This window comes from Kogia breviceps, chromosome X (assembly GCF_026419965.1).
Source record: "Kogia breviceps isolate mKogBre1 chromosome X, mKogBre1 haplotype 1, whole genome shotgun sequence".
NCBI classification, from domain to species: domain Eukaryota; kingdom Metazoa; phylum Chordata; class Mammalia; order Artiodactyla; family Physeteridae; genus Kogia; species Kogia breviceps.
Window position 1 is genome coordinate 69862852 of NC_081330.1, and position 72089 is coordinate 69934940.

A 72089-nucleotide genomic window follows, 5' to 3' on the forward strand; every position below is an offset into this window, starting at 1 on the left:
AATCATCTTTCTCCCACTGCAGACAGTCCTTATGAGCTGTAAAGAGCCCTTCCCCAAGTATTCCCTTCTCCATAATAAGTCCTGGTTCCTTTAACTGCTTTTCACTGCACCTACCAGCCTGCTTATTCGACTCGGAATGCTGTATCAAAGTCTTCTTTAAATGGCACTGTGTCGAAGCCAAGGACAAACTCCCACTAAGGAGGGCTGTTCAAATTAGAGGGAGTTGAGTAATTTTCTTTCACTCTTTCCTCTGATGCTGGACGTCTGTAAGACGTTTGCCCCTTTGACTCAGACCCTAGTCGAGCTTGGTATAAGACGTTGACTCTTTTCCCGCAGGCGACTCAGTGTTTCTTTGATTATTCTATGCTGCCATCTGGTGGCTATATCAGGTAGTTCATGCCTTTTTTTTGAACTATTGGAGCAAGGGAGAGGAACTATAGGTTAAGAAGTAAAATAAGTGGAGTCTTTTAAGAAAAGGATTTGATTCCTTCCCCTCATATAATTCCTGCTGTATGTCATGCATTCATACGTTGGGAGCCCAAAGTAGAGGGCGTGGACACAGCTAGGTTATGGCCACAGAAAGTATGTAGGGAACATGCTATTTTGGTCCAAATCTGACTAATTAATTTTGAGCAAGTCACTTTTCCTTCTAGTGTCTCAGTTTCCACACCTTGATCCCAACATATTTATAAAATGAAGCCAAGCAGAAGTGAAAGCAAAGCCAGGTTGTGAAAGGAGGAATGTGAAGTGGAGGACTGAGGGCTTAAGGTGGGGGAAGGGGCAGCAGGAAAGGGTAAGTAAAGCCTGAACATGATAAACAGCAGGAGAATGCAGGGCTGCTGCAGGACATGCTGGGTCCTAGGCTCATATTTCAGGGGCGTGCCTTTCTATATAAGTAGTCCCTTTCTATAAATGTCATGGACCCATGAGAGGTGTAGTGATTTAGCAATGAAGATTTAGAATGATGCGTAGAGAAGAGGTACTTATACACTTGTTTATTTAACAGTTCATGTGGAAATTCTCCATAATGTCTGAGTACTATCTCTTCATTTTTAGGTCTAGAAACCATTTCTTCATGTTCTTTATTGTCAAATGCACCATACCTGGCTAATTTCATGTCTTCCATTACTAGAAAAAGGTAGCAATGCTGTTACCATTTCCAATGCAATGGCTCTTTGGAATCTGTTTGTATTCTCTGCAGTTCTTTTAGCCCAAGTCTTGGCAGTGGACCTTGGTAGCCTAGAGCCTTAAAATGTCCTGTGTCTGATGTGAGTGAGAGTCACCCCAAATCAACATGTCAACACCATTTTGGCGGCCTAATCTCACCCGATCACATGAAAGATTACTATGACAGCCAATGGGAGTAATCTGCTAGTCTGGCCACCCTCCCAGCACCAGGGATTGGCTGCAGAACCCCGGGTCCACCAGTTTATAACTTGTCTTTTCACTTTTTAAGGTGTTTTTGTGAAACAAAAGGTTTTGATTTCAAAAATTCAAATTTATCAATTTTTTTAGTAGTGGATGCACTTTGAGTCTTGTTTTAGAAAATTTTCCCTAACCCAAGGTCTAAAAAGTATAGAACATTTCCACGACTGTAGAAAATTCTATTGGACAGGCCTAGTTACCCTAATAATTGGTACCCTGTGCTAAAGACAAAAAAAGCTGAAACAGGTTAAAATCTATAGTGGGATCAGATTCCTGGTGATACTATTAGTTTGTGGCCTATAGAGAAGGAGCTTAGAACCTGATAGTGTTGCTGCTGGTGATAGTTGACTTGCTTTTTAGGTCTTGCTGGTTAGTCTAGGCTGAGATCACAGTAGTTGTTACATAACAACCATTTATATAATCATTTTTTTTCTGCTGACTGAAATGATATCAAAATGTTTGCCACTATTTACTGCCTTTTACAGGTATGGCTATTTTTCAAATATACCGTGATCACTACAGTAATTTTAAACTCCATTTAAATTCCACAATTCTCACTAGAGAGATTTGACATGCAAGGCAGTCTTGTCAACAGAGATATTTCACTAAAGTGCAACCAAAATTATCTGAGTCCAAGGACCTCTACTGTGGGATCCTCTTGCTGCCACTAGTTTTTAAACCAAAAGCAAAGAAAACAACATCCCTCAATCTCAATTTACCACTCTATGCAACGAAAGACTCCTTTTCCTCTATTTGTCTCATTAGAAACTTGTGAAAGACTAAATTAGGGTGAAATTTTAAAGACTTTCAGAAATATATATATATATTATATATATATTTTATATATATAATATATATATATGAATCCCATTTCCTTCTCCAAATCTGGAAAGCATAACAAATTTGTTTGTAGGCGTTTGCTTCATAGTTTAATTTTTGAGTGTTGAGGAAAGGTCCTGTGGAAAATTACACTACTTTTACAATGCAATATCCTTCATTTGGAATAAATCAGATTACCTTTTTGTGTGAACCAAGAGCACTTAGAAGATGGAGTGTGTCCTTTAAGGAAGAAAATTTTGCACTTTATTACTTATTTGGAGAATGGAGGGCATCCTTACCTGATACTATTTCGGTTAATAGTTACACTTTCCAGTTCAGCCACTGGGAGGGCAATGTATCCTTCGATTTTCTAGGAGTTGTGTGTAATACTTAGTTTCCATCGTCTCCCTCAGTTTCTCTATTGTTTCTCTGATAAACCGGATAGGATGGTTTAGGAGATTAATTGCTTCTCACCTAAATAGCCAGCTTTCTGGGAGAAGCTTTGGCTTTTATATGAACATTTTCCTACCAGTTATTGGCAGCGAGTGAACTTCGCTACTCTACTCTTATGACTGCTTCATTGTTGGGGTCATCAGATTCACGGAGGAAGTAGAAAAATACTAAAGATTAAGGTTTCACAGTTTAAAAATTACAAATAATATAGATTATTTAGGGGCTAAATCGGCATTCTGTGAAATGTCTTTTCCTTCTTCTCTCTTGTTCACTTAGAAGCACTTCCAGTCTTCTATTATCAGGGGCCACACAGGCAGAGTGCTGGAGTAGAAAATACACTGACTCAGAATCACGGTGTGTGACTTTGAGCACATCGTGTAACCTTTACGGGTCTCTTTTTCGAGTAAACCTTCACTATCACATTAGATAACGGAAGGGAAAGTCCCTTGAAGAGGGTTCTAACCTTAATGTATTGCCCCTTCCTAGCTTCTTTGGTTCAAACGTTTGGTGGGGCAGTTATACATTCTGTCTAAATGAGGTATTTGGATACTTTATTAACATATCAAAGCTCTACTTCCCCTTTCCTCCTATTTCAAAACCAAATTAAACTAAAACCTTTTCATTTGCTATACTGTTTGTGGAGAATTTTAACATCAGTTATCTAATTTGATTTACTCAACGTCCCTATTTTACAGATGCGAACCCATTGAAAACCCTTTGAACTTGTGGCTCCTAGACTAGAAATGAAGTCTACCTCCAGTCTAATGTTCTTTTTAGTATGTTGCTGGTTTTTTTTAAATCTCTCTTTTTCTTGTTACTGGGTAAATTTTTGAGCTGGCTAAACTACAAATATGTCTGGCTTTCAATCTTCTAGGCCACTCCTCTTCTACTCCCTCCGCCCTCAGTCCCCTCCCTCTCACTTCTTAAAGCTCTGCACTTTGCTGCGACCGCCATATTTCTTCTTTTCCCGGAGTAGAAGCTTGCTCATATTGGATCTCTTTGCCCGTGTGGTTCTTTCTGGAACATTTTCCAGCCCCCAACCATGCCTTATGGCGTATTTCTTTTAAAAAATTCACCAAAAATTCATAAAATATTTTAAAAAATCTGAAATTTCTCCTAGTATTTTCTTGACACCTCGCTATTTTACAGATATTTGGGGTATTTTTAGGCAGTTTTCCATTTTAAAGGAATTTTTCTTTGGAATGATTTTTGGTTGACTCCTCTGGTTTTTTGTGGTTTAGTTTTCTTTTTCTCCCCCTTTTCTATATTTTGCCCATCGGGGCTGTGGATACCTGGTTTTAATATTGTTATTTTTTTGCCCATCGGGGCCGCGGATACCTGCTTTTAATTTTTTTTTCCCTTAGCCCATCGGGGCCTCGGATACCTGCTGTGTACCCCCTCTCTCCCCAACCCTCTAGCCCAACGGGGCAATGGATACCTGCCTTTTTTTTTTTTTAATTTATTTTTTGGCCCATCGGGGCCTTGGATACCTGCTTTAATTTTTTTTCCCCTTGCCCATCGGGGCCTCGGATACCTGCTTTAATATATTTTTTTTCCTTGCCCATCGGGGCCGTGGATACCTGCTTAGATTTTTTTTTTCATCGCCCATCGGGGCTTTTTATGGATGGAAAAGTGTTGGGTTTTGTGGTTCGTTGTGCTATCTGGAATGTCTACAAAATGTTGCTGCTAATCGTTTGGTGTTGTGTGAGTGGACCTACGGCTTTGGCTGGGAGATGACTTTGCAGTTAGGCTAGGGGGTTGGTTAGGCTGGGGAGGAAAGATGGCGGCCACTTTAGAATTGCCGCCCAGCTTGGCTGAGGGCTAGTTGTTTGTGCTAAGTATAAACTAGGAAGGTAAAATGAATAGTGGGACAGGCAAAGGAAATGATATGCATTGCATGAGTTAAGTGTTTTGAATGAGCTGATTTGGGTCATCTTAGGAGTTTTGCATGAATTGTGGTATCATGAGGTGGAAAAACAGGATCATCCTGTGTCACATTACAAAAGGCTAATCGAAAATGAGAGGGAGAGGACCTAGGCGCAGGGTTCAAAATGGCGATTTTGACTAAGCAGCATTGCTTAGCATGGCTCTCTGCTTTGTTAGAGTGTTCAAAATGGCGGATCCACTTTGCCGCAGTGTTCCAGTGGCGGGAAGCCACATCATGGGTGTCTTTGTTCTAGTGTGCAGCATGGCGGTGGAAATATTCTGTTGCATAGTAAAAGATGGCGGTTTAAGTACTTGCCGCAGTCTAAAACATGGCGGGCCTTTGTCTTTGCCGTGTGCATTTCCTGACAGGTTTTGCCGCAGGGACAATATGGCTGACCTTGTCATGTGGATATCATGGCAGTTTGTCACGTGGGTGTCATGGCAGGGGTGAGCGACCGTTACATTCTTGGCGGGCTTTGCACCAGGAGGGCCTGCCGCATTGTTAAAGATGGCGGGCTTTGCCGCGAAAAAGGGAAAGGAGGGATTGGTGTTGGATTGCCGCATGACCCACCCAATCAGAAAGGATGGTGGAATTGGTCGCAGCCAGTTAGTGGAGGATGGAATTAGACCGAGTTAGCATAGCACCTCGCTACCGTCTCTATTCAGCCAGTCAGGACCGGCCACGTTTGTACTACTCCCAGTGGGTGGTACCAAGGTCTTTCCAAGGACATTTGTCCTTTCCACCTCCCTCCCCTTTCACTTGCTCCCTCCCCTCCAGCATTGCCACTTGCAGTGCAGGATATTAGGTTGTGCGGGCTGAACTTCATGCCATTCCTCTGCATTGGTGCCGTGGCCTAAGGCTAGTGTACTACCCGCCCCCGCCAACCCCGCCTCTGCTCTTCTGTACTTTGGCCAGGGGCAGTGCTCCATGCCTGCCAAGTGTGAAAATGGCGGTGAGTCGTGGCAAGGACCAGAATGGATCGCAGATGATCGTTGGCCAACAGGTGGCAGAAGAGGAATCCCTGCCTTCCTCAAGAGGAACACCTACCCCGTGGCTAATGCTGGGGTCGGATTTTGATTTCTATTTGTTTCTTGGATGTCAGTCATACATAGTTTGATTATGTGGTTTGCTAGTGTTCAATTTAAGCCTTAAGGGACTACTATGGAAATGTATTTAGGGGCTTTATTTGTAGACTTCAGTTACATTTAATTGTTTTTCATGTTTGAGTTCCTTTAAAATTCCTTAAAGTTTTCCGTTTTTTTTTCTACAAATTGCTTAGACTTTTTGTGTCTTTAGATATTAAAAGTAAAATAATAAGACATTTAAATTTTTTTACTGTTTTTTACTTGGGGGCTGACTTAATAAACTACTTCCCTTTGGATTTTTGAAGAGTCTTATAGCACAGAAGTAGTTAATTAAAAATTTAACGTTATAACTGAATGTAAAAAGGAATATTTGAAGGTCCACTCCGGTCCAGGCCTTGCTTTGGTCCCACCCTTAATGCTGCACTAATTGACTAATGACCACCCTATCTGCAGGAAACTTGAATTGCTGTGGCCTTGCTTCTTCTATTCGAACTTATTGTATTGGAGTATTATTGCTCATAATTTCAATTTTCTGTGGTTCCTTGCCTCCACAGCCTCTAGTTCCACCCCAGCCCTGTTCCCAGCAACCCCCTTTCTGGCCCCAGCCCTGGCCCTAGCCCCAGCCCCGGCCCCAGTCCCGGCCCCAGCCCCGGCCCCAGCCCCAGCCCCGGCCCCAGCCCCGGCCCCTGGCCCTGCCCCAGCCCCAGCCCCTGGCCCGGCCCCAGCCCCTGCCCGTGCCCCAACCCCAGCCCCAGCCCAGCCTCAGTCCTGTTTCTCCCTAAAGACCGTGAAATTTGCATTGATACAGTGCTAAAAATAAGTTGTCCGTTGCTCACCCAGTAGACTGGGATACCCTGTCTGCCTCTAGCATTGCAGATCTTGAATGCTGACTACCCGAGTCACCATTTTCAATTAATGTGCAGAATCCCTTTTGTCCATTGTCCCATGTTAGAACAAAGAATCCACACACCCTTTGCATTAATGTTAGGAAATGTTAATTAATTGAGAGCTTTCATAAGTCTAGTTACTCATAATCTTCTCAATCCCCTGTCCTTAAGGAAGGAGAAACCATTCCTCTGTCATTGCTGCAGTAGTCACAATCCCAGTTTTCTGGACAGTGCATATATACTGTGCTGACCACCTAAACTCTTTGCACTGAGTGAAATTCTAATTGTTCATAATCCTGCCCATTGGATTAGATCCCAGTCAAAAACCCTTTTGCATTCAGCAGGGGGCACAGAAAACCCAGATTTTTTTGTTCCACAGTTAATGTGCTCAGTCCCAATTGTCATAGCCTTGTCCATTAAACAAAGGCATCCTACCAATTTTGCCCTGCTTTTCGGGAGTCCTGCTGTTCTTGGACAATTAAAGTACCGAACTGTACATCGTCTTCCCCATTAATCAATGACCCTCCATCCCATTCGCATTGCTATTAGACAGTGCTGACTACCTGAGATCATCTTCCTTGAATTATTAATAAGAAGAATCCCAATTGTTCATTACACAAGTCCTTTGCAACTTTTTTGCACTATAGCAGAAGTGCTCATCCTCAAAGTCCTTTACTTTGGAATATTAATGGATACAATCAGTTAGTCATGGTCCTGCCTAACAGGTAAGACCCACCCATGCTCTTCATTGCTCCTAGGCAGTTCGGACTACTTATCACTTTGCATTAATATGTAAAATCCTCATTTCCCATGATCCCACCCATTAGTCCAGGATATCCCTTACCTCTGTGCCATTTCTTTTGAGGAGTTGTGATTACCCAAAGTCCCTTCTCTTATTAGACAATTGGTGTTCATAATTGCATATATCTATGGTCCCATGCAATAAAAAATGAAATCCCACACTCAGTGGAATACTGCTAGGTCGTGCAGATTGATTATTCAAGAACTCAGCTTTTGGACAGTTAATTTGCACAGTTGCAGTTGTCCAGAGTCCTGTCCATTTTAATGGGCCACTGTATCCCATTTGCATGCTATATGGGTCAAACTCTCAAGGAACCTTCTCTTGAATTGATAATGTTCATAGTTGCATTTGTAAATGTCCTGTGAATTAGTCACACCCACCCGCTTTGTATTCCAGCAGAGGACCCTTACTACTTAAGAACTCTGCACTAGGACATTTTATGTGCACAAACCTAATTATTACACCTGAGCCTTTTGTATCAGGAGCGCTGCACCATCTTTACTTCTGAAAGGTGCTAATTATCTAAGGCCATTTCCTGACACTGTTCATGTGCAAAATTGCAGTCCCAATGACTCCTTTCTTTAAACTAGAATCCCATCCCCAACTAACTGCCTTTGCATTACAGCAGAGGATACTTCAGGGAGTTAATGGGCTTGATTGCAGCTACAGACCCCTCTGTTAGTCTAGCACCCATTCCCCTCCTAGATGATTTGCATTACTACAGGCAGTACAAAGGACTGATAATGGACTTACACAGCTACAGTCCCTTATGTTAACCTAGGAACTCATCCCCACCTAAATCCCTTTGAGTGAGGAGGGTACTTCGAGGGTACTTGGAACTGTTAATGAGCTTTATTGCAGCTACAGTTCCTTTTGTCACTCTAGAATCCATTCCCTTCCTACTCGATTTGCATTATCACAAAGGGCACAAGGGACTGTTAATGTGCTTAAGTGGAGCTACAGTCCCTTATGTTAACCTAGGAACCCAACTCCTTTTGCATTAATGCAGAGCCTACATGGACTTGTTAACGGGCTTAATTGTACTGCTGTCCCTTCTGTTAGTCTAGAATCCCATCCCTCCTACTCAATTTACGTTACCCCAGAATGTATGAGAGACTGTTACTGTGCTTGAATGCATCTGTAGTCTCTTATGTTTACCTATGATCCCATTCCTATCTAAATCCCTTTGTATGACTGCAGAGGGTACTTGGGACTGTTAATAGGCTCAATTAGAGCTACAGTCCCTTCTGTTAGTAGAGTCCCATGTCCTCCTACTCTATTTGCATTACCAAAAGGGGGAAAATGGACTGTTAATGGGCTTTATTGCAGATAAGATCCCATCTGTTAATCTAGAATCAGTTTCCTTCTTATTGGATTTGCATTACCACAGAGGGTACAGGGACTGTTAATGTGCTTAAATGCAGCTGCAGTCCCTTATGTTAACCTAGGATCCCATCCCCAACTATCTCCCTTTTCATTACTGCAGAGCCTACATAGAACTTGCTAATGGGCTTAATAGTACTACTGTCCCTTAACTTAGCCTAGGATCCCATCCCCTCCTAATTCCCTTTAGATTACCAAAGAGGACACAAGGGGCTGTTAATGTGCTTTTAAATGCATGTACAATCCTCCCCCCCTTTCTTTAACCTAGGATTCCATTCCTACCTCACTCTCTTTTCATGACTGCAGAGGGTACTTCTGACTGTTAATGGGTTTTATTGCAGCTACAATCCCTTCTGTTAGTCTAGACTCCCATTCACTCCTACAGGATTTACATTTACACAGAAGGTACATACAAAGGACTGCTAATGTGCTTAAATAGAGCTACAGTCCCTTATGTTAACCTAGGATCCCATTGCCACCTAACTCCCTTTTCATGACTGCAGAGCCTACATGGACTTGTTAATGGGCTTAATGGCACTGCTGTCCCTTCTGTTAATCTAGGAGTCCATCCCACCTACTCAATTTGCATTATCCCAGAGTGAACAAGAGAGTGTTACTGTGTTTAAATGCATCTACAGTCTCATGTTTACCTATGATCCCATTCCCAACTAACTCCCTTGCACTACCACAGAGGGTACAAGGGACTGTTACTGTGCTTAAAAGCAGCTACAGTCCCTTATATTTATCTAGGACCCTATTCCCGCCTGACTCCCTTTTAATGACTGCAGAGGGTACCTGGGACTGTTAATGGGCTTTACTGCAGCTACAGTCCCTTCTGTTAATCTAGAATCAGTTTCCTTCGTACTGGATTTGCATTACCACATAGGGTAACGGGGGGGAGGAGGGACTGTTAATGTGCTTAAGTGGAGTTATAGTCCCTTATGTTAACCTAGGATCCCATTCCCACCTAACTCCCTTTTCATTAATGCAGAGCCTATATGGGACTTGTTAATGGGCTTAATTGCACTGCTGTCCCTCCTATTAGTCTAGGAGCCCATCCCTCTTACTTGATTTGCATTACCCCAGAGTGTAGAGACTGTTAACGTTCTTAAAGGCATCTACAGTCTCTCATGTTTACCTATGATCCCATTCCCATTTAAAGCTCTTTGAAGGACTGCAGAGGGTACTTGGGACTGTTAATGGGTTTTATTGCAGCTACAGTCCCTTCTGTTAGTCTAGACTTCCATTCACTCCTACAGGATTTACATTTACACAGAAGGTACATACAAAGGACTGCTAATGTGCTTAAATAGAGCTACAGTCCTTTATGTTAATCTAGGATCCCATTGCCACCTAACTCCCTTTTCATGACTGCAGAGCCTACATGGACTTGTTAATGGGCTTAATGGCACTGCTATCCCTTCTGTTAATCTAGGAGTCCATCCCACCTACTCAATTTGCATTATCCCAGAGTGTACAAGAGAGTGTTACTGTGCTTAAGTGCATCTACAGTCTCATGTTTACCTATGATCCCATTCCCACCTAACTCCCTTGCACTACCACAGAGGGTACAAGGGACTGTTACTGTGCTTAAAAGCAGCTACAGTCCCTTATGTTTATCTAGGACCCTATTCCCGCCTGACTCCCTTTTAATGACTGCAGCGGGTACCTGGAACTGTTAATGGGCTTTACTGCAGCTACAGTCCCTCTGTTAATCTAGAATCAGTTTCCTTCTTACTGGATTTGCATTATCACATAGGGTAATTGGGACTGTTAATGTGCTTAAATGGAGTTATAGTCCCTTATGTTAACCTAGGATCCCATTCCCACCTAACTCTTTTCATTAATGCAGATCCTATATGGGACTTGTCAATGGACTTAATTGCACTGCTGTCCCTCCTATTAGTCTAGGAGCCCATCCCTCTTACTTGATTTGCATTACCTCAGAGTGTAGAGACTGTTAACATCCTTAAATGCATCTACAGTCTCTCATGTTTACCTATGATCCCATTCCCATTTAAAGCTCTTTGAATGACTGCAGAGGATACTTGGGGGAGTTAATTGGCTCAATTAAAGCCAAAATCCCTTCTGTTATTCGAGATTTCCATGCCCTCCTACTCCATTTGCATTACCAAGGGGGATACAAGGAAATGTTAATGTGCTTAAATGCAATTACCTAGGATCCCATCCCCACCTAACTTCCTTTTCCTGATTGCAGAGAGTACTTGGGACTGTTAATGGGCTTAAATGGAGTTATAGTCCCTTATGTTAACCTAGGATCCCATTCCCACCTAACTCTTTTCATTAATGCAGATCCTATATGGGACTTGTCAATGGACTTAATTGCACTGCTGTCCCTCCTATTAGTCTAGGAGCCCATCCCTCTTACTTGATTTGCATTACCTCAGAGTGTAGAGACTGTTAACATCCTTAAATGCATCTACAGTCTCTCATGTTTACCTATGATCCCATTCCCATTTAAAGCTCTTTGAATGACTGCAGAGGATACTTGGGGGAGTTAATTGGCTCAATTAAAGCCAAAATCCCTTCTGTTATTCGAGATTTCCATGCCCTCCTACTCCATTTGCATTACCAAGGGGGACACAAGGAAATGTTAATGTGCTTAAATGCAATTACCTAGGATCCCATCCCCACCTAACTTCCTTTTCCTGATTGCAGAGAGTACTTGGGACTGTTAATGGGCTTAAATGGAGTTATAGTCCCTTATGTTAACCTAGGATCCCATTCCCACCTAACTCTTTTCATTAATGCAGATCCTATATGGGACTTGTCAATGGACTTAATTGCACTGCTGTCCCTCCTATTAGTCTAGGAGCCCATCCCTCTTACTTGATTTGCATTACCTCAGAGTGTAGAGACTGTTAACATCCTTAAATGCATCTACAGTCTCTCATGTTTACCTATGATCCCATTCCCATTTAAAGCTCTTTGAATGACTGCAGAGGATACTTGGGGGAGTTAATTGGCTCAATTAAAGCCAAAATCCCTTCTGTTATTCGAGATTTCCATGCCCTCCTACTCCATTTGCATTACCAAGGGGGATACAAGGAAATGTTAATGTGCTTAAATGCAATTACCTAGGATCCCATCCCCACCTAACTCCCTTTTCCTGATTGCAGAGAGTACTTGGGACTGTTAATGGGCTTTGTTGCAGGTACAGTCCCTTCTGTTAGTCTAGAAGCTGTTCCATCCTACTCCATTTGCATTAACACAAGAGAGTACAGGGACTGCTAATGTGCTTAAATAGAGCTACAGTCCTTTGTGTTACTCTAGGATCCCATTGCCACCTAACTCCCTTTTCATGACTGCAGAGCCTACATGGACTTGTTAATGGGCTTAATGGCACTGCTGTCCCTTCTGTTTTCTAGAATCCCATCCCTCCTACTCAGTTTGCATTACCCCAGAGTATAGGAAAGACTGTTACTGTACTTAAATGCATCTACAGTCTCTTATGTTTACCTATGATCCCATTCCCACCTAACTCCCTTGCACTACCACAAAGAGTACAAGGGACTGTTACTGTGCTTAAAAGTAGCTACAGTCCCTTATGTTTATCTAGGACCCTATTCCCACCTAACTCCCTTTTAATGACTGCAGAAGGTACTTGGGACTTTTAATGGGCTTAAATGCAGCTACAGTCCCCTGTCTTAACCTAGGATCCCATCCCTAATTATCTCCCTTCCATTACTGCAGAGCCTACATAGGACTTTTAAATGGCCTTAGTTGCACTACTGTCCCTTCCGTTAGTCTAGGATCCCATCACTACCTAATTCCTTTTAGGTTACCAAAGAGGATACAAGGGACTGTTAATATGCTTAAATGTAGAAACAGTCGCTTTTTTAAGGTAGGATCCTATTCTCACCTAACTCACTCTGCATTACCACAGAGAGTACAAGGGGCTGTTATTGTGCTTAAAAGTAGCTACAGTCACTTATATTAACCTCGGATCCCATCCCCAACTATCTCCTTCTTCATTACTGCAGAGCCTACATAGAACTTGCTAATGGGCTCAATTGTACTACTGTCCCTTATCTTAGCCTAGGATCCCATTAGAGCTAATTACCTCCTAATTCCCTTTAGATTACCAAAGAGGACCCAAGGGACTGTTAATGGCTTTTAAATGCAAGTACAACCCCCCCCCACCCTTTTAACCTAGGATTCCATTCCCACCTCACTCTTTTCATGACTGCAGAGGGTACTTGGGATTGTTAATGGGCTTTATTGCAGCTACAGTCCCTTCTGTTACCCTAGATTCCCATCCACTCCTACATGTTTGCGTTACCACAGGCCCTATAAGGGACTGTTAATGGGTTTAAAAACAGCTACAGCTCTTTATGTTAACCTAGGATCCCATCCCCACCTAACTCTTTTCACAACTGCAGAGGGTACTTGGGACTGTTAATGGGCTCAATTAGAGCTACAGCCCCTTCTGTTAGTCCAGATTCCCATGCCCTCCTACTTAATCTGCATTACCAAAGGGAGTAAATGGATTGTTTATGTGCTTAAATGGAGCTACAGTCCCTTATGTAACCTAAGATTCCATTTCCACCTAACTCCCTTTCCTGACTGCAGAGGGTACTAGGGACTGTTAATGAGCTTACTGCAGCTGCATTCCCTTCTGTTAGTGTAAATTCCCATCCTCTCTTACACGGTTTGCATTACCACAAACTGTATAACTATTAATGTGCTTAAATGCAACTACAGTCCCTTATGTTAACCTAGGATCCCATTCCCACCTAACTCCCTTTTCATTAATGCAGAGCCTACATGGGACTTGTTAATGGGCTAAATCACCGTTACAGTCCCTTCTCTTAGTCTAGATTCCCAACCCCTCCTACAGAATTTACATTACCACAGAGGATACAAGGGACTGTTAATACAAGGGACTGTTAATGTGCTTAAATGCAGGTATAGTCCCCTTTATTGTTTCACCTAGGATCCCATTCCCAACTAATCCCCTTTGCATTACCACAGACTGTACAAGGGACTGACTGTTAACATGCTTAAATGCAATTATAATCCCTTATGGTAATCTTGGATTCCACCCCCAACTAACTCCCTTTGTATGACTGCAGAGAATACTTGGGACTTTAAATGCGTTTGATTGCAGCTACAGTCCTTTCTGTTAGTCTAGGATCTGTTCCCTTCCTTCTTGATTTGCATTACCAGAGAGGGTAGAAGGGATGGTTAATGTACTTAAATGGGTCTACAGTCCCTTATGATAACCAGGATCCCATTTCCACCTAATTCCCTTTGCACTACCACAGAGGCTACACAGTACTGCTGAAGTACTTAAATGCAGCTACAGTCCCTTATGTTAACCTAGGATCTTGTTCCCACCTAACTCCCTTTGCATGACTGCAGAGGGTATTTGGGACTATTAATGGGCTTTACTGAAGCCACAGTTCCTTTCCCTAGTCTAGGATCCCATGCCCTCCTACAGGATTTACATTACCACGGAGGGTACAAGGGACTGTTACGGTGCTTAAATGCAGGTAGAGTTCAAGGATCCCATTTCCATCTGCCTCCATTTGCATTACCAAAGAGGCTACCAGGGACTGCTAATGTGTTTAAATGCAGGTACAGTGCCTTGAGTTAACCCCGAAATCCCACCTAACTCCCTTTTTATGACTGCAGATGGTAATTGGGACTGTTAAACTTTAATGCAGCTATGGTTTCTCAGTCTAGAATCCCATTCCCTCCTACTTGATTTATATTACCACAGAGTGTACAAGGGACTTTTAATGTGTTTAAATGGCACTACAGTCCCTTATGTTACCTATGATCCCATTCCCACGTAACCCTTTGCATGACTGCAGAGAGTACTTGGGACTGTTAATGCGTTTACCTGCCTATACAGTCTCATCCGTAGGTCTAGATTCCCATGCCCTCCTACTCAATTTGCATTATAAAAGAGTGTACAAAGGACTGCTAATGTGCTTAAATGCAGTTACAGTCCCTTTGTAAGGTGGGATCCCATTCCCACTAACTCCCTTTGCATCATCCCAGAGGCTACAAGGGACTTTCAATGTGCTTAAATGCAGGTACAGTCCCTTATGTTAACCTTGAAATACATTCCCACCTAACTCCCTTTTAATCACTGCAAAGGGTGCTTGGGACTGTTAATGGGCTTCATTGAAGCTGCTGTCCCTTCTGTTGTCTAGATTCCCTTTCCCTCCTTGATTTGCATTACCACAGTGTACAATGGACTGTTACTGTGCTTGAATGCAGGTACAGTCCTTTTTTTTAAACCTAGGATCCCATTCCCACCTAACTCCCTTTGCATTTCTGCAGAGGGCACTTAGGACTATTTTAATTGGACTCCTGTCCCTTCTGTTAGTCTGGGATCCCACCCCCTCCTACTTGATTTGCGTTTCCACAGAGGCTACAGGGGACTGTTAATGTGCTTATTAAATGCAGGTACAATCCCTTATGTTAACCTAGGATCCCATTCCCACCTATCTCCTTTTGCATGACTGCAGAGGTATTTGAGACCTTTAAAGTGGTTAATGGCAGCTGTAGTCCCATCTGTTAAATGTACTTTCTCAAGCACTCCAATTCCCTCACGTAACTTGGGAACATATTTGGGACTGTTAGTGTGCTCATTTTTAGCTGTGGTCCCTTCTGTAATTCTAGGATCTCATCCCTTTCTACTCATTTGTATTACTTGTTGGTATTGGGACTGAAAGGTGCTTAAATGCAGCTGTAATCCATTTTGTTAATCTAGGATTCCATGCCCTCTAACTCCCTTAACATTACCTAGGAGTGTATTTGGGACTGTTGAAGTGCTTAACTGCATCTGTGGTCCCTTCTGTTAGTCTCACTTCCCATGCCCTCTTACTCCCTTTGCATTACAGCAGAGGGCACTTGGGACTATTAAAGTGTTTAATTGCAGCTGTGGTCCCTTCTCTTAGTCTGGGGTCCATGCCCCCCAGCTTTGTTTGCATTACCACAGAAGGTACTTGGAACTGTGAATGTGTTTAAATGCAGATGTGGTCCCTTTTGTTAGTTTCAGATCCCATGACTCCCTTTACATTACCTGGGAGGGCATTTGGGACTGTCATGATGGTAATTGCACCTGTGTTCCTGTGTCTAGGATTCCATTACCTCCTTCTCCCTTTGCATTACATGGGAGTGTTTGGGGGACTCTTAAGATGCTTAACTGCAACTATGGTCCTTTCTGTTAGTCTAGTTTCCAGTCCCTTTCTACTCTCTTTGCGTTACCACAGAGGGTACTTGGGACTGTTGTGGTGCATCCCATCCTCTCACACCCTGTCAGCATTACAGCATAGGGTCGTGAACACCAAGGCCCCTTCTTTTCACTGTTAATGCACAATTGTATTTGTCCTTCTTCCCCTGCAGTATATAAAGACCTCACTAATTTCCCTTGTATTCAGTGGTGGATGCCCTATACTCAAGACCTTTGTACTAGAATAAAGTGAGCCATGATAATTGACCACACATATATCTTTCACTTAAGTCCCTTGTACTCTCTTTGTTTTATAAGAAGATGTATTAATTACCTCCATTACTTTTTCTGGGAGTATTTACATACAAAATTCCAATGTTCAAGGCCCTTCTCTTTAAACGAATATCCTTCCCTTTCTGTATTATATCAGGGGATGTTAGTGACTCAGAGTCCTTCTCTTGGGACTCATTGTGCATGTGCCCTCGTGACAAGCTAATATCTTGACTTCTTAGTATTATAGGAGGGACTACTGACTAGTTTCTCTTTTGGACAGTTAATGTGCAAAATTACACTAGGATCCCATCCCATTTCACCTCCTTTGCATCAGGGGTCCTGATCAACTGTGGCTGCTTTTCCTCTAGAGTTTAAATGTGCATAATTTCAGTAACCCATGCTCCCTTATGTTAGATTAGGATCCCATTTCCTTGCCCCATTTACATTACTGCAGGGGCTTCTGACTAGCCAAGATTCGTTTTCTTGGACTGTTAATTTGTATACTTACATTTGCTCCTGTACCTGTACACCAGGTAAGGACCGTCCCCATTCTATTTATATTCCAGCAGGAGGTGCCTACTACTCAAGATCTTACACACTACTGCAGTTAATGTGCACAATCTTAATTGTCTTGTACACATTCTCAGTTGTCCACAACTGTGCCTTTTAGATCAGGACTCCACTTATTGAAGCACAGGTTGCTTACTACCTTAAAGCCCTTGTTTTGGGACTGTGACTATGTGTAATTACAATTGTCCATGGTCCTTTGAGTTAACTTGTGTCCCTGACTCTTTTTACACTCTTTGCTTTACTGCATGGGGTACTGTCCACTTAAGGCCCCTTTCTCAAATACGTGTAATGACAATTACATTAGGATCCTTCCCCGTCAAACCCCTTTGAAGTACCACAAAGAATTTGACCCCTAAGGTCCCATTTCTTGTCCTGTTATTGTATTTGTCTGGGTTCCTGCGCACTAGACAAGGACACCTCTCCATTCCCTGTCCTTCCAGCAGGAAGTGCCCCCTCCACAAGACTTGTTAAATTTGGACTGTCAAGGTGCACAATTGTAACTGACCACAACCAGTCACCTTGGACATTAATGTGCATAACTGCACATGGCTCATCCCATATGGATAAGATCCTATCCTCTCAGACCTCTTTTGTAGTACAGCAGGGGTACTGATCACTAAGCCCTCTTTTATAGCTTGTTATTGTGCATAATTGCATTTGTGCATGTTCCTGTACAGTACATGGGGACACCTATCTCCCTACTCCCTTTGCCTTCTAGCAGGGAGTGCCCGCTACTTTAAGATCCTTATATTTGTACAAGGTATGCAATTTTAATTGACCACACCATGTCCCTTCGACATTAATGTACATAATTGCAACTTAGTTCATCTTATCCTGTTGCCCTCCATTTGCAGTATACCATGGTTGCTGACCCCTAAATCCCCATTCCTTGGCCTGTTAATGTGCATAATTGCATTTGGTTCTTGGGCAGTAGACAAGGATCCCCTCCTCCCCACCATTTCCTATGCCTTCAAGTAGGTTGTGCCCACCACCAAGACCTTTCTATTTGGACAGTTAATGTGCAGAATTGCAGTTTTCCACAATCCTGTTACTTCTAGGACTATTTTATCTCCTTTGTAATACTGCAGGGGATACTGTTTTCCCCCAAGGTCCCTTCTAGTGGACCGTTAATATACATAATTGAAATTGTTGTCTTTATCAGTAGACTGTCATATCTCCTCAGCTAACTATCATGACCTCAGCTCTTGGACAATTAACATGCACCAATAACATCAAAAGTATGATCATTAGATAGGACCCCTGTACCCTCACTGTATACATCAGGGGTACTGACTAAGGCCCCATTTTTGGACTGATAATGTGAATATTTGCAATTATCTATTCTCCCTTCTTATTAGAGTAGGATAGCATCCCCTTGCACCCCTTTTGCATTACAGCAGGGGCTGCTAATGACACAAAACTTCTACTGGGACTGCTGATGAGCACAATGGCAATTAGCAATGGGTTTTTCCTCCCTGGCTTTGTTAGGCAAGCATTCCTAGCTCCAGTTTCCCATGGCACAATAAAGTATAAACACTGCAGTATGCTGTGAACTTGTCCATCAAACAGCGACCCATACTCCCACTCCTTTTGCATTGGCTCCAGTGTATCAAATTCCAAGTAGTCATAGTCTTGCCATTATCTTCCCTCTCCAGATCCCTTGCCTGCCCTTGGACCCTTCTTATGGAATATTACTGCTCACAATTTCAGGTGTCCATGTATCCAGATAAGATTGTGCTCTCTTGCCCCTCCCGCTCCTGCCCTGCCCCTTTTGCATTGTTGCTGGGAAATGTTGACTGAGCAAAATGCTTTTCTCTTGGACTTAAAACGTTAACAATCTCAGATGTCATTGTTTTGCCCATTTTGAATTTCTGTAATACCTTGGTTGTACTTTCTTTGGTCCGGCCCATTAGAAACGGACCCTTCCACTTCCTTCTTTGCATTACTTCTGAGTAGTGCTGACCTCCCACAACCCCTTTGGTGTTTTAAACACAGTATTAATTGTCCCATGTTTTAGCCCATCAGCCCCAGATCTCCCTACCACTTTGATGTTGTGTTTGTGCAGTATTGACTAACAAAAGCAGGCCTGAACTAGGTGGCTGGGCCTTCACTCCTTTTCCTGCATTTGTTAATGATCCCAGTTCCACTTATCTTCACATTCTGGGGACAGGAACCATTCCTGCCCCCCTCTTACTGCTTTACTAGGCAAAATGCCCAAGGCAAGATAGACCCAAGGGAACTGGACTGCTACCCTTTATTCTGGGTTTTCATTATACATAAGTATCAATTGAAAATTGTCTCCCCAGGAAGGAAGTTTAGCACTATCTGTGCATTCTTCCTTTCAAAGCAGATTGCCTGGCTAAGAATCTCTCCTCTCCTCTTGTATATTGCCATTGTATAGTGTCAACTGCCAAGATACAACCAAAAAGTTGCTGTTAATTTTTTATGTTGTAAGGAAAATTGCAAGGTAGAATTGATAACCTGGTCATTGAAATTTTGAAGTCTAAAAACCTATTTATACCATGTACCTGATGACCAGTGTCTCTCATTTTACTAAGGGTGGTGGGTCTGTGGATAGACCACTGTGACTTTGATATTTTAGTATGATCAAAGGTGTTCTAGAGTGGAACTCTTAAGACCAGTATCTTTGGGCTCTTACCACCATTTTCAAACCATTCCTTGTGTGGGCTTCAACAATTTTCACTTTTAGAAATAAACTTCCTAATCCTTAAATTTTTTCATCTGGAGCTCCAACCAGCCCCTTCTTATTTCAAGAAGGTTGCTGTAAAAAGATAAAATGAGAGAACATATGCTGAGGTGCTTTTGAAAACCATAGATCAATTTATTTGATTAATCTATTACATAAAATGCCTCCTGTTTAATTCTGCTAATTTAAAGTAGCCTAAAGCACCACATTGAAGTGAGGACTTAGAAATGATGGAAGCAGTTTCCCCATTTTATATGAAAAGAAAAATAAGCCAAGATCTAATCATTCTTTCGGATATAAATTTCAACAGTGAGATAGTTGCCTCGTAAAAATGAATAATATTCCAGCTCTAGTGTACAGGGTGTTTGGCAGAGAAGTATTTAATATGGAACTGCTGGAGCAAATAACTAGTTATCACTCCAGCAGTTCTTTGTAATCACTGAGAAAGGATACTCTTCTCTGAGAAGGATGTCAAAAGATTCGCCCAGCTCAGGGTGCTGTTTGCACTACTAGCTCCTTGGACAGCTGTAAGAAGTCTGGCTCTTTAGAATACTGTAAGTACTACTTTGTAGTTATTAAGTAATCTTTTCCCTGTTCTGTTTTCTTTCTTTTAGATGCTATCCATAGAAAAGTCAGAGGGTCCTATAAGTCTCCTTCCATGTTTCTCCCTCATCTGCAATTTATATATCACCATATGAGTTAAACAAAATTACAGAGTTAGTATTGTGTATCTGGCCCTATGCTCGGTTACACTGAAGTGAGGGGTAGAAATGATATAGTCCTATATAATCTCATCCCCAAGATGGTTGTCTTGTTAAAGGAGCTAATATAAGCACACTTGAAATAACTCTAGGATATGATAATCAAGTGCTGTCTTGTGTGAATTATAAGTTATAGAGCTTTAAAAAGGGAGCACACTAGGGTTTGAAGTTAATAGGATAAACTTAAAGGAGCTGGGTTAACTTTTTGTCTTTGGTCCAGGACGTGATTAATAAATATTGCAGCCATCTGGGTAGTACAATTTGTTTATTTTAATGTTATTTGGTTTTTACCTCTTTTGGAGGCATGGAAAGTGATTAGAGATAAGGCCTAGCCCAGTGTGTTTGGCTATATGCCAAGGCTGACAAATTGTTGATTGTTAATTGTTTGAAGCTTATGGTTTTCAAGCTCTAGGGATTGGGGGTATAAATCTGATGTTAGATCTCTGCCCAAGAACAGATGAGAGTAGCAATGTCTTTTTAGTTTGAGATATTTGTGGAACCTGTTTGGCAAGAGGGCAATGAAGAAGTATGTTTTATAAGAAAACCATGACCTCGCCTACTTTATGATGAAGTTGATATAATGTTCTTCCCTCTCGCCTTTTTCAACAGATACTTTGCTAAGCGAAAAAGCTTAGCCTCTTTAATGTTAAACAAACACAAAGATCCAGCTGAAAAATATTAACATCAAATTTGAAGCATTTTTTTGTGCATATACATGTATCCCAGCAGGAGCAAGAAGAATCATATTAATGAGCTGGGCTTCTCTTACTGCCCATTTTAATTCATATCCATATTTCCTCACTTGTTTTCCCCCCCTGCCAATGCCTAAAGACATTATTTGTCTGACCGACTGGAGGTAATATACAGATGGTCCTGAGCCTTCTTGGAAACATGGTCTATGCCATTGTTTCTCAAACTGAAGTAACTTGTCAGGATTCAACACCTTTTAAATAAACAATTTTTTTTTGAGATCCTAAAGAGTATGTGTTTTGAGGAACACTGACTTAAAGTTATTTGCGATATAAACATGTTTTCCAATTTCAAGATATCTTTGTCAAAGATATATAATTTTTAAAATAATTTATGTAGAACTTGGGGATCCATGAGAATATATCCATAAACCCCCAGGGATCTTATCACCCCAATTTGAGAAACACTGGTCTATGCTTATGAAATCTGTTATTGCTGCTAATCAAATTATTGTTCAATATTAATATACAACTATATTTATTGGAATTTGTTTTAAAGGGATGATCTGAGCTGGTACCCCCACTCAAGAGGAAGGATGGATCGATTTTAGGTGGATTGAAGCCTGCCCTAGACAGCATCCAAAGGTTAATCTTGGAGTTGTATTTCAGTTCATTGCTTGAAATAAAATCTCTAGCAGTTGTAGAAAGGGATGCTCTGGGAATGTGGGCATTTTCAAACTTGAGATAATCCTTGTGCAACAAATATTTATTGGACCAGGCACTGGAATAAATAGTAAAACCGAACACATAGTTCCTGTTCAGGACTTTGCTATCTCATGGAGGATGCAGAAATGAACAAATCATTATGGTGTTGGGCAATTTGATGAGTACCTTAAAAAGTTTGGGAAATTCTGTGGGGCAAAGAGGAAGAAGAGTGGGGGGAAAACACTCTTACTAAGCAAAGTGATAGCAAGGGGAAAATGCAAGGTGTGCCTAGGGAGCACCTTGATCAGTTGGGTCAGGAGCTGTGTAAGCCGAGGGCTTACAGGCACTACTCCAGTATTCCTTGCTTTTTACAAATGCATTTTAATGAAGCACTCGTTTTTCTTGGATGGAATGAATCACTATTCTTTTTCATGGGTTTGGGGGCAGAAGGAGTGAGATGCTGGCAAAATTATGAAAAAAGTTCTGAACTGGGAATAAGAACACAGCTTTTGGTCCTGGCTCTGACATTGGATGAAATCACCATCTATCTCAACTTCAGTGTCAAGGACTGCTGATGAATTAAGACAGGGACTTGAATTAAATACCTCAACCCCTGAAAATTACATTTTATCATTTTCAAAGGATCAAGAAAGGAAGCACTTAAAATTTTTTGGCATTTCTCTAAATGATTATTGTGATTTCTGATTTTCCTCCTTATAAAACCTTAATATATAGGATTGGAGAGAGTTTTCTGACCCTGGTTTTGTGTGTCTTTTCCTATATCCCCCTTGAGCTTTTCTACTGTCTTTCTGTAGCTTATCTATACATTTCTCTAACCACCTCCCTAAATCATAGAAGATCTTAAGACCCAGGGCTGCTATGATATAATTTCTTTTCAGGGTAGCTGGGCCCTGATCATCAAATGTACACTTGGATGGGAGTTTGTGACTTGAAGTAAAGAATTAAAAGTTGATCTGTGGTGGCTGCTAAAATATTATATGTGAAAGCATCCTGGGAAAATTTTTTTACCAGCTTAAAGAGAAGGAAACTGATATCTGAACTTAACTAACTGTTCCCCCAAACCTTATAAGCTCTGATGCCAGAGTATAGTTGTGTATGGTTAAACAGAGTTAATGCCTTCCTCTGCCTCAAGTCTTAAGGACTCATTTGGAAGAAAACTATTTTCCCGCTACCATATTTTTGGCTACAGACAATTAGCACTTAACACTGGTGTCTTTCAAAATCCAACTCAAGTTAGATCTCAAGTATTTGTATGAAATTTAGCTGACATGCTAAATTTAACAAAACTAGAGGGCTTTGATGCTAAAGTAGCCATACTCAGTAAATATGCTTCAGAGTGGCTCAGAAGACCTGGAGAGACTGGAATAGTTGTTTCCTTTTAGGTACCTTAACTAAGCAGTGTATAAATGAATTTGAGCTTGGATTCATTAATTTTAAGATTCTCTGGGTAAATTTGATTGCATATGGATTGTCCACTTAACTATCATTAATGGAGTTTCAAGAAGGAGCCAGAGTAGATATGTATAAATATGTATGAACTACCATGTTTAACTAGAAGTCTTTAATTAGCAATGAAATATCTAAGGTTAAGTAAGGATGGGGAAGGATGTTACCAAAAGACTTTGAAGCTTGTTCTCATATTGGGAACATCATAGAATACCAGTTTGGCTTTATTGGACATCTTATCTAGAGAATAGAGTTGAATAAGTGATCTTTCACAGACTAGGATTTGTTTGATATTGACATAAAGGTCCTTATAATATGGTAATTCTTGATCAGGGATCTGGAAGCCATACCTTGTGCTTTCCACACCATACCATAACATAAAAAGTGCTTTCAAGATTGCAAACCTGACTTAGACCTGTTTCAGTGAGCTCCTATCCTATAGTAAGGGCAGGTAGCCAATTATTAAAAATGGTCAAGGCAATTGTACTTCCAGGCAGTAGTAGAAATTGCTCTGTTACCTTGTATCTTGAAGTATTTTCAGCATCTTTAGGCCACAAATTTAGTCAGCCCTTAAGGTAGCTATTGGTTTGACCCATAGGACCTTAAGGACCTTAAGGAGACAACAGGCTAGAGAGGAGAGACAGGAGACACCTATATCTAATGCTTCAGGTTACTGCTTCTTAATGGCTTTTTTTAGTTTTGTTTTGTATTTATTGATTGTTGTTGAGGTTTCCTCAGCAGTTTTGGTATCTTACTGAGCCCTGTCTTTCTTCTCAAGGACATTCTGAGCATGTGAGACCTGAGGAACTGCAAGCAGCTTTAAGAAGCTCTACATTCAACAGGTCTTTCCTTTTGAGAATCTGGATAAGCTCCAACCAACCTAAGAGGATGGCTTGCCGGCTCCTTGGAGAAAAAGGTAGTGTAAGGAGCTTATTACTGTGTGAATTCTGTCTTTGGGTTTAAGGGCTTTAACTTCCTGCACTTCTCCTTTTTAAAACAGAACATGGACCAATTTTCATCAATTTCTACACAGTTTTTTCTTTTTTGTCTTTTTGGGCATAAGGGTAGAATAACAGAGATCCAAGGGCCTGTGTAAGCTACTTATTGGACCCCTAGCCTTCTGTTCCTTGTTTTTCCTTTTGCATAGATTTGCTCAGTTGTAATAACTGGGGATTTATACACCTGTAGCCATTCTTGATTTTTCTGAATATCCTGGCACTTTGGTGGTGCCTCATTTATATAAGCTGTTCAAGAAATGTACCATGTAGACTGAGTAGAAAACAGTTCTGTTTACCTTGGCAATGCTCCAGCATCTTACTACTTAATACACGAATTAAAAGAGGGGAATGCTACAAAACTAGGTGAGAGAGGGGCACTTTGGTTGAGATAGATTGCTCAGTTCTTAAGATAGATAGTACTTTATAAAAGAAACCTGAGGCAATGTGAAGAAGAATTCTTACAGAACTCATGCAGTCAGACCACATTGGAGCTTTTCTAAAGTGTCTTGATGACTCTCTTGGTTGAGAAAGCTTTAGCTTCTCCTTTTATTATTTTCATCCCCTTAATTTCTTGACCTCCATTGTATTTTATGAGAATACCAGGACATTAAAAATCCACACTCTCTAGAGGACTGTTCATCAGTGGAGACTGGTGACTAAAACACAATATGGGAATTTTGGTAATTATTCAGCTCTAAATTGCTATTGGAGATGAGGGGAAGTACTAGGAATGGAGCTTGAATGAGTAGAAGAATTTGCATGTTGTTAGACTGGTAGCTAGAAAGTAAAGTTCTACATAGTTCTAAATCTCCAGTCCTCAATCCATCTGAAGAAAATGGTAGACATAGTTTAATTTAACCCCTAGTTACTCATTGGGACAGACTTTCGCAGTGTACTGCATTTAAGTAATTTATTTTTCTTTTATCTCTTCTCCAGATCTTCCTCAGAAGAATAGGCTTGTTGCTTTACAGTGTTAATGACCCATTCCCTTTGACGATCCCTAGGTGGAGATGGGGCATGAGGATCCTCCAAGGGAAAAGCTCACTATCACTGAGCAACAACCCTAGGCCAGGAGGTTCTACTAAGATTCTTTCCTGGGCCCAGTTAGGAGGATGAAATCTCAAGTCAACCACCACACATCCAGAGGTGGGTAAGCTGTCCCTAAAAGCATAATAAATAGTCTTTAATTTCTTGTTTTTCAGTATACATTGCACTTAGCTTTCCATTTAGATTATTTTCATCGTTGTCAACTATGTCTGCTTTGGTAAAAACTGCTTCCTAATTAACCTGGGAAGCAACTGGGTGTGACATGGGTGAAAATGATGATGTGAAGAGAATAGCGGGCTGTATGAGTTACGGTGTTTAGGGTGGGACTTGTAGTATGTGGTAGAGGCTTTCAGCTAAATTTTCTTTCTTTTAGGAGAACATGGACAACAACTGCCACATCTGTGACATTGATCATGGGCAGATCATCATTCTGGACCCTCTGGTCTCCAAAGTCTCCCTTGAAACCCTGTTGGAGAACTTTGCCAATCATTTACGTACTTCAAGATGCCTTGGGATAGCTGTTGGACAAAACAAAAAACAAGCTGTTTGAGAAGATAAAACAGAGTTGTGGCTTTTTATGCTGTGCCTGCTAATTGACAGAAGCTTCACAACTATGAGTGGGAATGTAACTAGAAGTGGCACAAAGTTATCTATCGTCAGCCTGGATCTAAAGAACTAGCACCCTGCGTATTCAAGGTCAGTGATGAGAAAGGGTGGTTAGGGGGATGTAGGTTGGGAGATAGAGGTAACTGTTCAGTGTAGTAAGTCCTGAATGTACAGGCTTTGTACAGATTACTATCCAACTAAAGGAATAAGGCTGTGATTGATGGTGTTGTTTCCAGTGGCTCACCAAGTGTTATTAGGCAAGACATTTTCCTATTTATGCCATAGTTTTCTATTCTGTTGAATGAGGCAGTTGTGTTAGTTTTATCTCTAAAGACAAAAGCTTCAACTTTATACTTTTCTAAGCTAAGCTCCGTAGAGAGTTTCTATAGCTCATTAATTTGAATCTTCCCGTAACTCTAGCACAGTACTCAGTTAATACTTCTTTATGGCATTTACATGGTTTCCTTCTTGTTTTTTGTAGCTCCTGATTGTTCCCTTCATATCTGTCCAATCATTATCTTTCCCAGAAGCAGTGCAAAGAGCAAGACATTTGAACACACCAAAGGAAGATCAACATGCCTGGCATTCTAGAATTTTAGAATAGCAGAATGAAGTAAGTTGTAGGTGGTGTAATCCTGTGAGGATCACTTTAGAGCTAATAGCTGTTTGTTGGAGGTTTGTGTGGGATGGGGTATGGTGATCTAATGTGCAAGGGGAGCTGAATGTGAGATGGGAGGATGACCAGTAATCTATTTATTAATTGGTTTCCCTGAAGCAACTGAAAGATGATATAGTCTGTCTACCAGTTGTGTCACAGGGTAATTTAGTTTTACCTTGTCTGTTCTTTATCTTCACTGCATAAATCTTTTGCCACCCTTAGAGGCGTAAACATATAGAAACTTAAACCAAAAAAGTTTTTGTTTTTTGCTAAAAGGGTGGGCCTTTCTCACCTCTTCTTGTGAGAGAATCTGCAGTTAAGGTTTAGTGTTAAAAGGAAAACCCAGTCCCTGAAGCTGCCATTATAATTGTGAAGGGTGTGAAAATCAAGTCAGCTTTATAAGGGATGGGGAAAGGTGAAGATATAAAATGAGAGGGTTAACTAGGTGCTCTCTGAGGGCCCTTTATTATAATATTCACTCATCTGTGGCAACTCGTTTGGCTCTCCTGGAAATCCTAGGAAACAGTTGTAACAGAATGTTAAGAGGCACATATTGTGTTTATATCCTCTGCCACTCATTAGGTGAATAGCCTTTGGCAATTTAGATTCTGATTAGACATGTCTGTTTGTGAAGGTTAAATGAAATCATGTATATAAAGAGCTTAGTACAGTGCCTAGCACATGGTAGGTTAAAGGTAACCTAAGAAGTTTCATAAGTTCATTTGACAAAATACAAGTGACCACTAATACCATCTAGTGGCAGAGTTGGTGTGGTTTGGTCCTATGTAAGAAATTCTAAGTTAAAAGTTTAAGTAGAAGAGTATCTGTGTTGGTGGTGATTGTTGTTATTATACTGTTGTTATAATTATTATTGTTAGTGGTAATATAAATAGTATTGGCACTAATAATAGATTATTGCAATTATTAATGCACTTTTTTGTTTTCTTTTGTTGTCTTCTCTTTGTGATGCTTCTTGTGCCTACCATGCTCCTCCCTGTATTTTGTCTCTTCTATTTCTTACCCTCTTCCACTGTCTGCCTTTGCTTATCTTTTAAACTCGTAAGTGTGTATTTGTTTGCTTATCTATTTCTTCCTTGAATGTCTTTGGTCTTTCTTCTCTAACTAAAGTGTGTCTTACCCATTTCCATGTTTCTCTTACTAGTTTCTTCTCTGTATATCTTTGTCTCATTTTCTTTTTTGTACCTAAGTGGTCTGTGTCTTGTCTTGGATGCCTCTCTAGTTTTTTTCATTTTGTTACTGATTCTCCTTGCTCTCCTAGATCTGGCTCTTCTTTCACTGCTCTTCTCTTTGTGTCTCTTGAGTCACATGCTGTGTGCCTTTTGCTCATTTCTTGCTATGCCTACCTCTCTTTTTCTCTTTGTGAACTGTTTGTCACCCCCTCCCCTTGTTGCTTTCACCTTTTCTGATACTGGCCACCCTTCTGCTGTTTCTACTCTTTATCTTGCATTGCTCTTTTCTACATATTCTTTCTGCCTCTCTTGGGCCATTTTCTCTTTTTTTCCTGCTTTGTGTGCCCCAGTGTCTCTTTGTTCTTTGTTATTTTCCATGTCTGCATTCATCTCTGTGTTCTCTTATTTCTTCTCTGCTTTTGCCTTTCTACTTACCTTTGAGTATTTCAGTCTCTTCTTGAGTCTATGTCTCCCCCACTTTGATTTCATGCAGTCCTCTCTCCTTGCATATTTTTTGTGCATGTGTGTGTGCATGCTTTTGTGTGTGTGTGTGTATGCTTTTGTGTGTGTGTTTGTGTGTTTGTAACAAAGGGGCCTCCTGACCCCTTCCTAATAGGTGCAGAGTGCCAGCTATCAAAATATAAGCATTGAAGAGCTGTTCCTTATGCCAGGCCTCCTGTGAGATGATCCAAGACCAATAAAAGGCCCAAGGGTCTAGAATGGACCCTTCCTTGGACAGAAGACTTAAGTCTCGGTGAGACAGAAGGCCAAAGACCCAGGATGGGATGAAAAGCCTTTGCTTGAAGACCTATGACCCAAAAATGGAAGGGCCCAAGCACACATAAAGACCCAGGACTCAAGCCTGTCTATACAGACAGAAGGCCCAAGAGAGACAGATATCTCCAGACTAAATTAGGCGGGAAGCTGGAGGCCCATGACCCAGAATCCAGGAAGGATAGAAGCCCCAAGACCAAAGGAAATTCCAAGATGAGAACCCTAAACCGCAGCTCTTTTCTACTGTTCTCCTCCCTACTCTTGGACATTTTCAGTTTTCCTTTTCCTGTTCTCATATCTCCGTTTAAACCCACTTCTTTTGAGATGTCCTTTTTGATGTTGCTACTACTTTAAAGAAACACACCTTTAGATCAGTAATATTATGCCCGGGCCAGTCTTAAGCCAGTTTTTATCACAGTTTTAAGCCATTTATTAAGTTTTTGGTGTTTTGCAAAGTTCCATTTCTCTTCACCTCCCCTCCACTTGAGAGGGACACCATAGGTGACATTATATTTCAGTCCCCTCTTTCCTCAGAAGTTCTAGACTGATGAGAGAAGGAAAGCATCAGGTTACTGAGTGGAAAAAAAGTGCCAGGCTATCTAGAGAAAATGTGAAGAGATGCTCCAGGCCAATGAGAAGAACTAGACAAGAAATACACAGATGTGCCAGCTTGCTGAGAAGCACCAGCCAGCAACATATTACTTCTTTGAGCTTGGGTGAGCAGGATTTCTGAGGTTTGGGGTTCCTACTGATCGTTATGAACAAGGAGGATTGGGCCTGGGAAAGAGTGAGGCCCCAAGGAGGCAGCCTGAACTCCCTGCTCATAGTAGTGGCCTAATAATGTGGTAAACTGTACCAATCCTGCCCCTGGGTTTAATACCTACCTCTAGGCATACAAGTGAGAGAAGTTGGGAATATTTAGGAGGTTTAATCCTTTCCTTGATTTTTTTCCTCTTACCATGTGGAAAGATAATTTTAATGATTGAGAATATATATGAAAGCACTGTAAAACACAGAAAAAAACAAGGCATTCTCATTAATAGTGTATTGGCATCCATGCACAGCTAACATTTGAAAATGTACTGTCAGTTGTGAAGCATTATGTAAATCGGGGTCCTCACACCCTTTCTGAAAGGGTCGGATCGTAAATATTGTAGGCTTTACAGGCCATTTGGTCTCTGTTGCTTTTTTTTAAAAAAGCAAGTGAATTTGGTCTGTGGGCCACAGTTTATCACCCCTGATGTAATGCCAGGGACTGTGTGCTGAACAATATTAATTTCCTTCTGTGTGCCTGTCCCTGTGTTAGGCACTAAAGATGCAATGATTATGATTATATCTAGGTGATCTGAAGAAAAATATGTGAATGTGAGTTGTAAACTATAAAGCACTTTAAAGACTTACAAGTTTCAGAGTTGATGAATGAACATTGATTACATAGTATATACATTCTAGGCACTGTAGATACAAGGAATAAAAGAAGCATGAATAAAGTGCTTTGTCAAAAGTATGTAATACTGTACAGATATTAGGAATTAAGTGTTTGATAAATGAATAATTCATGTATTTCTGGCCATTGTGTTTCTGTGGCTATGGTGATTTTGAGTAAAAATACAGTATTCCAAGTTGCAGAAGAGAAAACATAAAAACTGCTTTTAAACTATAAAATACACTGGAAATACAAGGGATTTAAGCTATTGTGATCACTTATAATGTGCCAGGTACCATGCTAGGCACTACAGATGTCAAAGGGAAAAAAATGTTCTCATTATAGAACAATTAAAAATTTTAGATAGGCAGTACATATTAAAGTGCTTTGTACTAAAGCACTGTATAAATACCAATGGGCTATATGTTTATGAATGAATGAATAAGTATTAAGTACCTTATATGTACCAGCTATTGTTTCAGGTACTATGAAATCCAAGATAATGCTCCCAAGTAATAAGAGGGAGGTTTATGTCCTATACTATTTAGATGTAAGAATTAGATCTTGCTTATTTTAATCAATAAAGACTTTACTGGTGATATCAAATTAAATTATTACCAGTATATTTTCCCTGGTAGCAGGAAAATGTAATGAATGAGATTGAGCTTTCTAACTATAAAGTGCTATATAAATATAAGACATTAGATGTTTTCTATGTGAACAAAACTTATGTGAGACAGGCATAGTCTACAAAATTCTCATGTGCTTGACCCATATGAGAAAGGTAGTATAAATAGTTATACAAACTGAGGGTTTAAATGCTTGTTAAATGGATGGATTATTAATATCAGTTGCCTACTATGTGAACTCACTGTTATAGGCATAAAGAGACATACAAATTTATCATTTTATTGTGCCTAAAGCTGAAAATAAGGCAATGTTAGCATTTTGTGGACTCTAAAGCACCATATAAATGTAACTTGATTTTTTCATTTGGTGTGCCTACTACTAGGTTTACAAAATTATATCACAGTTACTATACCATGAAAAAAAGTCAAAAAATTTGAGGAAGGATTGTTAACTATTGAACATTTTTATATGTAAAGGATTAGATGTCTGATGAATGCAAGACTGGATAATAATTATCTATTATGTGCCAGTCTCCTTGATAAGCATCAGGGATGTGAAGATAGTCCATCTTTATTGTGTTCTGGGCAGCAGAAGGTAATGTATAAAATCAATTTGTAAGTCTTAAACTGGCATATATAAATATATAAGCCATATCTGCTGAATGGACACTGATTACTTACTCTCTCTTATTCCCAGAGATAGCAACTGGGGATGCAAAGATTCATTGTCATTATTATCAAACCTGCAACAGAGATCTGTGTGTAAATTTTACAAAGCCTACTGTTCTATACAGATATAAGGAATTAACTGTTGGCTTAATGAATGATTACTGATTCCTTTCTATGAGGCTCAGAACTGCACATGCCCTAGGATATAAAAATGATTTTATCCTTATCAGATGGTCACAGGAGGAAATGAGGTAACAGGTGTGGGAATCCAGACTGAAAGGTACTTAACCACTGCCAAGCCTATTTGGTGAAATTTAAAAACATGGGCAAAATGGAATTGTGCAAGGCAGTATGCTGAATGCTGAGCTATGTGGAAAGATAAAATCTATACCAGAAGGCTACTTACTCCCTGGCCTGACCAAAAAAATGGGAATTTTTTTTTTTTTTTTAAGCAAGGTGTTATGGTTCTCCATTGGTCTTTTAAATGCTGAAGATGGAGGTGAATTAGATCCATCCTGGCCTGGCTTAGAGTCAGTAAAGGAGTAAAAAATGGCTCAGGTTGGCTTTTAGATTAATTTGATTAACAGAGCATCTTTTATGTGGAACACATCATTCTAGGTCCTGAACATAACAGAAGTGAAATGGGCCTAGTCTAAAGGGCATTAGATAGATCACAGATTATAGCTGAAGATCCAGAAACACCTTTGATTTTTGAGTAAATACTTGAGTTCCTGTTCTCTGGATGAATTAGTTGATTAAGTCTGGTCCAGAAAACCTATTGACTTGTCTTGGAGATTGAAAAAATAGGAAAAAAAAAAAAAGATATGGTTCTTTCAATATAAAATGAAGACATTTTTCCTGACTCTAGAAAGTCCCAATGTCACTTGCTCATTGACCTAGATTGAAGCCAGAAGACTGATAAAAAGCCTTAGGGTTTGTCCTTTAATTCTTGAACATTCTGCTTTTATTATAGTTAAATGGTTTAAGATGAGAATTAAGATGAAACAACTAGTTTTAAAAATATTTGCTCATTGGCCTGGCATAGAGTCAGGAAGCCACTTAACAAAGATTCTTCCTAAATTTGCCATATTTTGTAAATTATTCACTTGAATGAAATACTGTTCTGCTGAGGAGAATGAAGAAATTTAAAAGACCTAGACCAAAATATACTTTAATCTAAATAGCTTATGGAGGAAACACAAGAGCAAATTTAATAAGAGACTGCAGTTCTTTCATTAGTTGAAAAAACTTCATTGAGCAGCTGTGATATTAAGACACTGAGATGGAATGATTAATTAGATCACCTTCTCTTTGGCATGTTTTGTAAAGTAGGAATAAGAGAGCTTTTTAGTTATTCATTCATACAAACATTGAAGAAGGTGATGCTAAATGAAATTGATCTGGTACAAAAAGCACTTGGAGATGCAATTAAAAAAAACAAGAAATGGAGTGAAACTCTTCATTGAATAGAAGTGTCTATTCTATTTCAGATCTTGACTGAAAGACACTTGCTTGGCTTGGAAACTAGAATATAAGAGGAGAGGTTACTGTTCATTCATTTTTAAATTTATTCATTCACTCTACAAGTATGTTTGAGTGACTATTGTGTATAAGCTCCTTAGCTAGGTTCTCAGTTGGCCCCAGAGACATGAAAAAATGAATACCTTCCCAGAGAACTTTTAAAACTTGCCTTTTGGCCTGTTTTCTGGTTAGGGGTATGGCTTAGTTCCTCAATAATTATGTGTGGTTTAATTCCTACTCCATATTTCTTCTACCACTCTGGCCACTACAATAAGCAAGGGTTTCTACTGAGCTTGCTCCTTAAGTTGCAGGAACCTTCCTTATAATAAACACTTCAGTTTTCCTAACCCATCCCTCATGAAAAATGGCTGTGACTGTTGGTGGGCAGAAAGAGGGATGAGATACAACTGATTCCCAAACCTCAGTCTTATTGGTACAAACCTCAGTCTCATTGGTACCAGCCTTGGGGAACCACTCATACTTAAGCCACAATTGGTTTTGAAACACACAGGTTTTGTCTATTTTCAATTCTTTACCTTTTACATTCTAACAAATATACACTGCCTAAATAGACCTCCTTAAAAAACAATCCTCTGGTAGTACTTAGCAAGTTTGGAGATGGAGACATGATTTCTGTTTCGCAACAGCTTCTCAACTTACAACTTAGAAATCGTTTCCTTTTTACCAGCAAAACCTGTTTAAGAAAAGACTTATTATAATTAAATAATGCAGTGAATGAAAATAGCTTAACAATTTACCATGCTTAAATTTTAAGAATGATAAAAGTTGGAAGTAATTGGCAAAAATTGGAGGGAAAAAATACCAAAAAAAAAAAATCTTCTATATCTAGGCCCAAATGGGCTTTGGCCTTTTCTATTTTTTAAATCACTCACAGAGGGTGGGATAGGAGGAAGAGTGAAAGAAAAGGTCAAACCTGATTCTAAAAAGGGTTGGTCTTAAAAGCATTACTACCTCCAGATCTAACTTGAGGACTGCTGTTTTTAGTTTAATGCAATTCCAGTAACTGGTCACTGTTGAGATGAGGACAAAGTCCTTTGTCCCCACTCATTTCTGTAAGTTTTTGAGAAACAATTTTTTGTTTAATGGTTATTGATTAAGCCTTGGGTTAGATAATTATGGAATTTATTAATTAAATCTATGTTACCTCTCCATCATAAGGTAGTCTTAAAGCTAAAGTCAAAATTCACTGCAAAGGAACAGGACTTTATTGTTCACTATAATTCTTACATACTTTCAAACCATCTAAACTTTAGTTTACATGGCAAGCCAACAATAACATAAGTAAATGGAGAAGGAAATAGACGAATGGCAAAAGATAGTTGCTGGAGGGAGCAAATTTGAAGAGGATTTGAAGGTGATGTTTCTAGTTTTTGCTTTGTACATTTTAATTTAAGCATCAGTTATATCTGACATGTTAATAATGTTTGGTGTTTAATATGTGCTATTAGCTGGATTCATTCAGTAACTCCCCTTTCTTCAGATGGGGGTGGGGGGCATTATTGGAAAGTAGAAAGGAGAAAGTAACTAAGAGCCTTCCTTTCACAGTTTCTGGCATCCCAAGACTAACACTACTGCTAAACAAGAATAAGAGAACATGCTATCATCTGACTTTTGTGGCATAAATGAAGTTGTGAACAAATCTTTTTTAAAAAAGGAAATGGCTTCATCTTTATCCTTCTACCTCAAAGGGAATCTATGCCAAAATGCTCCAATGAATGGAAGACGTACTTGGACTTGTGAAATGATGTGAAACGCGGAATCTCTGAGCCATGGTTGTTTTGAAGATCGAAAAGTCTTGTTCAGCATGGGTGACCAGCAAAAAAACAATCTAGAGCTGTCTGTATGTCACAACTGAGACAAATTGGGGAGTTTGTTGTTTAATGTCAAATAAAAATGTACTGTTTTGAAAACTTTGTATTTCAATGTAACAAGTTCTACCTCACTGTCCCTTCCTAACCACACTAGTTACCTCAATTTTTTTAAAAAATTATCTTAATCACCCAGTTTGGCTAAGTATTTGAGGTCTCATTTTTTTTTCTAGCTTCATTTGCTTTGGTCAGGAATACTGAGAAGCACAAACCCAATTTTTAAAATGTGAGAAGCAAAAAATTATTGAAGAAGAGGGCTGGGATAGGAATAGTGCATAAAAATATTTTTAAGGCTGTGGGAAGTAGGATTGTATTCAGGAAGGTAATCACTAAGTAAAGAAGGTAACAGGTCCAATCCTTGAGTAGGTGAAGGGATCTTTGATGTTCCTATACTTAAATACCTGAATGTTAGATTGGTGACTTCATAGGCATATGACCCCAGTGTTTATAGGCAAGAGTTTCTACTCCTTTGTTGGCATCTTACACCATTTTTTTTTTTTTTCTACTATTTATTTATTTGGCTGTGCTGGGTGTTAGTTGCCGCGTGTGGGATCTTTAGTTACGGCATGCGGGATCTTTTAAGTGTGACTTGTGGGATCTAGTTCCCTGACCAGATATCGAACCTGGGCCCCCTGCATTGGGAGTGCGGACTCTTAACCCCTGGACCAGTGGACCAGCAGGGAAGTCCCTCTTAAATGACATTCTTTTTTTTTTTTTTTCTTGCGGTACGCAGGCCTCTCACTGTTGTGGCCTCCCATTGTGGAGCACAGGCTCCGGACGCGCGGGCCCAGCGGCCATGGCTCACGGGCCTAGCCGCTCCACGGCATGTGGGATCTTCCCGGACCGGGGCACGAATCCATGTCCCCTGCATGGGCAGGCGGACTCTCAACCACTGCGCCACCAGGGAAGCCCTTAAATGCCATTCTTAATTGAGCCAGAGACAGTGCTCAACTTCCTCTTTCCAATGCCAATCCCTACGCACTTTTTCCTCCAACAAAGTTTTGTTTTTGTTTTTGCCTGTCCATCTTTGGAATAAGACATGCTGGAGTAATGGCCAGTATTAGAGGAAATAAGCCTGTAAGGGAAGTCACAGAAGAGGCAGCAGGATTTAGGATAGCAAGGCACAGAAGGACCCATTATTAAGCAAGGGCTCTCATATCCTAGAGTACCAAGACATATGTTAATTTAGTGGGGAGGACAGTCTGCACATTTACTTGGTAGGCTGATTAACCAGGTACCAATGCCATTTAGTTGCTTCTATAACCGCTGCCTATATTCTGATCCTTTCTCACCTTAGTGTTTGCAGCTATTATCCTGCCAAGTGCTCTCTGCCCATTTCCTAATAATATCTCTGAAACCACATTCTCACTTTTATAAAGCTAGACTTCTATATAGGTAGAGCTGTATAGTGCCTGTGTGATGTGATTTCCAAGGTACAAGAAGGCCTTATTTCTCAAGCTTGTGTCTCCCCTTTGTAGCTGATATCTGATATTCCATTATCTGGAGTTGAGTCTCTGATTCTTCAATATGTGATAAAGCAGGACTGTTTATTTTTGTACCTGCACAGAAACTAACAACAGTGCCTTGCCCATAGGAGATGCTCAACAAATACCTGTTGAATTATACTTAAACTTCAGGACCCTCTAGGAGAGAAAACATGACATTCCACACATAAGGCAAGAACAGCGAATACATCACAGTTTCTTTCAATCCATGGCAGATGGTATTAAACAATCCTAACACTTATTCCCGCTAAGCCTAGTCCCTAGAGACTGCTAGTTGCCCACCAAAATATATTCTACCTTGTTTAACATGTGGCTGCCCAGCTAGACTACATTTCCCAGCTTCCTTTGCAGTTATGCATAGCTAGATGATTATAATCAACAAAATGTGAATGGAAGTGATGGGTGCCGCCGGCTTAGGGTATGATCACCTCTCCACTCTCTTATCCCTTCCCACCAGCTGCAACCTAGACAATAACTACCTACCTTCAACCTTACAGATGACAGATCCTTCGTTATGAGATGGAAGAATAGTGACTTGGAAAGAAACCAAGTCCCTGAACAACTCTAAGAGACAGAGATGTCCTTCTGCTCTGAACTTTTTACATTGAAACTGTCATGTAAGGAAGAAATAATATTTCTTTAAACCACTGAATTGTTGATTTTCATTCTTACAGTAGCCTATTCTTTTTCCCATGACTAAAAACAACTGGATGCTGCCCCACAATCCTTTATACAGCATTTCAGATAGCTACTACTAATCAATTAATGAAATTTCAGTTATGACCTCATAAAAGTCTTTCCTTTGCTCCTACCTTCTTTAAGATATGTAAGATTTTAGCTGTGCTGTTGAGGCCAACTACTAAGTTTTCTACTTTGTTTCCCAACAAAATCAGAGGAATTTTAGAACTCAGCTATGGTAACTTACAGGTTATAGATCTACCATCAAGTTGTCATCCATGATGTGTAAAGAGGAAGCAAATGAATCTAGGTTCATCAAGCCATAGACTTGGTACTGCTTGACATATTTAAGGCTTCCAAGTGTCTTCAGTAAATCCATAATTAAAGCAGTCAGATGGATCAACACCTTCAAATAAGCAATTAAAGCCAAAAGGGCAGAAGGAGATTGAGTAGTACATTTAAGAAATATTTATTTAATCCTTACTAAATGATAGTCTTAGGCATTGGTGAATAAAATTCCAACAGACATTGTCCTTGATCAAATAACTTAAAATCTATTAGAGGAGACAGACAATAACCAAGGAAACATGAACTTATAGTTATACATTGTGATAAGAACATTAAAAGGAAATAGGATGCAGTGACAAGGGAGAGGGACATATTTACTTTAGAAAGTGTGGTTAAGAGAAGGAATCTGTGCAAAGGTCATATTTAAAGACAAACCTGAGGATAAATAAGTCAATCCAAAGGGAATGGATTGTACTTGCCATGTAATGTAAGTAAACTGCAGTCAGCAAACTACAGCTCATGGGCCAAATCTGACCTGCTATATATATATATATTTTGTATGGCCTGAATCCTAAGAGTGGTTTGTAAATTTTTAGATAGTTAAAAGGAAAAAAACTAAAAATGAATAATATTTCATGACATCAAAATTATATGAAATTCAAGTATCAGTGTCCATATATAAAGTTTTTTTGAATATAGCCAAACTAATTAGTGTTGTCTATAGCTGCTTGATGTTACAACAGCATAGTTGAATACTTGTAACTGAAACCATATGGCCCAAGTATAAAATAATTACTATCTGGCTTTCTACAAAGAATGTTTGCCAACCCCTGGGCTAGACTATAGAAAGTAAGGATAATGGCATGAAATAAGGTTGTAAAGGTAGGAAAGAACAAGATCATGCAAGATCTTATAGGAAAAAGAAATGTGTGAGAGAGAGAGAGGATGAATGAGTTAGTTTAAAATGTATTACTTTAAAAAATTTGCTATACAATTTGAAACCACTGAAAGATAGGAAGCAAAGGAGTGTCATGATCCAATCTACATTTTAGGAAGATTATTAGGACATTTGATTTTAAATCATAATGTAGAAGATAGTGAAAGATCATCATTCCCATTATAACAACTATAGAAAAAATCTAAACAAATAAGACACTAACAGACTTCAGGAATTTCTAGATTTCACATAAGACATAGAAGGCTGGAAAAGGCATCACTACCACAACAACAAGAAAAAGCCAGATAAACTATAAAATCATAACTTGAATCTATTAGAGAACTGAGATTACAGGGCAACCAACTAGCCTGAATTGTAAGGAAAGATGTGTGCTTTCAAGAGAGAACATGAGGGACTTCCCTGGTGGTCCAGTGGTTAAGAATCCACCTTCCAATGTAGAGAACAGGGGGTTCAATCCCTGGTTGGGGAACTAAGATCCCACGTGCTGTGGGACAAGTAAGCCCATGTGCCACAACTACAGAGCCCACGTGCTCTGGAGCCTGCACACCACAACTAAAGAGAAGCCCATGTGCTACAACGAAAGATCCCACCTGCTGCAACAAAGACCTGACGCAGCCAAAAATAAATAAATAAATATTTTTAAAAAACATGAGCACTGGTTGACCTCTGGCAATGGGAAGAAGATGTGGCCTTCATATAAGCAGGTTATAAGAATTTGACTAAAAGTTTCAACAAATTTCTAAAGGTCAAGTGTGGGTTAGTATGAAAACATAGAGCCCCTGGGAACCACAGATAGAAGCAGACTTCATATCCTTGCAAGTTCTTCTCTGTAGACATCATTGAGAGCTTATCAGAAGAATTGGGGGATAGACAAGGGAGTGGAAATAATCACCCTTGAGTAAAGGATTGGAGGAGAGTAGCAGACATGTTTAAGAGAAAGGTATGAAGCTTCACCAAAAACCTTTTCCAATAAGAAAGAAACATCTTTATGACACTGGGGAAGGAGAGTAAACTATTGCTCTTAGGTCACTCACTGCAACTGCAGGAAGAAAGATCTTCTACTCCTGAAGAGGGCCAAGAAATGCTACTAGGACCAAAGCACTAGAGGTTTTTCCTACCACTGGAGATTACCATGAAGGTACCACCTTTGTGAAAAAGGGTTATAGTATCTGTTAATGTTAAAACTATGGCTGAGCCAGGAAAGTGGAAAATCTCTCATTCCCTAACCTCAACAGGATAGGAAACATTGAGCAGCAAGAAACCGCAACCTACACTGGTGGAGGGGCAAGTATACAGAAGAGAACTCAGATAGGGAAAGGCATACTTAGGGAAAGCCTTAAAGCCTTAAAACTTTAAAGGAGTAGGAGCACTGAGAAAAATCTTCAGGTAAACCAATTACCCTAGGTACAATGTGATGCTAGAGAAATTTGCAGCTGATGGTGAACTGACAGTGATTAAAACAGTAACAAAACTAACTCAACTCCCAATTTAAACTGAGTCAACATGTCATACTAAAGGTCTAACAGAAGGGTCATTCCAGTTTCTAGATAATCTTTACTTCCATTTCTATTGTTCTGTATACTATGTACAGCAATCAATTTAAATTACAACATGCAGAAAAAAAAGCAAGAGAAACAACTCAAGAGACAAATCTCTCAACAGAACCTGACTCAGAGATTGCCCAGAATCTAAAAAGTACTAAAATTAATATGTTAAAGGGTCTGGTGGAAAAGGAAGATAGCATGAACAAAAGGAGAATTTTAGGATATAGTTGGAAATTATCAGAAATCTTCTAATAATGCTGGCAACAAATATGGGAACAGAGATTAAGAATGCTTTTTATGAGCTCATCAATAGACTAGACAAAGGCAAAAAGAAAAAAAACATTCAGGGAACTTGAACATAGGTAAGCAGAAAATGACAAAAACTGAAACGTAAATAGAAAATATAAAAACAAAACCCACAGAAACATGCACCCTAAAGTTGTGGAACAAAATAAAACCATTTAACATATGGTTAATTTTTTTCCCCTAAAGAATGAAATACACTAACCCACAGAACAAAAAAACAAAAACAAAACAAAACAAAACAAAATACCCCCCAAAACCCCAGGAGGATTTTTTAAAAATCTAGACATATTATATTTAAATTGCTGAAAGCCACAGGTTAAGAGAATATTTGAAGGCATTCAGGAAAAAAGTGACATTGTATACAGAAGAACAAAAGAATTATAGCAGATTTATCAGATATCATCCAAGCCAGGAAACAATGGAGTGGAATTTTTAAAGCACTGAAAGAAAAAAAATGTCAGACCAGGATTTTCCACACAATGAAGCTATCTTTCAAAAGTGACACAGAAATCTAAAAAATAGCTTGAGAAAATCCACTACAACAAAAACTGCACAAGAAATATTAAATTAATTTTTTTTTTCAGGAAAAAGGTCTAGGATACCAGGCAGAAACTTGAACCTATATAGAGAAAATATGATCTCCAGAAATGGATAGAGTGAAGGTAAATTTAAAAGGTATTTTTACTCATTTTATCACTCTTAAAGAAAATTGACAGCAACGATTTCATTGCAGATCAGTCCTCATGAACATTTTACTAGCCATCCCAGCCAGTGCAGTAAGGTGAGAAAAATAAAAAGAATATATAGTAAAGGAAAAAAAATAAAATGGGCTCATATGACATGAATCTCAATGTGGAAATTCCCATAGAAATTACATGAATCAATTAGCTCTAATAAGAAAATGTGTCAAGGTAATAAGATACAAGATTCACACATAAAATCAAGTTTATGTCTAAAAAATTGTAATAAACAAACTGAAATTGATTAGTACCCCAAAACGTGAGCTATTTTGATAAAAGTCTAAGAAAATATGTGCAAGATCTGTATGTTGAAACCTAAAAAAGTACTGATTAAAGAAAACAAAATAGAGGAAGCGAGAAGATGGCGGAAGACTAAGACGCGGGGATCACCTTCCTCCTCACAGATACATCAGAAATACATCTACACGTGGAACTTCTCCTATAGAACACCCACTGAACGCAGGCAGAAGACCCCAGACCTCCCAAAAGGCAAGACACTCCCCACGTACCTGGGTAGGGCAAAAGAAAAAAGAATAAACAGAGACAAAGAATAGGGATGGGACCTGCACCAGTGGGAGGGAGCCGTGAAGGAGGAAAGGTTCCCACACACTAGAAGCCCCTTCGTGGGCGGAGACTGCGGGTGGTGGAGGGGGAAGCTTCAGAGCCGCGGAGGAGAGCACAGCAACAGGGTGCGGAGGGCAAAGCGGAGAGATTCCGCAGAGGATCGGTGCCGATCAGCACTCACCAGACCGAGAGGCTTGTCTGCTCACCCGCCGCGGCGGGCGGGGCTAGGAACTGAGCCTCGGGCGGATCCCAGGGAAAGGTCTGGAGTTGGCAGAGTGAAAACAGCCTGAAGGGGTTAGTGCACCACGGCTGGCCGGGAGGGAGTTCGGGAGAAGTCTGGATCTGCCGAAGAGGCAAGAGACCTTTTCTTCCCTCTTTACCTCCTTGCTGCGCGAGGAGAGGGGTTTAAGCGCGCCGCTTAAAGGAGCTCCAAAAACGGGTGTGGAGCTGCCGAAGAGACAAGAGACTTTTTCTTGCCTCTTCGCTTCCTGGGGCGCAAGGAGAGGGGATTAAGGGCACCGCATAAAGGAGCTCCAGAAACGGGCGCGAGCTGCGGCTGTCGGCACGGACAACAGAGACGGGTGTGGGACGCTAGGGTTGCTACTGCCGCCACCAAGAGGCCTGTGTGCGAGCTCAGGTCACTCTCCACACCGGCCCTCCCAGGAGCCTGTGCAGCCCGCCACCGCCAGGGTCCCGGGATCCTGGGACTGCTTCCCCGGGAAAACGCGTGGTGCGCCTCGGGCCAGTGCAGCGTCACTCCGGCCTCTGCCGCCACGGACTCGCCCCACATCTGTGCCCTCCGCCCCCCGCCTGAGTGAGCCAGAGACCACGAATCAGCTGCTCCGTTAACGCTGCTCCTTTGACCCCGCCCTGTCTGAGCGAAGGTCAGACGCCCTCCAACGACCTGCGTGCAGAGGCGGGGCCAGGTCCAGGGCTGAGCCCCGGGAGCTGTACGAACAAAGAGAGGGGGAGGTCCCTCCCAGCAGCCTCAGAAACAGTGGGTTAAAGCTCCACAGTCAGCATGAAGTGCCCTGCATCTGTGGAAAAACTCAATAGACAGCAAAATATCCCAGGTTGAGGAGGTGGACTTTGGGAGCAAGATATACTATTATTTTCCCCTTTTTTCTTTTTGTGAGTGTGTAGGTGGGTGCTGCTATGTGAGATTTTGTCTGTGTAGCTTTGTTTTCACCATTTGTCCTGGGGTTAGACTGACCCGTTTTTTAATTTTTCCTTTTTTTCTTTAATAGAAATTTTTCTTCTTAATAATTATTTTGTTATTTTAATAACTGTATTTTACCCTACTTTATTTTGTCTTCTCCCCTTTCTTTCTTCCTTTCTTCCCCCCCTTTCTTTCCTATTTCCCACCTTCCTTCCTTCCCCCCTTCCTTCCTTTATTCCCTCCTTCCTTCCTCCCTTCCTTTCTTCCTCCCTCCCTTCCTTTCCTCCTTCCTTCCCTCCCTTCCTCCTTCCTTCCTTCCTTTCTTGCCTTTCTATTTTTTTCTCCCTTTTGTTTTGAGCCGTGTGGATTAAAGGCTCTTGGCACTCCAACCAGGTGTCAAGGCTGTGTCTCGGAGGTGGGAGAACTAACCTCAGGACACTCGTCCAAAGGAGACCTCTCAGCTCCACATAATATCAAATGGCGAAAATCTCCCAGAGATCTCCATCTAAACACCAAGACCCAGCTTCACTCAAGGAATAGCAACGAACAGTGCTGGACACCCTATACCCAACAAAGAGTGAGACAGGTCTACAGCCCCATCCATTAGCAGAGAGGCTGCCTAGAATCATAGTAAGGATACCGACATCCCCATACACGTCACCAGACGTGGACCTGCCCGCCAGGGAGACGGGATCCAGCCTCATCCACCAGAACAGGGGCACTAGTCTCCCCAACCAGGAAACGTACTCAACCCACTGAACAAACCTTAGCCACTGGGGACAGACAGCAAAAACAATGGGAACTACGAACTTGCAGCCTGCAAAAAGGAGACCCCAAATACAGCAAGCAAAATGAAAAAACAGAAAAACACACAGCAGATGAAGGAGCAAGGTAAAAACACACCAGACCTAACAAATGAAGAGGTAATAGCCAGTCTACCTGAAAGAGAATTCAGAATAATGATGGTGAAGATGATTCAAAATCTTGGAAATAGAATAAACAAATTGCAAGAAACAGTTAACAAGGACCTAGAAGAAATAAAGAGGAAGCAAGTAACGATGAGCAACACAATAAATGAAATGAAAAATACTCTAGATGGGATCAGTAGCAGAATAACTGAGGCAGAAGAACGGATAAGTGACCTGGAAGATAAAATAGTGGAAATAACTACTGCAGAGCAGAAGAAAGAAAAAAGAATGAAAAGAACTGAGGACAGTCTCAGAGACCTCTGGGACAACATTAAACGCACCAACATTCGAATCATAGGGGTCCCAGAAGAAGAAGAGAAAAAGAAAGGGACTGAGAAAATATTTGAAGAGATTATAGTTGAAAACTTCCCTAATATAGGAAAGGAAATAGTCAATCAAGTCCAGGAAGCACAGAGAGACCCATACAGGATAAACCCAAATGTAAACACGCCGAGACACATAATAATCAAACTGTCAAAAATTAAATACAAAGAAAACATATTAAAAGCAGCAAGGGAAAAACAACAAGTAACACACAAGGGAATCCCCATAAGGCTAACATCTGATCTTTCAGCAGAAACTCTACAAGCCAGAAGGGAGTGGCAGGACATATTTAAAGTGAGGAAGAAGAAAAACCTACAAGCAAGATGACTCTACCCAGGAAGGATCTCATTCAGATTTGATGGAGAAATTAAAACCTTTACAGACAAGCAAAAGCTGAGAGAGTTCAGCACCACCAAACCAGCTTTACAGCAAATGCTAAAGGAACTTCTCTAAGCAAGAAATATAAGAGAAGGAAAAGACCTACAAGAACAACCCGAAACAATTAAGGAAATGGTAATAGGAACATACATATCAATAATTACCTTAAATGTAAATGGATTAAATGCTCCCACCAAAAGACACACACTGGCTGAATGGATACAAAAACAGGACCCATATATAAGCTGACTACAAGAGACCCACTTTAGACCTAGGGACACTTACAGGCTGAAAGTGAGGGGATGGAAAAAGATATTCCATGCAAATGGAAATCAGAAGAAAGCTGGAGTAGCAATTCTCATATCAGACAAGATAGACTTTAAAATAAAAACTATTACAAGAGACAAAGAAGGACACTACATAATGATCAAGTGATTGATCCATGAAGAAGATATAACAATTGTAAGTATTTATGCACCCAACATAGGCGCACCTCAATACATAAGGCAAATACTAACAGCCATAAAAGTGGAAATCGACAGTAACACAATCATAGTAGGGGACTTTAACCACCCACTGTCACCAATGGACAGATCATGCAAAATGAAAATAAATAAGGAAACACAAGCTTTAAATGATACATTATACAAGATGGATTTACATGATATTTATAGGACATTCCATCCAAAAACAACAGAATACACATTTTTCTCAAGTGCCCATGGAACATTCTCCAGGATAGATCATATCTTGGGTCACAGATCTAGCCTTGGCAAATTTAAGAAAATTGAAATCATATCAAGTATCTTTTCTAAGCACAACGCTATGAGACTAGATATCAATTACCGGAAAAGATCTGTAAAAAATACAAACACATGGAGGCTAAAAAATACACTACTTAATAACAGAGTGATCACTGAAGAAATCAAAGAGGAAATCAAAAAGTACTTAGAAACAAATGACAATGGAGACACAACGACCCCAAACCTATGGGATACAGCAAAAGCAGTTCTAAGAGGGAAGTTCATAGCAATACAATCATACCTTAAGAAACAGGAAGCATCTCGAATAAACAACCTAACTTTGCACCTAAAGCAATTAGAGAAGGAAGAACAAAAAAACCCCAAATTTAGCAGAAGGAAAGAAATCATAAAGAGCAGATCAGAAATAAATGAAAAAGAAATGAAGGAAACAATAGCAAAGATCGATAAAAGTAAAATCTGGTTCTTTGAGAAGATAAAATTGATAAACCATTAGCCAGACTCATCAGGAAAAAAAGGGAGAAGACTCAAATCAATAGAATTAGAAATGAAAAAGGAGATGTAACAACTGACTCTGCAGAAAGACAAAAGATTATTAGAGATTACAACAAGCAACTCTATGCCAATAAAATGGACAACCTGGAAGAAATGGACAAATTCTTAGAAATGCACAACCTGCCAAGACTGAACCAGGAAGAAATAGAAAATATGAACAGACCAATCACAAGCACTGAAATTGAAATGGTGATTCAAAATCTTCCAACAAACAAAAGCCCAGGACCAGATGGCTTCACAGGCGAATTCTATCAAACATTTAGAGAAGAGCTAACACTTATCCTTCTCAAACTCTTCCAAAAGATAGCAGAGGGAGGAACACTCCCAAACTCATTCTATGAGGCCACCATCACCATGATACCAAAACCAGACAAAGACGTCACAAAGAAAGAAAACTATAGGCCAATATCACTGATGAACATAGATGCAAAAATCCTCAACAAAATACTAGCAAACAGAATCCAATAGCACATGAAAGGGATCATACACCATGATCAAGTGGGGTTTATTCCAGGAATGCAAGGATTCTTCAATATTCGCAAATCAATCAATGTGATACACCATATCAACAAACTGAAGGAGAAAAACCATATGATCATCTCAATAGATGCAGAGAAATCTTTTGACAAAATTCAACACCAATTTATGATAAAAACCCTGCAGAAAGTAGGCATAGAGGGAACTTTCCTCAATATAATAAAGGCCATATATGACAAACCCACAGCCAGCATTGTTCTCAATGGTGAAAAACTGAAACCATTTCCACTAAGATCAGGAACAAGACAAGGTTGCCCACTCTCACCACTCTTATTCAACCTAGTTTTGGAAGTTCTAGCCACAGCAATCAGAGAAAATAAAGAAATAAAAGGAATCCAAATAGGAAAAGAAGTAAAGCTGTCACTGTTTGCAGATGACATGATACTAGAGAATACTAAGGATGCTACCAGAAAACTACTAGAACTAATCAATGAATTTGGTAAAGTAGCAGGATACAAAATTAATGCACAGAAATCTCTGGCATTCTTATACACTAATGATGAAAAAATCTGAGAGGGAAATTAAGAAAACACTCCCATTTACCATTGCAACCAAAAGAATAAAATATCTAGGAATAAACCTACCTAAGGAGACAAAAGACTTGTAGGCAGAAAACTATAAGACACTGATGAATGAAATTAAAGATGATACAAATAGGTGGAGAAATATACCATGTTCTTGGATTGGAAGAATCAAGATTGTGAAAATGACTCTATTACCCAAAGCAATCTACAGATTCAATGCAATCCCTATCAAATTACCACTGGCATTTTTTACAGAACGAGAACAAAGAATTTCACAATTTGTATGGAAACACAAAAGACCCCGAATAGCCAAAGCAATCTTGAGAATGATAAATAGAGCTGGAGGAATCAGGCTCCCTGACTTCAGACTATACTACAAGGCCACAGTAATCAAGACAGTATGGTACTGGCACAAAAACAGAAATATACATCAATGGAACAGGATAGAAAGCCCAGAGATAAACCCACACACATATGGTCACCTTATCTTTGATAAAGGAGGGAAGGAAACACAGTGGAGAAAAGGCAGCCTCTTCAATAAGTGGTGCTGGGAAAACTGGTCAGTTACCTGTAGAAGTATTAAATTAGAACACCTCCTAACACCATACACAAAAATAAACTCAAAATGGGTTAAAGACCTAAATGTAAGGCCAGACACTATCAAACTCTTAGAGGAAAACATAGGCAGAACACTCTATGACATATATCACAGCAAGATCCTTTTTGACCCATCTCCTAGAGACATGGAAATAAAAACAAAAATAAACAAATGTGATCTAATGAAACTTAATAGCTTTTGCACAGCAAAGGATACCATAAACAAGACCAAAAGACAACCCTCAGAATGGGAGAAAATATTTGCAAATGAAGCAACTGACAAAGGATTAATATCCAAAATTTATAAGCAACTCATGCAGCTCAATAACAAAAAAACAAACAAGCCAATCCAAAAATGGGCAGAAGAACTAAATAGACATTTCTCCAAAGAAGATATACAGATTGCCAACAAACACATGAAAGAATGCTCAACATCATTAATCATTAGAGAAATGCAAATCAAATCTACAATGAGATATCATCTCACACCGGTCAATTTGGCCATCATCAAAAACTCTAGAAACAATAAATGCTGGATATGGTGTGGAGAAAAGGGAACACTCTTGCACTGTTGGTGGGAATGTAAAATGATACAGCCACCATGGAGAACAGTATGGAGGTTCCTTAAAAAACTACAAATAGAACTACCTTATGACCCAGCAATCCCACTACTGGGCATATACCCTGAGAAAACCATAATTCAAAAAGAGTCATGTACCAAAATGTTTATTGCAGCTCTATTTACGATAGCCAGGACACGGAAGCAACCTAAGTGTCCATCAACAGATGAATGGATAAGGAAGATGTGGCACATATATACAATGGAATATTACTCAGCCATAAAAGAAATGAAACTGAGTTATTTGTAATGGGGTGGATAGACCTGGAGTCTGTCATACAGAGTGAAGTAAGTCAGAAGAATAAAAACAAATACCATATGCTAACACATATATATGGAATCTAAAAGAAAAATGTCATGAAGAGATTAGTGGTAGGACAGGAATAAAACACAGACCTACTAGAGCATGGACTTGAGGATATGGGGAGGGGGAAGGGTAAGCTGTGATGAAGTGAGAGAGTGGCAGGGACATATACACACTACCAAATGTAAATTAGATAGCTAGTGGGAAGCTGCCGCATAGCACAGGGAGTTCACCTCTGTGCTTTGTGACCACCTAGGGGAGTGGGATAGGGAGGGTGGGAGGGAGGGTGACACAAGAGGGAAGAGTTATGGGAACATATGTATATGTATAACTGATTCACTTTGTTGTAAAGCAGAAACTAACACACTATTGTAAAACAGTTATATTCAAATAAAGATGTTAAAAAAAAAGGAAACAAAATAAATGGAGAGGGATATAGTCATCAGGAATTGGAAAAGTCAATATTGTGAATGATGTCACATTTCCTAAAATTCAATGGAATCATATATTATTCACTCTTGTGTAAAGCTTCTTTGATTCAATATAAATTTTGTCAATTTTATTGAGGTATGGTTACATACATTCAACCGTATCCATTTAAAAGTTTACAATTTGGGGAATATGGACATATATGCACACAAAAACTAATCCACAGTCAGAAAAAATCCAGACCAGTGGTTACTCAATCAGAGTAGTTGTGGAAATTTTAAGGGTCATGAGGGAACTTGCAGAAGTGAGAGTTATGTTCTCCATCTTGATAAGGGTTCATGTTGCATCAGTATATTCATTCGTCAAAAACTGATTGAAGAATATCATTTTGTGTTTCCTTGTTTAAACAATTTACTGCAAAAAAGAACCAAAAAAATTGCATTGTACTTAATAATATGAAATTAATATATTAGAAATTAAATTAATATGAAATTAAAATTGTACTTAGTAATATGAAATTCCATAAATGGTATATTACAATAATATCTGTAAAAACAAAATACTTAGAGACAAATTTACTAATAAATGTATAAAATGTCATAAGATTAAACCATATTGTTGAAAGACATTAAGAAAGTTTAAATCAATAAAAGGTACACTAGTTCTTGAATTGGAAGACTCACTATTGTGAGTTTTCCCTAAAGTAAGCTGTAGGTTAAATGCAATCCCAATCAAAAGTCCAACAGGCTCTTTTGTACAAATGATCAAGGTGATTTGAAAATTTATGTGGACATGAAAAAGACCTAGAATATTCATAACAACCTTCAAATGTAGAGCACTTCACCTGACTTTAAAACTAACTCTAAAGCTAATAGTTAAAATAATCAATCACTTTGATACACAGGAGCAAATAAACATCAATTGAACTCAATGAAACAGAATGGTGAGTTCAAGAATAGATACACTTATACAGTCAAGCAATTTTGTCAATTGTACAAAAGTAATTCAATGGGAAAAGCAAAGTCTTTTCATCAAATGGTGCTGGGACAGTCTGTATCCAAATAGAAAAAGAATTACTTTGATCCCCACATTGAATCACATACACAAATTAATTTGAGATGGGTTATTATCTAAACATAAAATTTAAAAATACAAGGCTCTTGGTAGAAAATATACGAGAATGTGTCCACAGTCATAGAGGAACAAGGACTTCACAGGACTCAAAAAGCACTAATCATAAAAGAAAACTGTGTTGAATTGGACTTCAACGAAATAAAAATCTTATTCATTAAAACATACCATTGAGAGGGTGAACAAAGCCGCCAGCAGTCTCGGCTGCAGCCGCCGCTGCTGCTGGGTATGGGGGCGTGCCCTGACCCTTCCTCTTTGGGCAGGCTCAGGGGCACACACATGGACAGCGTCCCGGGGTCTCAAACTCCAGGGCCTCGAATGGGCAGGCCACGGATTGCCCAGGCTGCCTGGCGTGTGAGTTGGCCGGGACCTGGATGCTGCCAGCTGCGGACACCACTGGAGCAGCGGCACCCGAAGATGCGTCCCAGGCTCGAAGAACAGCCCTGCGTGGTCACCTCATTCTCTGCAGCCAAGCAGCAGATGTTCTTTTAAAGAATATTGAAGACGAAGTTTTTTGTTTTGTTTCATTTTTTTGCTTGTTTTTTAATGGCTTTACAGAATTTAAATTGAATACAACTTGACATGATGGCAAAAAATGTTGGTTTGACTTCTAAAATGCAGAATTAAGAGGATTTGTAGATCAGAATCTCAGTCCAACCAAAGCTTTGTGGATTAAAGGCTCTTCGTGCTCCACCCAGGAGTCAGGGCTTGTCTCTGAGGTGGGAGAACCAACTTCAGGACACTAGTCCACAAGACACCTCCCAGCTCAACATAATATCAAATGGCGAAAATATCCCAGAGATCTCCAACTCAACACCAAGACCCAGCTTCACTCAACAAACAGCAAGCTACAGTGCTGGACACCCTATGCCCCAAAACTAGCAAGACAGGAACACAGCAGAATACATTAGCTGAGAGGCTGCCTAAAATCATAATAAGGCTAGAGACACCCCAAAACACATCACCAGGCATGGATTTGCCCACCAGAAAGACAAGATCCAGCCTCATCCACCAGAACACAGGCACTAGCCTCCCCAACCAGGAAACGTACTCAACCCACTGAACAAACCTAAGCCACTGGGGACAGACAGCAAAAACAATGGGAACTACGAACTTGCAGCCTGCAAAAAGGAGACCCCAAATACAGTAAGCAAAATGAAAAAACAGAAAAACACACAGCAGATGAAGGAGCAAGGTAAAAACCCACCAGATCTAACAAATGAAGAAGAAATAGGCAGTCCACCTGAAAAAGAATTCAGAATAATGATAGTAAACATGATCCAAAATCTTGGAAATAGAATAGACAAAATACAAGAAACATTTAACAAGGACATAGAAGAAATAAAGAGGGAGCAACCACCGATAAGCAACACAATAAATGAAATTAAAAATACTCTGGAAGGGATCAATAGCAGAATAACTGAGGCAGAAGAACGGATAAGTGACCTGGAAGATAAAATAGTGGAAATAACTACTGCAGAGCAGAAGAAAGAAAAAAGAATGAAAAGAACTGAGGACAGTCTCAGAGACCTCTGGGACAACATTAAACACACCAACATTTGAATTATAGGCGTCCCAGAAGAAGAGAAAAAGAAAGGGACTGAGAAAATATTTGAAGAGATTATAGTTGAAAACTTCCCTAATATGGGAAAGAATATAGTTAATCGAGTCCAGGAAGCACAGAGAGTCCCATACAGGATAGATCCAAGGAGAAACACGCAAAGACAAATATTAATCAAACTATCAAAAATTAAATACAAAGAAAACATAATAAAAGCAGCAAGGGAAAAACAACAAATAACACACAAGGGAATCCCCATAAGGTTAACATGTGATCTTTCAGCAGAAACTCTACAAGCCAGAAGGGAGTGGCAGGACATATTTAAAGTGAGGAAGGAAAAAAAACCTACCACCAAGATTACTCTACCCAGCAAGAATCTCATTCAGATTTGATGGAGAAATTAAAACGTTTACAGACAAGCAAAAGCTGAGAGAGTTCACCATCACCAAACCAGCTTTACAACAAATGCTAAAGGAACTTCTCTAGGCAAGAAACACAAGAGAAGGAAAAGACCTACAAGAACAAACACAAAATAATTAAGTAAATGGTAATAGGAACATACATATCGATAATTACCTTAAATATAAATGGATTAACTGCTCCCACCAAAAGACACAGACTGGCTGAGTGGATACAAAAACAAGACCCATATATATGCTGTCTACAAGAGACCCGCTTCAGACCTAGGGAAACATACAGACTGAAAGTGAGGGGATGGAAAAAGATATTCCATGCAAATGGAAATCATAAGAAAGCTGGAGTAGCAATTCTCATATCAGACAAAACAGACTTTAAAATAAAGACTATTACAAGAGACAAAGAAGGACACTACATAATGATCAAGGGATTGATCCACGAAGGAGATATAACAATTGTAAATATTTCTGCACCCAACATAGGAGCACCTCAATACATAAGGCAAATACTAACAGCCATAAAAGGGGAAATCGACAGTAACACAATCATAGTAGGGGACTTTTAACACCCCACTTTCACCAATGGACAGATCACCCAAAATAAAAATAAATAAGGAAACAGAAGTTTTAAATGATACATTAAAAAATGGACTTAATTGATACTTATAGGACATTCCATCCCAAAACAGCAGAATACTCATTTTTCTCAAGTGCTCATGGAACATTCTCCAGGATAAATCATATCTTGGGTCACAAATCTAGCCTTGGTAAATTTAAGAAAATTGAAATCGTATCAAGTATCTTTTCTGACCACAACGCTATGAGACTAGATATCAATTACAGGAAAAGATCTGGAAAAACCACAAACACATGGAGGCTCAACAATACACTACTTAATAACGAAGTGATCACTGAAGAAATCAAAGAGAAAATCAAAAAATACTTAGAAACAAATGACAATGGAGACACGATAACCCCAAACCTATGGGATACAGCAAAAGCAGTTCTAAGAGGGAAGTTTATAGCAATACAATCTTACCTTAAGAAATAGGAAACATCTCGAATAAACAACCTAAACTTACAGTTAAAGCAATTAGAGAAAGAAGAACAAAAACCCCCAAATTTAGCAGAAGGAAAGAAATCATGAAGATTAGATCAGAAATAAATGAAAAAGAAATGAAGGAAACAATAGCAAAGATCAATAAAACTAAAAGCTTGTTCTTTGAGAGGATAAACAAAATTGATAAACAATTAGCCAGACTTATCAAGAAAAAAAGGGAGAAGACTCAAATCAATAGAATTAGAAATGGAAAAGGAGATGTAACAATTGACTCTGCAGAAATACAAAGGATTATTAGAGATTACTATGAGCAACTGTATGCCAATAAAATGCACAACCTGGAAGAAATGGACAAATTCTTAGAAATGCACAAGCTGCCGAGACTGAACCAGGAAGAAATAGAAAATATGAACAGACCAATCACAAGCACTGAAATTGAAATGGTGATTAAAAATCTTCCAGCAAACAAAAGCCCAGGACCAGTTGGCTTCACAGGCGAATTCTATCAAACATTTAGAGAAGAGCTAACAACTATCTTTCTGAAACACTTCCAAAAGATAGCAGAGGGAGGAACACTCCCAAACTCATTCTATGAGGCCACCGTAACCCTGATACCAAAACAAGACAAAGATGTCACAAAGGAAGAAAACTACAGGCCATTATCACTGATGAACATAGATGTAAAAATACTCAACAAAATACTAGCAAACAGAATCCAACAGCACATTAAATGGATCATACACCATGATCAAGTGGGGTTTATTCCAGGAATGCAAGGATTCTTCAATATATGCAAATCAATCAACGTGATACACCATATCAACAAACTGAAGGAGAAAAACCATAGGATCATCTCAATAGATGCAGAGAAAGCTTTTGACAAAATTCAACACCAATTTATGATAAAAACCCTGCAGAAAGTAGGCATAGAGGGAACGTTCCTCAACATAATAAAGGCAATATATGACAAACCCACAGCCAGCATCGTTCTCAATGGTGAAAAACTGAAACCATTTCCACTAAGATCAGGAATAAGACAAGGTTGCCCACTCTCACCGCTCTTTTTTTTTTTTGTGGTACGCGGGCCGCTCACTGTTGTGGCCTCTCCTGTTGCAGAGCACAGGCCCCGGATGCAGCACAGGCTCTGGACGCACATGGTCAGCAGCTATGGCCCATGGGTCCAGCCGCTCCATGGCATGTGGGATCTTCCCAGACGGGGACACGAACCCATGTCCCCTTGCATCTTCCGGTGGACTCTCAACCAGTGCCCCACCAGGCAAGACCCTCTCACCACTCTTATTCAACATAGTTTTGGAAGTTCTAGCCACAGCAATCAGAGAAGAAAAAGAAATAAAAGGAATCCAAATCAGAAAAGAAGAAGTAAAGCTGTCACTGTTTGCAGATGACAGGATACTAGACATAGAGAATCCTAAGGATGCTACCAGAAAACAACTAGAATTAATCGATGAATTTGGTAAAATAGCAGGATACAAAATTAACATACAGAAATCTCTGGCATTCTTATACGCTAATGATGAAAAATCTGAGTGAAATTAAGAAAACACTCCCATTTATCAGTGCAACAAAAAGAAAAAGAAATATCTAGGAATAAACTTACCTAAGGAGACAAAAGACCTGTATGCAGAAAATGATAAGATACTGATGAAAGAAATTAAAGATGATATAAATAGTTGGAGAGATATATCACGTTCCTGTATTGGAAGAATCAACATTGTGAAAATGGCTCTACTACCAAAAGCAATCTACAGATTCAATGCAATCCCTATCAAATTACCACTGACATTTTCTTACAGAACTAGAACAAAAAAATTGACAATTTATGGAAACACAAAAGACCCCGAATATCCAAAGCAAATTTGAGAATGAAAAATGGAGCTAGAGGAATCAGGTTCCCTAACTTTAGACTATACTACAAAGCTACAGTAATCAAGACAGTATGGTACTGGCACAAAAACAGAAATATAGATCAATGGAACCGGACAGAAAGCCCAGAGATAAACCCACACACATATGGTCACCTTATCTTTGATAAAAGATGCAAGAATATAGAGTGGAGAAAAGACAGCCTTTTCAGTAAGTGGTGCTGGGAAAACTGGACAGGTACATGTAAAAGTATGAAATTAGAACACTCCCTAACACCACAGACAAAATTAAACTCAAAATGGGTTAAAGACCTAAATGTAAGGCCAGACACTATCAAACTCTTAGAGGCAAAAATAGGCAGAACACTCTATGACATAAATCACAGCAAGATCCTTTTTGACCCACCTCCTTGAGAAATGGAAGTAAAAACCAAAATAAAGAAATGGGGCCTAATGAAACCTAAAAGTTTTTGCACAGCAAAGGAAACCATAGAAAAGACCAAAAGACAACCCTCAGAATGGGAGAAAATAGTTGTAAATGAACCAACTGACAAAGGATTAATCTCCAAAACTTATCAGCAACTCATGCAGCTCAATAACAAAAAACCCAATTCAAAAATGGGCAGAAGACCTAAATAGACATTTCTCCAAAGAAGATATACAGATTGCCAACAAACACATGAAAGAATTCTCAAGATCATTAATCATTAGAGAAATGCCAATCAAAACTACAGTGAGATAACATCTCACACCAGTCAGAATGGCCATCATCAAAAAATCTAGAAACAATAAATGCTAGAGAGGGTGTGGAGAAAAGGGAACACTCTTGAACTGCTGGTGGGAATGTAAATTGATACAGCCACTATGGAGAACAGTATGGAAGATCCTTAAAAAACTACAAATAGAATTACCGTATTACCCAGCAATACCAATACTGGGCATATACCCTGAGAACACCGTAATTCAAAAAGAGTCATGTACCTAAATGTCCACTGCAGCTCCATTTACAATAGCCAGGATATGGAAGGAACCTAAGTGTCCATCAACAGATGAATGGATAAAGAAGATGTGGCTCATATATACAATGGAATATTATTCAGCCATAAAAGGAAATGAAACTGAGTTATTTGTAGTGAGGTGGATGGACTTTGAGTCTATCATACAGAGTGAAGTAAGTCAGAAGGAGAAAAACAAACACTGTATGCTAACACATATATATGGAATCTAAGGGAAAAAAATTGTCATGAAGAGACTAGGGGTAGAACGGGAATAAAACACAGACCTACTAGAGCATGGACTTGAGGATATGGGGAGGGAGAAGGGTAAGCTGTGACAAAAAGAGAGTGGCATGGACATATATACACTACCAAACATAGGGTGGATAGCTAGTGGGAAGCAGCTGCATGGCACAGGGAGATCAGCTAGGTGGTTTGTGACCACCTAGAAGGGTGGGATAGGGAGGGTGGGAGGGAGGGAAATGCAAGAGGGAAGCGATATGGGAACATATGTATATGTATAACTGACTCATTTTGTTGTAAAGCAGAAACTAACACACCATTGTAAAGTAATTATACTCCAATAAAGATGTTAAAAGAAAAACCATACCATTGCTTTTGCACAGCAAAGGAAACCATCAACAAAATGAAAAAACCTACTGCATGGAAGAAAATATTTGCAAATTATATGAGTGATAATTGGTTAATATCCAACATATATAAACTGCTGATACAACTCATCATTAAAAAAAACAAAAACAGGGGCTTCCCTGGAGGCGCAGTGGTTGAGAATCTGCCTGCCAATGCAGGGGACATGGGTCTGAGCCCTGGTCTGGGAAGTCCTACATTCCACGCCGCAACTAAGCCCATGAGCCACAACTACTGAGCCTGCACGTCTGGAGCCTGTGCTCTGTAACAAGAGAGGCTGTGATAGTGAGAGACCCGTGCATCGTGATGAGGAGTGGCCCCCGCTTGCCGCAACCAGCAAAAGCCCTGGCACACAAACGAAGACCCAACACTGACAAAGATAACTAACTAAATAAATAAAAACCAAAAACAAACACCTGGATTAAAACATGGGCAGAACTGAGTAGACATTTTTCCAAAGAGGAAATGCAGATGGCCAACAGACACATTAAAAGATGCTCAACATCACAAATGATAAGGGAAATGCATATCAAAACCACAGTGAGGGGCTTCCCTGGTGGCGCAGTGGTTGAGAGTCTGCCTGCCAAAGCAGGCGATATGGGTTCGAGCCCTGCTCTGGGAAGAACCCACATGCCAAGAAGCAACTAGTCCCGTGAGCCACAACTACTGAGCATGCGTGTCTGGAGCCTGTGCTCCGCAACAACTGACACCGCGATAGTGAGAGCCCCGCGCATCATGATGAGGAGTGGCCCCAGCTTGCCACAACTAGAGAAAGCCCTGGCACACAAACGAAGACCCAACACAGCCAAAAATAAATAATAAATAAATAATAATTAAAAAACACAGTGAGATATCACCTTGCACCTGTCCGAATGGCTATCATCAAAAAGAACACAATAAAAGTTGGTGAGGATGTGGAGAAAAGGGAACCCTCATACAGTGTATGTGCGAATGTAAATTTGTGCAGCCACTATGAAAATGGTATGGAGGTTTCTCAAAAAAATCTAAAAATAGATTTACCTCATGACCCAGCAATTCCACTTGTTGGTGTATATTTGAAAAAAACAAAAACACTGATTGGAAAAGATACATGCATCTCAATATTCATAGCAGCATTATTTATAATTGCCAAGATATGGAAGCAACCTAAATGTCCATCAACAGATGAAAGGATAAAGAAGACGTGGTGTGTACACACACACACACACACACACACTGTGGAATACAACTCGGTCATAAAAAAGAATGAAATGTTGCCATGTGCAGCAACATGGATGGACTTGGAGGGCATTATTCTAAACGAAATAAGTCAGAAAGAGAAATACAAATACTGTACGATATCACTTATATGTAGAATCTAAAAAGAAATACAAAATACTTGTGAATATAACAAAAAAAGAAGCATACTCACAGATATAGAGAACAAACCAGTGGTTATCGGGGGGGAGGGGAAATATAGGGAATGGGGAGTGGGAAGTACAAACTCTTGGGTTTAAGACAGGTTACAATGTAAAAGCATGAAATTAGAACACTCCCTAACACCACACAAAAAAATAAACTCAAAATGGGTTAAAGACCTAAATGTAAGGTCAGACATTATCAAACTCTTAGAGGCAAACATAGGCAGAACACTCTATGACAAATCACAGCAAGATCCTTTTTGACCCACCTCCTAGAGAAATGGAAATAAAAACCAAAATAAACAAATGAGACCTAATGAAACCTAAAAGCTTTTGCACAACAAAGGATACCATAAACAAGACCAGAAGACAACCTCAGAACAGGAGAAAATAGGTGCAAATGAAGCAACTGACAAACAATTAATCTCCAAAAATTTATAAGCAACTCATGCAGCTCAATAACAAAAACACAAACAACCCAATCCAAAAATGGGCAGAAGACCTAAATAGCCATTTCTCCAAAGAAGATATACAGATTGCCAACAAACACATGAAAGAATGCTCAAAATCATTAATCATTAGAGAAATGCAAATCAAAACTACAATGAGATATCATCTTACACCGGTCAGAATGGCCATCAGCAAAAAATCTAGAAACAGTAAAAGCTGGAGAGGATGTGGAGAAAAGGGAATGATCTTGCACTGCTGGTGAGAATTTAAATTTATACAGCCACTATGGAGAACAGTATGGAGGTTCCTCAAAAAAGTACAAATAGAAATACCATATGACCCAGCAATCTCACTACTGGGCACATATGCTGTGAAAACCATAATTCAAAAAGTGTCATGTACCAAAATGTTCATTGCAGCTCTATTTACAATAGCCAGGACATGGAAGCAATCTAAGTGTCCATCAACAGATGAATGGATAAAGAAGATGTGGCACATATATACAATGGAATATTACACAGCCTCAAAAAGAAATGAAACTGAGTTATTTGTAGTGAGGTGGCTGGACCTGGAATCTGTCATACAGAGTGAAGTAAGTCAGAAGGAGAACAACAAATACTGTATGCTAACAGATATATATGGAATCTAAGGGGAAAAATGTCATGAAGAGACTAGGGGTAGGACAGGAATAAAGACACAGACCTAGTTGAGCATGTACTTGAGGATATGGGGAGGGGAAGGGTAAGCTGTGACGAAGTGAGAGTGGCATGGACATATATACACTACCAAACATAAGGTGGATAGCTAGTGGGAAGCAACCGTATGGCACAGAGATCAGCTAGGTGGTTTGTGACCACATAGAGGGGTGGGATAGGGAGGGTGGGAGTGAGGGAGCCGCAAGAGGGAAGTGATATGGGAACATATGTATATGTATAGCAGATTCACTTTGTTGTACAGCAGAAAATACCACACCATTGTAAAGCAGTTATACTCCAATAAAATTTTTTTAAAAAAACATACCATTGCTTTTGCACAGCAAAGGAAACCATCAAGAAAACGAAAAACCTACTGCATGGGAGAAAACATTTGCAAATGATATGGGTGATAAGCAGTTAATATCCAACATATATAAACTGCTGATACAACTAAACATTAAGAAAAACAGAAACAGGGGCTTCCCTGGTGGCGCAGTGGTTGAGAATCTGCCTGCAAATGCAGGGGACACGAGCCCGAGTCCTGGTCTGGGAAAATCCCACATGGCTTGCAGCAACTAGGCCCATGAGCCACAACTACTGAGCCTGAACGTCTGGAACCTGGGCTCCGCAACAAGAGAGGCCACGATAGTGAGAAGCCCACACATCGCGATGAGGAGTGGCAGAGCTTGCTGCAACTAGAGAAAGCCTTCACACACAAACGAAGACCCAACACAGACAAAAATAAATAATAAATAAATAATAATAAAAAAACACAGTGAGATATCACTTTGCACCTGTCCGAATGACTATCATCAAAAAGAACACAGTAAATGTTGGTGAGGATGTGGAGAAAAGGGAACCCTCATACAGTGTTTGTGGGAATGTAAATTGATACAGCTACTATGGAGAACAGTATGGAGGTTTCTTAAAAAACTACAAATAGAACTACCATATGACCCAGCAATCCCACTACTGGGCATATACCCCGAGAAAACCATAATTCAGAAATGGTCATGTACCAAAATGTTCATTGCCGCCCTATTTACAATAGCCAGGATATGGAAGCAACCTAAGTGTCCATCAACAGATGAATGGATAAAGAAGATGTGGTACATATATACAGTGGAATATTACTGAGCCATAAAAAGAAATGAAACTGAGTTATTTGTAGTGAGGTGGATGGACCTGGAATCTGTCATACAGAGTGAAGTAAGTCAGAAGGAGAAAAACAAATACTGTATGCTAACACATATATATGGAATCTAAGGAGAAAAAATGTCATGAAGAGACTAGGGGTAGGACGGGAATAAAACACAGACCTACTAGAGCATGGACTTGAGGATATGGGGAGGTGGAAGGGTGAGCTGTGATGAAGTGACAGAGTGGCATGGACATATATGCACTAACAAATGTAAAATAGATAGCTAGTGGGAATCAGCCGCATAGCACAGGGAGATCAGCTCATTGCTTTTTGACCACCTAGTGTTGTGGGCTAGGGAGGGTTGGAGGGAGGGAGATTGAAGAGATATGGGAACATATGTATATGTATAACTGATTCACTTTTTTGTAAAGCAGAAACCAACACAGCCTTGTAAAACAGTTATACTCCAATAAAGATGTTAAAAATTTTTATTTATTTTTGGCTGCATTGGGTCTTTGGTGCTGTGCACGGGCTACTTTTCATTCTGGTGTGCGGGTTTCTCATTGTGGTGGCTTCTCTTGTTGCAGAGCACAGGCTCTAAGTGCACAGGCTTCAGTAGCTGTGGTGCGTTAGCTCAGTAGCTGTGGCTTGAGGGCTTAGTTGCTCCACAGCATGTCGGATATTCCCGGACCATGGCTTGAACTCGTGTCCCCTGCATTGGCAGGCGGATTCTTAACAACTGCACCACCAGGCAAGCTGTACAATACATCTTTGTAGCCTATCTTTCACCTGGCAGTTTGTACCTGTCCATTCTCCACCTCTATATTGCCCTTCCCCCTCCACTGGTAATGACTAGTTTGTTCTCTATATCTGTGAGTCTGCTTCATTTTTGTTATATTCACTAGTTTGTTGTAGTTTTTAGATTCCTCATATAAATATTACACTATATTTGTCTTTCTCTGTCTGACATTTCACTTAGCCTAATGCCATGCCCTCCAAGTCCATCCATGTTGCTGCAAAAAAAGAAAATTACAGGCAATATTGCTGATGAACATAGATGCAAAAATCCTCAACAAAATATTAGCAAATTGAATCCAACAATACATTACAAGGATCATACACCATGAGCAAGTGGGATTTATCCCAGGGATACAAGGATTTTTCAATATCTGTAAATCAATCAATGTGATAAAACACATTAACACATTGAAGAATAAAAACTATATGATCATTTCAACAGATGCAGAAAAAGCTTTTGACAAAATTCAACGTCCATTTGTGATAAAAACTCTAAACAAAGTGGGTGCAGAAGACACATAACATAATAAAGGCCAAATATGAGAAACCCACAGCTAACATCAAACTGAATGGTGAAAAGCTTCAAGCTTTTCTTCTATGATCAAGAACAAGACAAGGATGCCCACTCTTGTCAATTTTATTCAACATAATATTGGAAGTCCTATCCATAGCAATCAGAGAAGAAAATTAAGTAAAGGTATCCAAATTGGAAAGGAAGAAGCAAAACTTTCACTGTTTGCAGATGACATGACACTATGCATAGAAAATCCTCAAGATGCCACCAGAAAACTAGTAGAGCTCATTAATAAATTCAGTAAAGTTGCAGCATACAAAATATACAAAAATCTGTTGCATTTCTATACACTAACAATGAACTATCAGAAAGAGAAATTAAAGAAACAATCTCATTTACCATTGCATCAAAAAGAATAAAACACTTAGGAATAAATCTCCCTAAGGAGGTAAAATACCTGAACTCAGAAAAATATAAGAAGCTGATGAAATAAATTGAATATGATACAAACAAATGGAAAGATATAATGTGTTCTTGAACTGGAAGAATTAATATTGTTAAAATGACCATACTACTCAAGGCAATCTATAGATTCAGTGCAACCCCTCACAAAGTACCAATGGTATTTTTCACGCACCTAGAATGAAAAAAATTTTAAATTTGTGTGGAAACAGAAAAGACCCCAAATAGTCAAAACTATCTTGAGAAAAAAGAACAGAGTAGAAGGAATCATGCTCCCTGATTTCAGACTATACTACAAAGCTACAGCTATCAAAACAGTACAGTACAGGCACAAAAACAGACACATAGATAATTGGAACAGAATAGAAAGCCCAGAAATAAACCATGCACTTATGGTCAATTAATCTACAGCAAAGAAAGCAAGAATATACAATGGAGAAAAGACAGTCTCTTCAATAAATGGTGCTGGGAAAACTGGACAGCTACATGTAAAAGAATGAAATTAGAACATTCTGTAACACCCTACACAAAAATAAAGTCAAAATGGATTAAAGACCTAAATGTAAGACCTCTAGTATAAAACTTCTAGAGGAAAACATAGGCAGAATGCTGTTTGACATAAATAGCAGCAGTATTTTTTTTTTTTTTTTGGATCTGTCTCCCAGAGTAAAGGAAATAAAAGCAAAAATATACAAATGGGACCTAATTAAAGTTAAAAGCTTCTGCACAGTAAAGGAAACCATAAACAAAATGAAGATGACCTACTGAATGGGAGAAAATATTTTCAAATGATATGAATGATAAAGGATTACTATCCAACATATATAAAGAGCTCATATAACTCAACATCATAAAAACATACAACCCTATTAAAAGATGAGCAGAAGACCCAAATAGACATTTTTCCAAAGAGGACATGCAGAAGGCCAACAGACACATGAAAGGATGCTCAACATCTTTAATCATCAGGGAAATGCAGATCAAAACCACAGTGAGATATCACCTCACACCTATCAGAATGGCTATCATCAAGACACAAATAACACAAAATGTTGGTGAGGATGTAGAGAAAAGGGAACCATTGTACACTGTTTGTGGGAATGTAAATTGGTGCAGCCACTATGGAAAACAGTATAGAGGTTTCTCAAAAAACCTAAAAATAGATCTACTATATGACCCAGCAATTCCACTCCTGGGTACATATCTGAAAAAAAACAAAAATACTAATTCAAAAAGATACATGCACTTCAATGTTCATAGCTGCATTATTTATAATTGGCAAGAGATGGAAGAAACCTAAGCGTACACCAACAGATGAATGGATAAAGGAGATTGGTATATATGGAATGGAATACTACTCAGCCATAAAAAAGAATAAAATTTTGCCTCCTTTTGTATTTTTCATGTCACAATTTATCTCTTTTTCTATTGTGTATTTATTAACAAATAATTACAGGTATAGCTATTTTTAATACCTCATCACTTAATCTTATTAGTAATAATTAAGTGGTTAACACACTTCTATATTACAGTATTAAGATATTCTGAATTTGACTATAAACTTACATTTACCAGTGCATTTTATATTTTTATATGTTTTCATGTTATTAATTAGCATACTTTAATTTTAGCTAGAAGAACTCCTTTCAGCATTTCTTATAAAAAAGCTCTAGTGGTCATCAACTCCCTTAGCTTTTGTTTTTGTTTTTTTTTTGTTTTTTTGGTGGTATGTGGGCCTCTCACTGTTGTGGCCTCTCCTGTTGCGGAGCACAGGCTCCGGATGCGCAGGCCCAGAGGCCATTTAGCTTTTGTTTATCTGGAAATATCTTTACCTCTTCTTCATTTCTGAAGGACAACTTTGCCAGTTAAATTTTTTTTAGACATTTTTTTTCTTTCAGCACTTTGAATATAGCACCCTATTTTCCCCTGGCTTGAGAAATCTGATGATAGCTTTATGGGGGTTTGTGTGTAAGTGATAAGCTTCTTTTCCTTTGATGATTTTAAGATTCTCCTTGTGTTTGATTTTTGACAGTTTTATCTCAAACTGTCTTGGAGAAGATCTTCTTGAGTTGTGTTTGTTTGGGGACCTATTAGCTTCACAAACTTGGGTGTCCAAATCTCTCCCCAAATTTGCAGCCATTATTTCTTTAAATAAGCCTTCTGTTCCTTTTCCTTCTCTTTTCCTTCTGGGACTCAAATAATTTGCTCATTGCTTATTTTCATTATAGTGCATGGTTTACATAGGCTTTCTTTACTTTTTTTTCATTCTTTTTTTCTTTTTCTTCTCTGGCTGGGTTATTTGAAGAGTCTGTCTGCTACTTCACAGATTTTTTTTCTTCTTCTTGATCCGTTCTGATGTTGATGCTCTCTATTGCATTTTTCATTTTATTCACCAAATTTGTCAGTTCCAGAATTTCTGTTTGGTTCTTTCTTTTTAAAATGATTTCTATCTCTTTGTTAAATTTCTTATTTTGTTCGTGTGTTATTTTCCTGATTTTGTTGAATTGTCTGTGCTTTCTTGTAGCTCATTGAGTTTCCTTAAAACAGTTATTTTGAATTCTTTATGAGGTAAATTGACTATCTCTATGTCTTTGGGGTTGATTACTGGAAAAATATTGTGATCTTTTAGTGGTGTCATGTTTCCTTGATTTTATGTGTTCCTTGAGGTCTTGCATTGCAATCTTTGCATTTAAAGTAGCAGTCACCTCCTCCAGTCTTTACTAACTGACTTCAAGAGAGAAATACCTTCTGTTGTCTTATTAGAGATTCTAAGGCTTTCTCAAACCTTCTATGAATACAGCTGCTTTGTGCCTCTTGCTCCCTCTTGTGGCAGAATTCTTAAGCTTGTACGGCTTCTCTCAACCCTGCAATGCACCAGTCCAAGTTCTGGCAGCCTCCCTTTTGTTTTCCCAAGGGTGGTACTAAATGCCTAGATTGTGGTCTCTCCCTGGCCTGCAGATTTGCACCAGCTTTCTGTACATGCTCACTAGCCATCTGCAAAAATTCACTCTTGCTGTCACTGGGAGCACTCAGAGGGGGTCAGCCATGAGGTGGAGGGTGATGTGGGTGAGGTACATAAAACACTGGGATGACCTTCAGCTATCTGGGGAGATCTACACACGAGAAGTCTCAGGGGCTCATTTGAGGGCCTCCCAGTGTAGTCCATGATGTCATTATTAGGATTCTGTTCCTTTGATATTTTCCAAACACTGGCTGATGTTCTCCCAGCTGCTCACTGGCCCTTAGTTGTCCAGCTCACAACTCAGGACTCTAGATGGAATGAGAGAGAAATGGGTCTCTTTGGCAGTGTTCTGCACAACTGGAGAAGTCACGCACTCACACACTCTCACTTTTCCCTGCAGGAGAAATCATGAGCCAAGGACTCTCTTGGCATTGAACACTGGTAAAGTCAATGTGTTCCTCATCCTCTCCAATGCATATAACCTCTGATTTTTTTCTCCCAAAGTGTGCTGGGACTTCTCCACTGGACTTCCACAAAGGCTCTCTCATTTGTGGGTGATTATCTAAGTCTGTTTATTCTCCAGGGGCTCACAGACAATGGTCTAGAGGGGCTGGAGTTGGTTCATGGTGCATTTCAGGGTCCACAGCTGGGACCAAGTACTGTATGGCTATTATCTGACATATGGGTGGGCAATATTCCTCTTGGGCCCTTAGGCATCGGGTGCTGGATCCCACAGCTCCTACAAAGGTACTTTTGTCCATAGATGGATGCCAAATTGCTGTTGCTGAGGGAGGTATATAAGTGAAGGACATTTTTTTCTTTCAGTTTTATTGAGATATAATTGACATAAAGCACTGTATAAGGAGTACAGCATAATGATTTGACTTATATATATCATGAAATGATTAACACAATAACTTTAGTAAATATCCATCATCTGATATAGATGCAAAGTTAAAGAAATTTAAAAAAAATTTTCTTATGATGAGAACTCTTAGGATTTACTCTCTTAACAACTTTCATATATAACACACAGTAGTGTTAATTGTATTTATCATGTTGTGTATTACATCTGTAGTACTTATTTATCTTATAACTGGAAGTTTGTACCTTTTGAATGTCTTTATCCAATTCCCCCTCTGTCACCCCCTCCTTTGGTAACCACAATGCTGATCTTTTTTTCTATGAGTTAGTTTGTTTTTGAAGTAAAACTGACCTACAACACTATGTTAGTTCCTGTTACACAACATAGTGATTTGGTATTTCTATACATTTCAAAGTGATCATTATGATAAGTCTAGTTATGATATGTCACCATACAAAAGATATTACATAGTTATTGACTATATTCCCCACACTGTACATTTCATAGCTGTGACTCATTTATTTTGCAACTGGAAGTTTGTACCTCTTAATCTCCCTCACCTATTTCTTTCTTCTCCCCACGCCCCTCCCCTCTGGCCACTACCTGTTTGTTCTCGGTATCTATGGCTCTGTTTCTGTTTTGTTATGTTTTCGTTTGTTTTGTTTAAAGTTCACATACAAGTGAGATCATACAGTATTTGTCTTCCTCTGTCTGACTTATTTCACTTAGCATAATACCCTCTAGGTCCATCCATGTCATTGCAAATGGCAAGGTTTCATTCTTTTTTTATGGTGAGTAATAATCCATTGTGTGTGTGTATATATATATATATATATATATATATATATATACACCACATCTTATTCAGCCATCTCCCTGTCATCACTCCCACTTCTTTCCCTTTAAATTACTTTGATGGACTTTCTCTGGTCCTAGGTTTTTTCTTCATGTCCCTCTTCAAAGTATGACAGTTCCAACTGCTTGGGTTCTTACTAGGCCAAGGAGTTCTTGGTTGTTTTAACATTACCAGCCAGAGTGTAAATAAGGAGGAATGAAAGCATTAGTTTATGCCATATCTACACTAGACATCAAGGCAATTGAACTGACCCACTATAGGAATCAAAGATTTAGCACCCATTAGGATCTATGATATCATCTAATTTAATTTTTACATTTGACTTACAGGAAATAGAAGGGAAAAAGGGGTTCTCTTCCAGACCACTCTGGACTAATAGGACTCAGGTCTTCTGTCTCCCAATCCACTGCTCTTTTAATTATATATTGCTTATAAATATATTTCTTAAATTTATCAAATATATGCATGGCAAGAATCTGACTGCCATTTTGAAAAAGGAAAATCTAGTCTTTGGGATTGTTGTACCCAGGGGCTCTCACTGGGAGATTATCCTATATTCTGGGCTTCCCCCCCATAATTTATTAATATGTCTTTACCCTGAGCTCAGTTCTTCAGAGCTCTGTCTGCTGCTTTCCCAGGTGACAGCAGGTGTGTTAATAGCCCACCCTCTATTCCTTGCTATATAATTGACCTCCTGGCAAGAGTGCCCTAACCTAGAAGAACGATTAATAGTATAAACTTTAGGCACTGTGGCAGCTAAGCTAGAGGGCTGTTTAGGGATGATGCACCCTGCAATCGTTCTCAAATCATACTATGTGTAGTGATGTCAACTTTTTTCACATTCAGGGTCAGAACTTATAATATTAGAGGTAAAGAAAAAGGATCTTTGCAGTTGATAGGGACATGTCATTTGCCAACCTTATCAGCCTTTCTCTTTATGGCTGGAGGCATATGAAGAATGAAAAATGAGAGACTATTTAGCAGATTTTGGGACACCTCATAGAGGTGTGGAGAAAAGGGAAACTTCGTACACTGTTGTGGGAATGTAACTTGGTGTAGCCAGGATGGAAAACAGTATGGAGCTTCCTTAAAAAACTAAAAATAGAACTATCATATGACCCAGCAATCCCACTCCAGGCCATATACCCGGAGAAAACCATAATTCAAAAAGACACATGCACCCCAGTGTTTATTGCAGCACTATTTACAGTAGCCAGGACATGGAAGCAACCTAAATGTCCATCAACAGAAGGATGGATAAAGAAGATGTGGTACATATATACAATGGAATATTACTTAGTCATGAAAAGGAACGGAATTGGGTCATTTGTAGAGATGTGGATGGGCCTAGAGAGTGTCATACAGAGTGAAGTAAGTCAGAAAGAGAAAACAAAATATTGTATATTAATGCATATATGTGGAATTTAGAAAAATGGTACAGATGACCTTATTTGCAAAACAGAAATAGAGACAAAGATGTAGAGAACAAATGTATGGATACCAAGGGGGAAAAGGGGGTGGGAGGAATTGGGAGATTGGGATTGACATATATACACTATTGATAGTATGTATAAAATAGATAACTAAGGGAGGTACCAGGAGAATTCCCATTCTCCTTTGCTAGCACAGATTTATTTGTTGACTGTTTCCAGCACTTTGAGCAAAAAAAATTTTGAGACAGGGATGAATAAAAGCCAAAGTTGAGACAGAGATAAAAGCAAACAGAAAGACAAATAAAATGAAAGATTTTTATAATACAATGTTATAATTTATTACTCATTAAGCTCTTTTACTGATATTAAAGACATCATGGAAATTGGGGCTCAGACTGTAGTTGGTTTCCCTTCAAATATGGATGTTAAGAGAATCTAGTTGAAAGGTTCATATATTTGAATTTTCCCCTTCAGCCAGAAGGAAATGGGTCACTGAAAATTTCTCCAACACCCAAGATTAACAGCCCTTGTTTGTAATTCATCACTCTTGCTGTCTGGCCCCCACTGTGTACATCCTATCTTAGTTCACTGAAAATTCACTAATCATTGAAAGCATTTCAAGGTTTCCTTTGATCTCCTTTTGCCTATCATTCTGATCATCATCTATGCCACTGTGAACACCTGCATTCCTGCCCACTTCTTTTCATCTGTGAAATCCTCTCACCAAACCATAAGTATTTTCCAGACAAGAAAAATAAAGACTGGATTCCCAGTTATCTCAGTTCTGCTTGTTGATTGGCTTCACTCCTGCCCTCTGCCTCCTACCAAGTGACTCAGTTCTAGTCCAAACTGCTTAAAACATTAAAAAAATAACACAACAAAAGTAAAATGCAAAGTTGATCTCAGGAATAATGTTTTTGCTATTTAATCTACTTTATTGTGCATATATATAAAATATAGAAATGTGTACATGTGTATACTCATAAGCAGTATATGATGTCAGAATAGCATAGTGGTTAAGGACATAGGCTTAGGGCTTCCCTGGTGGCGCAGTGGTTGAGAGTCCGCCTGCCGATGCAGGGGACACGGGTTCGTGCCCCGGTCTGGGAAGATCCCACATGCTGCGGAGCGGCTGGGCCCGAGTCATGGCCGCTGAGCCTGCGCATCCGGAACCTGTGCTCTGCAACAGGAGAAGCCACAACAGTGAGAGGCTTGCGAACCGAAAAAAAAAAAAAAAAAAAAAAAAAAAAACAGTGTAGGAAGAATGCTTAATGTGGAACCTGGCATAAACATATTAAATGCTTACTAAATACCAACTTAATAAATGAAAGAATGAAATAACGAAGTGTGCCACCTTAGAAGTTAGCTCCCAGAAGGTAGAGATCACATGCTGTATAGACATGGCAGGGGCCATGCACATGACAGGTGTACAAAGAATGGCAAAAGAACCTGAGGAGAGCCCCTAAGTAAAAAGAACTAAGACCCACTACCTTGGTGGAGTTTTGAATGGTCAACATGTTTAATATAAGCAGTGTAGACAATCCTGATGAAAGAATTGGATTAACGTACCGATCAGAAGGCATAGATTGTTAAATTACTCTTCACTAGAAACAAAAATATTGTGATTTGATATCTTCCCAGCTCTTTTTTTTTTTTTTTTTTTTTTGCGGTACACGGGCCTCCCACCGCCATGGCCTCTCCCGCCGCGGGACACAGGCTCCGGACACGCAGGCCCAGCGGCCACGGCTCACGGGCCCAGCCGCTCCGCAGCACGTGGGATCCTCCCGGACCGGGGCACGAACCCGCGCCCCCTGCATCGGCAGGCGGACTCCCAACCACTGCGCCACCAGGGAAGCCCTTTCCCAGCTCTTTTGCATAATTGTTAGTCCTAACAATTATCTTAGGTGTAATTATTCCTGTCACACCAAGGCTAAAAGAGTTAAACTACTTTCCCAAAGTTGTCTAGATGGAAATGGCAGGAAGTAAGCATAAGGCCTGGTCTACAATAAATATAATATAAATCCAATGCTTCTTTCTCTGAATCATGACATGCTTCCTACAATTGGTAAAGCGGTAAGAGGCAGCAATTTCAAGGGAGTGAGAACGCTATAGGAACACAGAATATGGCAAATAATTTGTGACTAAAGTCTCTTTCATAAAGTCAAATTTAAAAAGCTGTCATGGGAAGCAGTAGGCAAACATAGCAATCGAAGCCTGTGGTCGATGTTTGAGAGGGAATTAGGCAGCTTGCTTTCCCATCTGACTGCTGAAAGAAGGGAGGGGAGATAATTCTAGAATGTCACAAATTGTATTTGCAGGTGCTTTTCATTGAGCTATCAGAGGTCTGTAAATCATAGAATTTGAGAGCTGGTGGCTTCCTTCAAGGGATAAGGCCACTAGCACTGACTTTTAGGGACAGCTCTGCAGGGCTGAGGATGGTGTTCCACGTGCCCTCGATTGGAGGAGCAAGGATCCTCTGTTCTATTTGTAGCTGCTGGGGATGCCAGTTTGATCCTTCCAATTTTCACCAGTACCCCACCTCAATTAACACCTCTAAGTTTGTGTGTATTAATAAGTAGTGTGTCTATATTAATTCCTGCTCTTAATTCTCCCCATCTATCCAGAGGAAGACAGAAATACTCAGTTTCTGTGTGTCATATCTCTCATGCCTCTCCTAAAGCAATTTTGAAATATATACCAAGAGCTATAAAGACTTCAACCCTTTCACCCAATAATCAATTTGTAAAAATATATCCAAAGGAAATGATCAGATTCTGGTAAAGATTTACGTATAAAGTTGCTGATGAAGTCATTATTTATAATAGCAAAATACTGAAAACAGACTAAATACCTAAGCAAAATGACTAAATTATGGCATATTCAAACATTGTTCTGCTGTTAGTTTCAAAGATTATGTATTGACATGGGAAAATATGAAAGTGTGAAAGCAGCATACAATATACAATATAATTAAAACTGTAAAAAATGCACTATACACATATATAAAAATGTTACGCAATTTAAAGATATTAAAATGGTAGCTTATGGTAAAATTATGGGAGATTTAAATTTTATTCTTCAAACTTCTATTTCATATATTTTCTAGTGGAAGCAAGTATTTTTATAATAAAGAAAAAGTTATCTTAGTGGCCATACTTTCCATCCATCAGACCCTAATACAGATCCTTATTAAATCATAAACTGACAGTTCTGGGTAAAATTATCTAAACATATTGAGTCTAACTTATTTTTGAAGTGTCTTTAAAAAAATTAATATCATTTTGGTTCAACATAGTGTGAGAAAAAAACAATCAGGAGTCCTACCTAAATAACAATACAGGGGGGAGTGAGAAGATGGCGGAAGAGTAAGATGTGGGGATCACCTTCCTCCTCACAGATACATCAGAAATACATCTACATGTGGAACTGCTCCTATAGAACACCCACCAAACGCTGGCAGAAGACCTCAGACCTCCCAAAAGGCAAGAAACTCCCCATGTACCTGGGTAGGGCAAAAGTAAAAAGAATAAACAGAGACAAAAGAATAGGGACGGGACCTGCACCAGTGAGAGGGAGCCGTGAAGGAGGAAAGGTTCCCACACACTAGAAGCCCCTTCGCGGGCGGAGATTGCGGGTGGCGGAGGGGGAAGCTTTGTAGCCACGGAGGACAGCGCAGCAACAGGGTGCGGAGGGCAAAGCGGAGAGATTCCGCAGAGGATCAGTGCCAACCAGCGCTCACCAGCCCGAGAGGCTTGTCTGCTCACCTGCCGGGGCGGGCGGGGCTGGGAGCTGAGCCTCGGGCTTCAGTCGGATCCCAGGGAAAGGTCTGGAGTTGGCAAAGTGAAAACAGCCTGAAGGGGTTAGTGCACCACAGCTAGCTGGGAGGGAGTCCAGTTGAAGTCTGGAGCTGCTGAAGACGCAAGAGACCTTTTCTTGCCTCTTCGCTTCCTGGGGCGCGAGGAGAGGGGATTAAGGGCACCGCATAAAGGAGCTCCAGAAACGGGCGCGAGCCGCGGCTGTCGGCACGGACAACAGAGACGGGTGTGGGACGCTAGGGTTGCTACTGCCGCCACCAAAAGGCCTGTGTGCGAGCACAGGTCACTCTCCACACCGCCCCTGCCGGGAGCCTGTGCAGCCCGCCACTGCCGGGGTCCCGGGATCCAGGGACAGCTTCCCCGGGAAAACGCACGGTGCACCTCGGACAAGTGCAGCAACACGCCAGCCTCTGACGCAGGCTTGCCCCGCATCCGTGCCCCTCCCTCGCCCCCAAATGAGTGAGCCAGAGACCACGAATCAGCTGTTCCTTTAACCCCGTCCTGTCTGAGCGAAGGGCAGACGGCCTCGGATGACCTATGCGCAGAGGCGGGGCCAAGTTCAAAGCTGAACCCCAGGAGCTGTGCGAACAAAGAGAGGGGGAGGTCTCTCCCAGCAGCCTCAGAAACAGCGGGTTAAAGCTCCACAGTCAGCTTGAAGTGCCCTGCATCTGTGGAAAACCTGAATAGACAGCGAAA

General features: G+C 39.8%; 1 long non-coding RNA gene across 6 annotated transcripts; it reads left to right on the top strand.

Moving 5' to 3' along the window:
- Positions 1–3622: 3622 nt before the first annotated feature.
- Positions 3623–34612, top strand: LOC131748390 (uncharacterized). Of its 6 annotated transcripts, none has more exons than XR_010838720.1 (8): positions 3650–4344; positions 21551–21636; positions 23942–24079; positions 25098–25307; positions 25582–25904; positions 26296–26427; positions 27537–29152; positions 34248–34612. It is a non-coding gene; the product is annotated as an uncharacterized lncRNA (long non-coding RNA). The 6 variants fall into 6 exon arrangements; XR_010838716.1 differs by lacking the exon at positions 3650–4344 and adding an exon at positions 16567–20095; XR_010838719.1 differs by lacking the exon at positions 34248–34612 and having other exon boundaries at positions 3623–4401; positions 27537–29839.
- The last annotated feature ends 37477 nt before the right edge of the window (positions 34613–72089 follow it).